Below are 60,640 nucleotides of genomic sequence, written 5' to 3' on the forward strand. Positions count from 1 at the left end.
TGTCCTTACATTTTCATGATTTTGCAGATTAATCCTGAATTTTGGAGATTTACGATTTAGCCCCTAATTAAGCCTTTAAGTGCAATTCTCGTTTTAAATCAAAATTTTCGCAAATTGGATCCATTTGATCAGTCTCCTGACACTTCTTAACAATGTTTAGACCTTTAAAATTCAAATTTGGCCATTAAATTAAGATTTTGATAGCAGAATTGAACTAATAGCTAAGATTGGCTGATTTGGGACTAGTATAAATAGGCTTTTTCCCTTCAAATTTTGGAGTAGGTTTCATTTTTGCATAAAATCTCTCTTTAAAACAGAAATTCTCTCACTTCTCTCTCTTTCTCGCCATTTTCTCTCTCTTTCTTCTCCCTCTCTACTCGCCTAGTTCCTCCTTTGGCGAGCCAATCACTATTGGCTTGAGCCCTCGCTAGTGGATCTCCATCATCACCAACGATCAACAATTCCCTCCTAAGCTCACCAACATCACTGACGACTTCGGCAACCACCGAACCCCTTTGTCCAAGCCGATTCACCGATCGAGCACTAGAATCGGCTCAGGCACCAGTTAACGTCCTCTTGGCTTCCTCGGACTAAACTAGAGGTTCGGTGACCTCCTTAGGTGGTTTAGTCATCGTCGACCTCTTTGTCGAAGATCTTGAGCCCTCGCTAGTGGATCTCCATCAATTAAGCTCCGACCTCCTAGTGGTCGGAGCTTAATTGATTAGCTACTGAAGAGACACCTAAGGAGGTTGAGAGCTCTTGGCAATCACTTCCCTTAGTTAGTGTTGAAGACCGGTCCAAAATCAGGACCGGATCTATCTTGAGTCGAATCGATAGCCATTGGATGTTCTTCGAGGCATCGATTGCCTCCAATCAAGCCTTAAGAGAACCCTTGACCTAATCGTCGTCAGGGTCTGCCGAATCGGTCACCAGTTCATCATCGATAACCCAATCCTCCCTCTTCCAGTCTTGAAGGTCGGTTCAATCGCATCGGTTTTGTTTTGGAGGCCGAATCAATGGTCCAATCGCCTCCGTGGTGCCTTGTGGCGATCCGATCCATTTCTTGGAGTTCAAGGTTTAATCTAGTGAGAGAGTTTTCGTCCGATCACGTCAAAATCGATGAAATCACGCAAAGGTTAGTTTCTTAAACTCGAATCCAATGAAGCATGGTTGGCTTATCCGATAGGGTTAGGATTCACGATTAGATCTATTACCAATACTTAGATTTGATGATGATGAGCTCGATTAATGATTTGTTGAGGTTGAAGATCGATTGAAGATGATTTATGATTGATTGAGCATAACAGATGCTAATCTACAATTTTTGTGCATCTGTGACATGGTTGCTGGTTGGCCTAAAATGAGATATTAGATGACATTATTTGAACTTGAAACCTTCTAGGCTTAGAAAGTATGTTTCAAGAACTTTGATTTGATATGACAATATGTCCAAAATTGGTGACATTTGACCCTCGAAAAACGCCTCACAATTTGTTCGATTATTTAGTTTTTGTGGTCCATTTTTGGTTCGGTTCTTATTATGCCTTTGGACTTTACTAATTTTGTGCCAATTTTTGTGATTGTTGTTTGAGAAAATTTTCTTCTCAAGATTTGTTCCAAATTGTCTCATGTACAACATACTTTTTTTTTTTTGGGGATTTTTCAGACAAGTTTTGGTAGGTCAAAATCGTCTAAATATGAGCATAGGTCAATACCCTACACTAATCTGAGATGTATTTGAGTGAAATTGAACATATAGATGAGTTCATTTGGCCTTAGAATTTTCATGAAGATTGAAATACACACTGTGTGCATTCCAATGATGCAAGATTTGCATGATTTCATCATCATTTGGTATGTCAATTGCTTGCTTAAACACATGTAGGTTCTGTTGCAATTAGAATGTTTAATGACACATAGCCGTTTTGCCATTTCATCATGATTCGCGTGATCTCAATTAGACTTTAATGTCTTAACAAAATATTCTTGTTGTTGTTCATTCTAAATGATAGATTTTTTTGTTATATTTTTGCACGTTCTTAGGTGACCAAAATCAAGCATGTTCTGTGATTTAAGGTTAGATTAATGCCTCATCATGCATGCATTTTCTCATACTTGTTTGGGTCTCTTAGAGGTCAAATCTCGAGTCGATGCCTTCTTGACTTTTAAAGCGTACATTACAAGTTTTGTGCATATATGTGATTCATCACGATTGAGTGTCATTTGGTATAAGAAAATTATGCCTCAATTAGGCTAGTTGCACTTTAAAATCATCAAGTATGTCATTATGGTCCTAAATCATGTTGCATTGTCATTGACTTGTATGACTCTTTTGCATGTCGACTGAAGGTTAGATGTTTACCCTAATCACTTGTTGCATCCAATTCTTTGTCATATGCAAATTTCATACCATTTGTGCATAGCATAAGTGTTTTTTGGACTTAATAATATTTGCATTCTGGTTTGTTAATAACTGATGCGCATGCTTTCACAAATCTCAACTTTAGAGCACCGAATTGACTTCGTTTGAACTTGGACCGTCCTAAGAAGTCATAAGGCACGCTTAGATCTTTCAAATGTCATAATTTTCATACAATTTGCTTGTCATTAGGCCCATTTTCCATTTTTCATTGGTTAGATTAAAATTTTGACCTAGGATTAAATTCGGACCTTTTTTTAACCTTATTTAGACAGACTTTTTCTAATTTTGTAGCAATTTTTCAGTAAAGATTATTGAGTCAGATCCTGAATAAAGTTTGTTTGTTACCTTTTTGTCTTCATTATGGTGAAATTTCATGATTTTTATACTTCGTTTGATAGGGTAAATCTCAGTTGCAATGACTTGATGTTATGCTGATTTGACAATTTCCTGATACAATTATGTGCATTGTTAGATTTTTATAAAATCATGATTAGCTCTTTTAAGGAAACTTTCTTCACAAAAGTTGTTCCATATCATGTTATTCATGCTATGTAATTTTTTAGAGAAAGATCATCAATGGGTGTCGTTCAATTTTGCTGATTTGATATACTTTGTTAGAAATGTTCTGTTGTGGGATTTTGTTGTGATAGTCTATCTAGATTTTTTAGGCTGGTTTGTATATGGAATTAGGCCATGTCATTTTCATGAAATTTGTTTCAAGTCCCTTGATCTTCATTATGAAAAGTTTTTAATAAACGAATTGACCCTTCAATCGTATTTTTTCCCAATCTTGATTGGAAATACTTGTCCTTGCACATTGAAATGTCTTTGGTACATGCAATGTTTCCAATGTCCAATGCTAGAATCTTTCAAATACTTGATTTGACTTTGGAAAGGTTATGATTTGGACCGTATTAAAAATGTTTGTGATGTCTATGAGTGCATTTATGTGAGCTCTAGACTAATCTTGGCAATTAAGTATGTTTCATAGCCAAGACATTCCTTTATCTAAATATTTTCAAATCTTTTTATACTTTTGAGTTGGCATTGTGGTTGTCTTGGTTTGGACCGTATTTAAAATTTTTGCGACTTTTGTGAGTGCATTTATGCGAGCTCCATACTAGCCTTGACAATTAAATGCGTTCTATAGCCAGGACGTCCCTTTGTCTCAAAACTTTGTTTACTTATCCTCAACCTTCCAAACTTATCTTTGAAGTATCACATATACCATTCATACATGAAATCATGTCATTCATTAAAAATGCTTATGTTTGTGATTGGTGCATGACTATTAAATAAGTGACCCGTTGACGATTCACTTAATTGATTGATTGGTTGAGAAATAAGGCTTAAAAAGCTTACCTGTGTGTTTAATTTATGCCAATAGATTTTAGATGTATGTTAGGTGTGATGCCTAATACCAAGGGAAAATCTTGGGGATTAGCTTAGAACATCTTTCTAGGGATTTATAGGTGTTATTGGTCATACCAAAACACAATTGATCAATAATGGCTATGAGTCATAAAATGAATTGGGTAGGCATCTAGAGGGACCTACGGATTGTAAAGGCTAACCCTAAGGCCTAAATTTGGTTGGTTTTTAACTTTGCTTCATTGGATTGATTACTCTTAATCCCATGTTGTGCTATGACTGATTTGATGTGTATGAGTGTTTCTTTCCATTGTACGTACCTAGCTTTAACTCTTGGATTAGGATTAGATTAGGATCAGATTAGGATCCTGAGGACGGAGTTGACACAAAGGTGGTGGAAGGTCAACGTCCCTTCCAACCATAATTTTATATCATTCATCCTTGACATATGTCTTGGGTTTCTTCATTTGTATAAACAGCCGACAAGTTGCGGGTTCTTTCCTTTTATTTCCTTTTTTTTTTTTCAAATGATTGGATGATAGATTTATCGCTTTACTTGATTGTTTATTTATTGCCTTGTACTTTAAATTCAATTGCATTCTTTCTTTTATCTTTATTAGAAATAGAATGGCATGAAAATGACTATTCACGCATGATCACTTAGTTTAGGTTAAGCGATTCCAAAAAAGTAAAAAGAAATGCATTGACACTTTAGGTAACACGACATGTTGTTAGGTACCAAAAGGACACTAATAGAAATATTAGTATAATCAAAGTTCCCAAACTTAGATATCTAGTTGCGTAGAAATCAAGAGACCGCTCCCGACCCTTGATTGGCTTCTCTAGCCGATCCCAAAAAACGAGACTAGTGGCAACTCCCGTCTTATTTTTTATGTTGTTTTAAACAACAAGATTACTTAATAAACCCGTTGTAAAGGATATGAATCTTAGGAAAAGGTTTATGATTATGATTTAGTATACTAAAGATGGTGAAGTTAAAAGATGAGGTGATGCCATCTTTTGTAGATGTACATTTTGAGAAGGCTATCATGGTCATGAAAACACTCTTAAACTCACATTTACATTCGGTTTCCTTTCGATCTTAAAACCGTCGATCAAGACGTGCCTTGATGTCGAGGTAGAGTCACAACACCTTCTATTGTCACGCGAGGTATGAGCTTGGGAGAGCTCGTGACCATGTGTGAGGAAACTCACAAGTGATTCATCTCGAAAGGCGAGATGATGATGCCTTTATGGATGTGCGAACCATGAGGAAACTCCCATGAACAAGTACCCCTAAATCCAACCTTTCCCTCTGCTTTCCTTGAGGTGGTGGCGGAGAGATCGGGTCGCGATAGGGGCATAACACTATTGATTGCCAATTGTATGAGCATTGCTAATTGTTTGTCATGAATGCTTGTATGAATGAATGAATGAATTTGTTAATGAATGGTGAAAAACAAGGGGGAGCATAGAGAATCGCCTAAACTAGGAACCGCTTAGATAAGACCTAATTGGTCGATTTTGGGCAGTTCTTGGGGATGTTAGTCCTGTTTTGCTTCCACAAATTTGGAACCGATGAATTTCGGTCCAATTCCTAGTTCCAAGTTGGGAACTCGACCGATTAGACTAGACCGATTATATATATTAAAGAATAGCACATGACTTAAGCCTTAATGACCCAATGTCCTAGCTTAATAAACCCTAATCTCTTCTCCAGTGATCAGTCTTCTCCCACCCATGCGACTCGCCTCTAGGCTTTCACGCCTCTCAATCTTTCCTCTCTTGCTTGTGACCTAAGTCAGTGAGTTGTGTCCTACATCCCTCTTACTTGACTCTTAGACAACCTTTTTGCTCGAGCTTCGATTGACACCTACCTCTTGGGGTTTGTGTGGTGTTCGTCCAATGCTTGCACTGTTGTTTTGCTTCTCAGGTATCCTTCCTCTCTCTCGAAATCTCTCTCTTCAGTCATGGAAAGGCCTCGGATGTCTTTGTTTTTCATCTACTTTATGTTGTTTTGCTTTTGATTCCTCCTCCATATCACAATCAATTTGAGGCTGTATTCCATCCATTGCACTTGGGAAGCATCCCGATATCTTAAAACATCATCGTTTGTTACTTTCTTTCTAATTTTCTTATACTTAACAATCAATTGCATGTGTTATTTAATCTTATTAGATGGTAGGATCAATTAAGGGCCATTACAATATAGAAAAAAATTTGTTGCTCACTTTATATGAATGCCTAGTGGAGTTGGAATAATATCCTAGTTAAGGAAAATTTGAGGTGTTGAAGTATTGTTGATGTTTGACTATGACTTGAAAGCAAGTTATGCTTTTTTTATTTTGGAGATAAGTGCAATAGAAATCCTAAAATTTGTCACAAAGGTTTAATTTAGTTCTAAAACTTTCAAAAAGTACAATTAAGTTATAAAACTTATCATGAAAGTGCAATCGAGTCCTAAAATTTTCAAAAAGTGTAATCAAGTCTTAAAACATGTCAAATTGATTCAACCAAATTCTTCCATTGATTACACTTTTTGAAATTTTTAAGACTTGATCGTATTTTTGTGATAATTTCTAAGAGTTGATTGCACTTTTTTTTTTATAAAAGTTTTAGGATTTTATTATACTTTCTTGACAAGTTTTAGGACTTGATTGCACTTTTTGGAAGTTTTAAAATTCAATTGCATTTTCCTGACAAGTTTTAAGATTTCTAGTGCATTTTCCTTACGAGTGTTAAGGCTTGTTTGAGATGATGCATTCTTTGCCTTAGTTCTCTTGTACTTTGAATGTATGTCTTGCCCTATAAGTGCTTTTGGACAAATAATTTTATCAAACTCGTAAAAATATGCTTGTTTTAGTGGATTTCTAGTAGTTGTCCTAGTTTGCACAAGGAATCCATCTCATAACTCGAAGAAAAACTAAATTTAGCTGGTGTTCCAGTTTGATGGCTCCAATCTTAGTTTGCTTGATTTAGGTAATCTATTTAAATGTCAATGGAAGTGGACAAGTCTAATGATGCTATGGATATGATAATGTCTCACTAGAATATGAAGGTGAAGAAGACCTCAAAGAGGCATTTGACACAAATAAGGTGTCTAATGCTTGTCCTAATGGTAAACAAAAAAAAAAAATTGTAATCTCCTTCATTTTTGTAAAGTAAAAATTGAGAATAAGAGAATTGATGTGTTTTGCATATATTGTGGGGCCAAGTATATGTAGTATGTAGATAACGGTACTTTTACTATGTCGAAGCACTTGAAAATGTACAACAAGTATCATTGCAATATAGATAAGAAGCAAAAATTGTTTGCAGCATATAGAGTAGATGAGACTCAAATGACAATGGGGCGTATCGGTACTGGTATTTCTAATGTCTCATTGATATGGATATTTGATTAGATCACTATAGGCAAATGCTTTTTTGGATGATCAAAATGAATGAATAACCTTTAAAAAAAAATAGTTGAGCATGTCGGATTCCACATTTTATTAATCAGTTATAACATCTCTTGAATCACATCTCAGGATTGAAAGTGGCTAGAGGTTGCATGAAGTTGTATCTTTGTAATAAAAAAAAAAAGTTTGAATACTTACTTTTGCAAGCTTAAATCTAGGGTCGTACTCACGATCGATATATAGAGTTCCATTCAACATATGAACTATTTATATCTCATTGCACATTTTATTAATGATGATAGGAAATTGTACAAAAGAATTCTCGATCTTGTAATGATGCCAAGTTACAAGGGCAAGGAGATTGAAAAAATGGTTGAGAAATGCATTTACGAGGGGGGAATAGAGAAAAAAAGTGCCCACAATCATTGTGAATAATGCTAGTTCAATTGGTTTTTTGAAAGAAAAATTATCAAAATAGGGGCTATTGATCTTAGATGGTGATGTTTTACGCATGAGATGCATGACTTTTATATTAAACTTGATTGTGAGGGATGGATTGACCGAGATATGTGATTCTAATGTACATATTCAAAATGTGATTGTAGTGAGAGTGCTTCTCTCATGAGAGCTAAAATATTCCAAGGTTGTAGTGAGAGTGCAAAGATCACATGAGGTTTCAATTTGTCTTGATGTCGCAATTAAGTGGAACTTCATTTACCTCATGTTAGATATCGTTTTAAAGATAAGAAAAGGTTTTGAAAGGGTAAAAGAAGATGATCCTTCTTTTCTATTTGAACTTGACTATGAAACTCCTAAACATGAAGATTGGGAAAATGCCAAAATTCTTTCCTTTACTTGAAGAAGTTATTTGATACTGCGAATAAGATGTTTGGGACTTTATATATCACTTTGAATGATTATTTTGGGGAGATAGTTGCTTTATAGAAAACTCTAAAAAAAAGTGGAGAATGCTTCGGATCCTAGGGTGAAAGTTAGGGGTGTGAAAATGAATGATAAGTTTGACAAATATTATGGGAATTTCGAAAAAGTAAATATGATGTTGTTGCTTATGGTAATACTAGATCCGAGAATAAAGATGAATTATGTGCGGTATCCTATGATGATAGTGGAAAAGTTGATGAGATGCATGACAATGTGAGGATTGCCTTAGAACATTTGTTTCATTTTTATGAGAAATCTACTCTTGGTTCTTGTGATAGAAATTTGGTTGGTCAACTTTTGATTGATACTGATAATAGTTGGGACCCTGACAGCCATGAGAAGGGTAACGATGACAAGTTTGATTTCACTATAGATCTCGATTCGGCGGGCGCGTAAGAAAGCTTTTTTCACGAAGAGAAAAAAATTGTCCAAGGGAAAATTATCTAAGCTCAATAAGATTTTAAAGTCGAACATAAAGAAGCTCACAATCTTGATCTTTTGATGTGGTGAAAAACTATTAGCAAAAAGTTTAAAATCCTCTTTTTAATGGCTTGGGATATTTTGTCTATCCTTATAACAACCGTTGTTTCGGAGTTGACTTTTAGCACATCCGATCATATGCTTGATGGCTTTTGTTTGATTCCTAGATTGAGAGTGGTTACCATACTGTTCAATGCTAAAGAGTGCATCAATAATGCAAAAAAGTTTGAGTGGGTTAAGTAATGGATATATCTTTCTATCTTGTAATTCTTTCTTATATCTAATAAGTGAACATTTTATTTAAATATCTTGTTTTTGTTAAATATGAACATTGACCTTCACTTGTTATGAGGCCACGTTATGGATAGATGTGAAGAATCCAAAATGGATCCCCATGCGCTTCGTCTCATGCTTACTCAATGATGAAGGTGAGCTTTTTGGACCATTTCGCTTTGGGGACGATAGAGCAGATGGCACATAGGTAGATGGAGCGCAGTGGGTCGATTTTTGTGTGTGGATAGAATGGGGATGATTGGGTAGCGAAGAATAGACACTTTTTGGCCCCTCCCAAGCTTATGTTAGTACCCTTTGATATAAGAAAGAAAGATGGATATATGAATAGTGATTTGAAGAATCACCTATGTGAGCATGAATATGAATATGAAATGAAAGGAATGAGTTTATGTTTCTCGCACTTATATTTTTCTTCTGTTTGTGCCTTTTAAGGGAAATAAATAAAAGAATATGTGTAGCAAGCGACATTATAGGGCGTCACAATTATGTTAGGAGATATATGGTAATCTATATTATACTTATGTTTTAAAGGTTGCTAAAATCGGCTAGCTTATAATTTGTGAATTTTACCATTTTTGGGGAAAATAATTACCTTCAGAATTTGCATTGCAACTTAAATTTCGAATTCTATATCATGTCTAAGGTGCTGAAATTTCAATGTGAAATTTCCAAGTGACCAGTTTCATTAGAGTGGTCGGTCCAATCCAGTTCTTGGTCCTAGGACCATCTAGTTCGATTCCCGGTTCTAGAAACTTGGAACCAATACTCCCGATCTAGTTCCTAGCTTTTGGGTGGGATTGAGCCGAATTGGGAACTGATCACCCCTATGAAAATTGATATTGAGATGTTGGTTGATGACTTGAAGTGGTAGTTGAGAGCTTGAACATATTATGTGGAGAGTCCTCACCGTGGTCCACCAAGGTGGTTGTCCTTGTGATTAGTTTTAGATTCAATTAGCCTAGTCTAGTGTTAACTAGGCTAGTTTAGTTAATGAATTTAGGTTTTAATAAGCAAGTTAGCCTAGACTTTATTCCATAAAAACAAAATTAGACTTTGAATCTCATCCCATTAATTGTTAGAATAAGCTTAGTTTAGCTTCACTTTATCTCAAGTTTATGGGGGGGGTTTATGTCCCTAACAAGGCATTATCTATTCTTTATCCGACTTATATTGGGTTTTCTTTTCTGCATTTTCTTGCAAACTCTCAATACTTGGTTGTTTATTTGTCGCTTCACACTTCAAAAAATTGTTTGTTAATTTTTTTCCTAGAGCAATTAGGATAGTTTATGACCATAATAACTCCCCCCCAAACAAAAAACATTTGCATGATCACATAATGGCTTTGATACTTTTAGGATCATAATTGGTAACTAAGAATGAATGACCATCTAGATGACAAAATCCCAAGTTAGTGTTACTAAAAAGACGCTGATGAAAACATTACCATAATCAAATCCCTCAGCTGAAATCTCCAATTGCATAGGAAACAAGGCGAACCCCTGGCGCCTCGTTTGGTTTTTAGCCAACCCCAAAATAGCTAAACATGACTCCTAGAAATCTTTTAAGGATAAGTGAACTTAAAATGAAATCTAAAATCGCACGAGATATAAGTTTAGGAGACTCTCGCCTAAGTTGTTGGGCCATTCAGCCCACCTATTTGGCCAATACCCCTAAATCCTCTCCCTTGACGAACCAGAACAGTTAGGAGGGTCACAACAACGACTGGGGTCATGCTACCCCAAGCGTTGCACTGCCAAAGTCACTCAATCCCAGGCCAAATCTGGCTAGAGTCATGCGACCAGACCAAATGAGGCCCTGTTCAAGGATTGTTTGATACCGAACGGTTGGCAAGGGCTCGGCAGCCCTTGCTGACTTCCTCTATAACCTAGTCCCCCTCTCTTGATCTCTCTTGGGGCTTGATATTTCTTTCTTTTTTTTCAAAAAGAATTCCAGTATTTTATCTAAACAACACAAGAAAATTACACGTAAACATTAATCTGTTTGGTCAATGCGGATGTGGAACTCATGTATTAGTTGACATGGGCATTTTCCGTTTATATTGTATCGGAATAACCAACTCGAATAAAGAATATACTCTAATGACCCGATTGCATTAAAAAAATCTCAGGAACATTGCTGAAAATTTTGGAACAGTTCAGGGACTTGCGTGCTATTAATTTACAATAATGACTATACTATAAACTTAACACTACCATCTTGTCATTCTAGTCAGTACTTCTTATATGTGATGTGTTGCGGTATAGAGTTAATTAGATATTATGCATAAGTGTATATTGATGAAAATATTAATTGATCAATACTGTACTCTTATTAGACAATTTAATCAGATTTATTAGAGAGAATCGATTCTTTTCCCATGGTTTAAGAAGGCAGAAATTTTAAAATGAACTAAAAAAATCACAGTAATCAATTTTCATATGCCTTTTGACAATAATATAAAAAAAAATCCTCTGATGAGAGGTATTTTACTTAGACATTTAATAGATGCACATTTCATCACTTAACCGAACAACATAATGGTTATTATATCATATCTTATTTTATTACTGTGATTGGGCTATTAGTTCAAGCCTCTAAGTTTCTTGTATTTTCAATCAACATTTAACTTGAAATAACCATGAATTAGCATTTCAAAAGATGATCAAGTTAACCACTGTACAGTGGCCACCCTTTCCACTTGAGAAGGGGAGGTGGAAAGTTTGATTTCCCACCTTCTCAGGAGGCTAGGATGGGAATGCGTGAGTGAGGGAGCAAGGTTTCATGACTTGCGGATAGTACACATGGTGACTTGTAAAATTGATATTTAATAGGACCAGACCAAAAAAAAAAGCCAAAAAGTAAAGGACAGTCGAGTTTCTGCCGTGATCACATGGACTACTATTCGAATAGGAAAGGTCGTTAGGTCTACTTCCTTGCTGAATGAAGTAGGCGTCCTGCCAAACTAAGACCAGAATGCCGATAAAACGGCTGGTGCATAGCAGTCAGGGCGTACACGATTTAGATCCTGAAGGCATTGACCATTCTTAGCTGACAAACTAGCAGATCTTGTCAACTCATTCCGTGAAATTCGGTTTACTATTACCATTACCAATTCATTCATCCTCGAGGTTGGTCGAATCCTCATCGGTTATGGAACCTTTGATCAAAGGATTTGAGTCCTCCGATGAATCTGCAATTTCCTCCTTGTACATCTCCTCGATCATAGGCTTCCACAACCGAACTCGAGCATTAATGAACCAGTTTGAAATCTGCACAAACAGGAAGGAGAAACCCGCGCATAAAAAATGTTATATGGCCACGCTCGGCGGGGAGAAAAGCAAGTAGCGCCAAAAGAAATCAGTTCTAGAGAAATCACCTGATTCTTGGTGAGGCCTGTTTGTGATGCCAACATAAGCTTTTCGGAGTCATTTGGATAACTGTCAGAGGACCGCAAGAAGGACCATTTATCACCAATAGATTTTCCAATAACGGTGAAAAAAAATAGCTACTTCAAGCACTTTGGGATTGGGTGCTTACGGATGGAGGAAGTGTTCAAAGAGCCATGAGCGAAGGATCGCCAGAGAAGTCTCCGGTAGCCCTCTGATGGGCCTCCAAGCTTGCCTCTGACCATGCATCAATCCGAGCTGTTGGAGAGAATTCCTCTGCTTTTGCCTACATTCTCGATTGAACAGGCTCAGCCGCGACAGGCCACAGTTAATTCTCGAAGAATCATCAAATAGTTTTATCCTTGTGATCTTAATCTGAGATACTATTGCATCCCTCAAATTGCAGAAATGCCTAGTCATCGCTTGGAGGGCCAGTGCAGTATAGGATTTTGCCGCTCCCAGCCCTGCCACCGATTCGAACGACAATGCCACCTCCTCCATGTGGAAGTAGTATTTCATGAATCTTGCTTCGACCTGTAAATTCGCTCCAGCCAATGCAGCCATAGCATATTAGTGAAACAACGACATTACTTTATGGCAATAAATTTGGATATGAAGTAAATTGAGAGGCTACTTTGTTGTTTGTAGTTTGTGTAGGAGGCCCACCTCTTCCAGTAAAGAAACAAGCTTAGCAAGTTTAGCTTGAAGTTCATGTTTCTCTGGAGGGAGACCAATATTGCCAAATTCTTCCTTCAATTCAGAAACCAGCCCTAGAGTTGCTTTTCTTTCTGCTCCTCCATATAGCTTCCTCAAGTACTTCTCATTGGCAATCTCAGCACCATTCCCGCAGATACTAACAATTTCTTCCAAAAGGGACTGAGCTGGCTTCAAGTATGTTGAATTCCCAATGATGGAAGGAACCAGATCAGGCCGGTAAGAAGTGAAGCACTGCCTGTTCCGAGGAGCTGAGGACGAAGCAAATTCAGAGTCATTACTTGCATCGCAGGCTTCTCTTGATTCCCCTGGGACAACGTAGCTTGGACTGTTGAAATCTGTACCACCCAAGGGCCTGTGCCCAAATTGGACGGTATTGGGTTCAGGCAACGGAGAATTGAGAGAGAGCGTGAGGCTGTGGGCTTGGTTAGGCACGTTGGCCACTTCAAGAAGATCCATCAAATGCCTGGTGTGGGTGATATGTGATTCAGCTACTGTTACAGGACTGTGAACAAGGTTTATTGATCTGGGCATTCTTTCCCGATGATACTGGATGCTTGGGACTGCGCCAATGGGCTCAAAGAATGCGGTGTTGTTTCTTAAAGCAGAGCCATAAGAACTCAAATCTGGTCCTTCAAATTGGCTCTCACAGGGAATGAATCGGTGCCAAGCGGTTGGCATCGGATCTGGCGGTGATTCATGCGTAACCATAATTTCCCCCAGAACTTCGTTGGTATTACTTTGGACGATCTTTATGGATCTTGTTCGCTCGACAAGATTCTGATTTCAAGAAAATGTATCATGTACAGACCATTTTCTTGAATGCGATCGGTCCTACTGTATGAAGTGGAGAACCTATCAAAAGACTAACAAAAAAATATAGATGAAGAAGGAAATCAGTCAAAACGAAATTATGAGCGTGGAAGATAATGTAGGTAGTACCGCTAGGGCAAATTGTTATTCAAAATGAAGCCCCGACGCAAGCCTACTATGATGATTATTATGGCAATAGGGAAGGGAAGCATACAAGAAGCAAAGTACTGAACAAAAGTAAAGCAATACTAATATACTCGACAAACAACCTAAACTCCGCCAAAATGAGTGAGTTTTTTTATTTTTATTTTTTTATATATATATTTATGATAAGAGAGTTTGAAGAACTACTAAGACCTCAAGATCCCTCATTAAGTGCAGGCCATAAGAGGTTGAAAATGAAAGATATTATGCAGGACTGGGAATTCAATATGAGAGGATGATCTTCTTGGTGCAAGACATGCCTCAGAACATTAATAATTCAAAGAGAAGGAAAAGCAGCATTGATTCTTTTCCTCTCTCAAAACGTGAAAAACCAAGCGGCAGGATGCTATAAAACCTAAAGACATAGACTTGTGCAGGTGCTAAGAAAGAAGCCAACCTGATTGGCTCTATCGCTGCAGGAAAAGAAAAATGACAGGGACGAAGGCCAAGGGAAAAAAATGGTCCCCTCAATTGTCCCTGACCATTAAAGGCATCAAATTTCTTCAGCTTTAGTTTGCCTGCTATTTGCATATCTTTGGGAGACTCAAAAAGTACTTTCCAATCTCAAAAAACTTACCCCAGTACACAGAGAGAGAGAGAGAGAGAGAGAGAGAGAGGTTAAATTGCTCTGTCATCTGCATTGCTGTGATCTGTGAAAAGAGAGGGAAGTACCTAGGGATACAGGGCTGAAAAGTGGGCTCACTTTGCACACTCCCAGTTTAAAGATTGTCATCTTGTGACCTGTGAGCATGTTGTCACATTAGAGTATCTTTGCCTTTCTTTTGGCCTTTTTTTTAGATGGGTGCTGTAATCATGCATGAGTATGCAGATGTTGAGAGTACACTGAAAATCACAAATCTTTTAATGAACAAGGCAGGAAAGTAAAATGAATCATTGAGCACTAGAAAGAGATGGTTGGCTGTGCTCGTGAGAGCTGTTGATGCTGATGATGAGAGAAGTCTCTCCTCTAGATTACCCTATTTTGAAAGATAGCGTTTTGGAAGGCTCCGGATATTATATTATCCTATGTTTATCTTGTGAAAGACGAAAGGATAGTCCGGTCTATGCTTAGGGGGCTGCTGTAAACAATAGCTGTGCTCTCCTGAACTGAACTTTTTACTTCTTTCCATTGTCCTTCAATGCCTTAGCTCGATGATACTCACGAGTGTCAGATTCAAATCTGAAGCAGGCTGTAAGTTTTTAGAGTTATTGACAGAAGTCTAATGGCTAGTGCCATGAACCATGTTTCTGGTGACAAATTCACTGTTTTACTCCCTAATTTGACCAGTGAAACAGACAATATTTATTATTTATTTCTCTAATGCAAATTTTCTCGTTCTGGCGTGACATAATTATATCAAGAAACTAACACTTTTTGCAAAAGCTAATCTCCATATGGATGGCTTGCGTTTGACGAGATGATTCACCTTGTTGGTGCTGGTGCCCAAATGACGACAGACAACCTCTTTATTACAATTCTACGAAGGAAAAGATGCAACTACATCAATCATGTCAACTACCCTGGAGTCATGCTCGTTTGATAGAATTGAAAAATCAATTCGTTAATAGTAGTTGATTCACCTTGTTTTGTTCGCAGAACAAAATATACAGTTTTTTTTTTGGGAGACATGAGTGGCTATCGGTCAGTATTTGTTCATCCAGGTTGATGTGGTTTTTAACGTTGATATAGGTACCGACATGTCTGCTGGCGTGTGTAAAAAAGGCGAAACAACATTTCTTTCGTCTGGAAACGATGTTGTTCTTGAGTCTTCTGCATCAACGACTCATCTCTTACAACGAGAAAAGAGAGAATGAGAGAACCCCGGATTGAAAGGGATGGGTTCTTGAAGCGAGTTCTTTCTGCTTCAAACCGAAAATCATTGTCCAAATCAATAATGTGAAGAGAATTCATCAACTTTCATGAATGGAAAATCTAACGGTGGATATCTTTGTCCTTTGAGAAAAGTTAGTGTGAATGGTTGGATCATTTGAAAAATTCTATTTTTATCTTGCAAATATAAGTTCATTTATTTCTTTTGGGATTTGGCCGTTCTTTCTCTTAATATTTGCAACAAAATAGTGTCCCGTCCATGATGATTTTCCAACTCTTTTTTTGTCTTACTTTTGGTTAAACAAAATGCTTGAATATTATAAATTGTTACGATTCCATTTCATATCGATGGACAATCATGAACAAAATTCCAAAACCGACAAGAGCATCTGTATAAGAATATCGCTCCATAATATGAGCAATTGCTTTTGTGCTCGCTAAGTGCGGCTAATGAAATTTGGACAAGAACTATCCATATGATTTTCAAAAATAGTAAGACGATGAAATTACGCAGTCAATTTGAAGGAAAAATGGCCTTGAAAATGCACAATAGCACATTTTTGGTTGTAATAATTGCTATTATGCTACACGTCCACTGTAGAATGACTTTCTATTACTCTGTTTACTTACAGTAGTAGCTATTACAGCGTAGTACTCATCACAACATAAGCTGTAATAGTTATTACGTTATCTCGTACAATAGCTGTACAATAGCTATTACAACCCAACGAAAATGGCTTTTCGCAAAGTATTTCCAACTCATTTCTCCCAATCACTTTACTAATGTTAGATAATTATACATTTATAGCATTTAACAAGATTTACTTAAATGATTAGAATAAGAATATTAAAAGTATTATAACTTTTGTATGACACTCATTTGAGGATTAATTTTTTTTTTCACTTACTTGAGTGTCACATTTATTATAAATCTTTCATTTGAGTGTCATTGGTGATTTGTCTCACTAAAAAATCCAGTGTGAATTAAATTAATTATATAAAAACCAATGTAGCTCACCGGAAAAATGAAGTCAGCAAGTGAGAAGCAAACGATGTTGTTTAGAGATCTAATTGAATAGCCCTAATCTAATTTAAACAAATTGGAGCAAAATTGAATTTTCTTCGTGAAGAACCCTAACCCTATTCTTCAAATTGAGGCAAATCGCCTTATCAAATTTGGAAAAGAAAGTAGATTGGATGGTGAAAATTCCTTGGCCCCAAATCATTCATTTCCTTTGTCCAAGTGAAAGGAAAGTCCAAGGTCAAAAGACAGTCTTCCTAAGAACGGACCTCACAAACGGAGACACAGAGGTAGCCTCCGTTTCCAATTTAACGAGCACAAGCCAAAATGTCACATCCCAAACCTCGAGTGTGCGCATCCCTCAGTGGTCGATCGAAATGTAACATTCCCAGGACACGTCGCCGACCCCTTTCATTTTATTGCATGTGTAGAAGCGAAATAAACAATCCCCAAACAATAAACAAACATGGGATAGAAAAATAGGACAATCAATTCAACCAAAACGCTTTTATAAACACCAGATCAGCCCTACAAAGTTATACATAGGAGGTCAAGATAAAAAAAGGACTACCAAGCTAACCCTACCTCGGACCCTCCTACTTAGGATCCGGGTCCACTATGACACCATCAGGGATGTCGAGGTCTAGAGGGTCAGCTACCTTCTCTACTACGGGCTCCTGCTCATCCTTGGGCAATTGGTTCTCCGTGATATTAGCTATAATATCGGCGTCCACAACAGGGTCGAGTACCACCTTGCCCTCACCCTCGACGGCAGGTACGTCGAAACCATCCAGGGGGCCATCTCGAACCCCGTCAGGCCCGTAATGAAACCAAACTTTGAATCGATGAGGTACTAACGGAGAGTTTGGCCCTCATTGACCCAAATCGTGGTCACGACGAGCTCGCGGGTCCAAGGACTCCTAGGGACAAGAAAGACGGTACACTGCTCTTCGGCCTCTTATCTAGGGACCTGAAAATTGAAAACTACAACGGGGTGAGACAATATTTCAGCGAGTCTACACCCTAAACTACGATTAGAAAGATAATACACCTAGAGGCAGCCTATACACACATCATATCAGACTTACCTCACCTCAGTACCTCCCTACACGTCAGTATAGTTCATATAGCATAAGCATACAGTCAATGTATTTGATAAATGAAACGTCTCACTTTTTCACATATCAATCAATCACAGAGGTTCCGATTATAAGGCCAAATTGTTATGACATGTCTCATTTCGTGCCATACAATTTTGTTTCATAATCAGGCGCGGTCAAATCACTCATTTAGGTGTTCCAATTAATTACGGCCCCACGGGCACAACCAACACAATAGTCAGCGGTCTTCCGGTATAACCGGTCATCTTCTCGCCTTATCGAGCACGACAACGTTTACCTTTAGACAAAATTCTCGAATTAGCATCGGTCCGACCTCTACCACGACTCGACATCCGTTAACGTGGGCCATTCCCGAAGGAGCATCGTTCGGCATAAAAGCTCACAACGGGTTCTGATAGCGATTCCATGCATATCCAATCTTGGCTAAGGACATCGTGTTTTGCACTCAAATGCCTTGATTTAAATAATGTGCTTGGCTTATTTTCTTCATATTAAAAACACTTAGTATTTTTCTAATTAAATACCAAAATTCCATATTTTTGAAATAATAATTCAAAATCAACACTCAGCAGCAAATTGCACAAATTAACACTCAATTGCATGAACCAATTGCACCATGACGATCAGCATGAAATTCTAGCAACCAGCTATCCTGGTATAATTTTCGGAAATAAAAAAATAATTAAATAAATAAAAAAATAATTAAATAAATGCAAAATAATTAAATAAATGCTAATTAAGCTCTATACATTAATCTAACCACCTAATTGGACTTAATTAAATAATCTACTAAGCTAACTAAATCACATAATCTAATTAACCTATAAATAAACTAATCTAACCACATAATTGATCTAATTAACAAATTACACTAACTATTCATTATAATCCAAACTTAGTCTAAACTAATCCTCTTCTAAGCATAATTAACCTCCTAATTAAGGTTTAGAAAGTAAACTCACCGGTTTAATGAGCCGATGAGTTCACGGTGACGGTGACGCAGAGGCAAGCAAGACTTGGGCTTATGGCAATGCCAAATGAGGACCAAAAGGGCCCGAAAAAGCCTCTTAGCCTAAAGTTGAGATTTGAACCTTGCTTTTACAAAGGGTTGCTAGCTACGGGACTTGGGGACAGTAGGACGGTGTTGCTGAAGTGACGAGGGGCTAACGGTTAGCCAGGGGTGGCTAGAGGCAATGATGGGCGGTGGCCAAGCAAAGCTGCGATGGTCAAGCGGCGTGAACGAGCGTGGGGACGGTAGCGGCGCATGAGGCAGATGTTGGGCTCGCAGGCGGCTCGGCAGGGCGCGAAGGAGCTCGGATGTGGCTTGGATGGTGGCGAAAGGCTATCAACGAGCTGGAGGCTTCAGTTTAGAGGCTTGGCGGGTTTGCTGCTCTGGAAATGGTGTACTCAGCTTATTCAAATGAAGAAGAAGAAGATGGGGCTGCAGCTGGAAAGGAGGGGGACAAGGCCTTCAATGCTCGCCAAAATATCTAAAACACCTAAGTAGTTGCCTCCACCAGCTTTAGTCTCATCCACAGCCAATTTTCCTTCCCAATCTTCTCTAACAAGCCACAGTTGAGGTCCAAAATGTTGCAGCCCCCATGGCTTACGAATTTCACCAATTCCAACTTCAATTTCACACCAAATTTCTCTAATTCAATCCAATTTAGTCTCCAAAAATACCAGCTAAGGTGCCTACACCAAGTCCACAATTTTCCTCATCAATTGATCCAACTTAAAGGAAAAAAAATGCACACAAAAATGGCCCTACGAATTTCCTGGTTTAAAATCACCCAATTTTGATTTTTTGCCAAAAATCCGGGCTCGTCGGAAATTCCTCAAAGGATGAGTCGACGTCCTAAAAATAAATTGTGACACGCCAAAATTCTTGATTCCTGAAACCGGGTTCAATTTCGTGGTTAATTTCAACCGGACGCAATTTTAGCGTAACCTAACCTACTAGGTAGCTTTTATGAATTTTTAGCGCATTTGACCTGTGATCGATTATTTTTTATTCACATTATGCATCTTCGACTCATAGGCGACTCTTGGTTATCGTAAAAATCTCAAGGTTTCAATTATGGGCATAGGGTATAGAATCGACAAAAAAACTGGTTTAGTGTCGTTCGACAAGAATTTTGCAATTAGGTGGAATCACACACACTTTAATTACACGCCTCTATCGAATTGACCTATCTCCGATCTCTAGTTGATTTTAACAATGCCGCATTGACCATTGCAGATTAGCACAGTCGAGCAGTTGATTTTTGGTCGAATTCTCAAGTTAGTTGCATTTATATTCCTTAATGGCTTCGCTGGTAGATTAGTTATCTTGTGAGTGATCAGCTCAGAGAAAAAGATTATAGGCGCGTCGATGAAAAGCCCAATTCACATTATCAAGACATGGTCAAAAATCAGGATGTCACACAAAATGTCTCCTTTGAAGCTTGTACACTCACTCATTCTCGGTGAAGCCATCAGTCTGTCCCAATGCGAAAGCTGCTGCGAAAGCTCCCTCTCTAGAGGTGCTGATCACAAAGTAGAAAGCGAGAATGAGGTTAGAGAAAGACCCAGCTGAAGATCAAGAGTGACAAGGAGAGCGAAGCAAGAACATCTCCAAATTAAGAACCCCACTCCTCTTCTTCCTCCCCATCGGAGAGTTAACCAACGATACATTCTTGCATTTCTATGGAGGCTACAAGTTTAAATAGGAAGCATTTAGAGAGAAAAAAGGGAGAACCGTGATATATATTTAAAAAAAAATCTTACTATGTTTGACAAAGAATTTCAGCATTGAACTTCAATTTCCTTCTAAAAAAGCCACGTTGTAGTAAAAATTGAAGTTAAAATGCCACATAGGACAAATTGCCAGAATAGACACTCAAGTAGGTGATTGCACACCAACATAACATTCAAATTAGGGGAAAAAGAGTTTCAACTCTCAAATGAGCGTAATACGAAAATTATTGCATTTGTAGTGTCCTTATCCCTACATTATTTATATAAGAATAAGACTAATAACAATCCTCTTGACATAATCACATATTATATGATTAATAAATGAAACGCTAAATAATAAGAAACTGTTGAAATGTAGCAATAATTATATTATGTTGGTATTACATATTTACTTAATACATTTAACATCACTCATATATAATAATCGGCATAAAGTTATTTGCTTATGTTAGCTATAATATTCAAAATAGAATGATAATCTTAATTACTAATTATATTAATCAATGCTCAAATTATTCTATGATTATTATTTCAATAATCATATCAACTAAGTACTATATAATATTTGTTTTAACACAAACAAGTATTATATGATTAAGTTTAAATCAACGTCAATTTCAGTTATTAAATAACGGATAAAAATTTATATATTAAATTTTATCCATCGACTCGGATCTAGACAATTTTTTTCCCCGAATCACATTTAATGAAGCCTGCATGTGTAGTACGTCGTGAAAGCAACATCCGGCTTAGAAAAATACAGCAGCATGAAATGGAGACAAAGCAAAGCGTGCTTGCTCGCTTTTGCTGGTACGGTTTCTCAAATCAAGAGGCAAAAGGGACTCCCTTGGAGTGGGGGAAGTCTTGAAGAAATTGATTGCAGATCACCTGGAAAGAGAGCAACATGTCTCGGGTTCAAGACCCGGCCCAAGCACGCGGCTTCTGCCCTGTTCAATGTACTCCCTGGTCTGTTCGTCCTTGCGTTTATTGATTTTTTCTTCCCATATATATCCCTCTAATTCTTTCACCAGCTTGAAGGGATTTTCTAAATATCTGATGAATATGAAGAAGGCCTCAACTTACTCGAAGCAAATTAGCTTATCAGCGTCAACAAATATTTAACTGGTGGGGAATCTTTTGGATTGTTGTGGAAAACGGCGACGCAAAATATTGTGGCCTTATGAGTGAAAAATGCAGAGCATAAAGCTAATGCTTGAAGTAAAAGAGAAAGTAAAAGAGAAAAGATATTAGGGTACCGAGTTTTGCTTACTTTAGTAACTTGTTCTCATATGGGAAATCTTTTGGATCTTTGCCCAAAACAAAGAAATGATGCGGCTTTGTGGGTTGTCCTAACTTATGTGTCGAAATTGTAGACAAAAACTGGAAGCAAGACAATACCCAAAGACTGCAAGTGTTTCTGAGTTTTCTGATAGAACTTATCATTTGACTTGTGAAAAGCACATCAGCATGAGAATTAAGGGGACTCTTTTTTTGTTGTACACATTGACATCCTGTTCCTGCTGACCCAAGTTGGCAACTTTGGTTCCATGGAGACTATTTAATCGGGTCTGGTGCTTGATTCAGTCTTTGTGGTTAAGAGTCTCAGAAATTCTGAACTTGTTTTTGTTTGGAATGATGTTCCCTCTTGATTTCCCTGACCATCAGGGCATCGAATTTCTTCTTCTTTAGTTGCCAGCAATTATCCCTACATTATTTGAGGCTAAATTGTTCTGTCGTCTGCATTCCTGAAGAATTCAGTGTAACAGGCAAAAAGGTAGTGGGCTCACTTTGCAAACGCCCAGTTTCAAGAGTGTCTCCTTCTGACTCGTGGGCACGGAGAGAGAGTCGCTGGATCGTCTTTGCTTTTCTTCACTTTTCCTGTTGGGTGGTGTAATCATGTGTCACGGGCCTACACTTAAAAATTGAGACCGTGCATCAACTTAACCTTCCTTTGGTTCATTGGATCACCTAAGCTAAGCCTTTTTACCAATCGTTCCATCACTAACTCAATCTAATTGTCAAGAGAGAAAGTGTTTAAGGAAAGAAACTCTTGGAGAGAAATATATATATATATTGCTCAAATGTTAAGTAATACAAATGAGGGGAAGAGTACCCCTATTTATACAAGAGGTCTTCCAATAACTATTGCCTTAACTACCATCTTCCTATTAAATACAAAACTACCGTTTACCCATTAAATACAAAAAATATCTTAATTACTAATATAAACTTTCAAGAAACCCTAAGCCTTTATTAATTCACGACTTATCCCGTTCCCTTGGATAATTTCTTGGTACATCGAGCTTTGAAAACCTCAAAACCGTGATACATGCATGAAGATGCAGATGTTGAGATAACAGTAAAAATCACAACCTTTTTGATGAAGTAGCAGGAAAGTTAAATGAATCATTGGGCACTAGAAAGAGATAGAGATGGACGCTGGTCAAGAGAAAAAGATGTTTCTTATTTCTGGTTTGCCGAGATGGTGAATTGATCGTACTTTTGAAGGCCCAAGTAAATAATACTCCGTTGTCTGCGAAAAGGCAAAAGATTAATTCGGTCTTCGTGGAATGCGCGATGGTGAAAACATAGCCGTGCTCTGGTGAACTGATTTTCTGAATTTAGATTGTCCTTCAATGGCCCAATTTGATGATAACCAGGGGAACCAGATATGGAATCTGAAGCAGGCAACCGATCTTGTGATTCTCGACTTTAGATAGAGGCATGTGGCAATACAGTTAGCGATGTTTCTATCAAACTGTTCCCGTCTGCATTTTGACCACTCCATGGAGGATGCCGCTGATCATTTGCCGTATGCAAATTTCCAGTGATCGTATGAAATTCTCCTGGGTGTTTTCAATTTTATTAACTGTGTATGTATTGTCTCATACCGTCTCTCTTGAAGATGTAAGGCCAAATATGTCTGATTTTTTTTTTTTTTTTTTGGGTCAAACAAATGTGTCTAGTTTTGTACTGATGATTAATGTTAGCATATCGTAGTCACTTTTGTAATTCATGTCACTTTATTTTAGATTAACATATTATAACTTTCGTTCTAAAAGTCGAAAAATTGGTGACCAATGAAAACATATTAATTTATGTCAACACATGAGTAAAGTGTATTAAAATGCATTGCAGTCGTGCTTTTTCCTTATTTCTTGTTGTTTTGTATCGTGTAAACGGATAGTCTCCATATTGCCATCTCTGGCCTAATTCTGTGTGAGAGCTTATAAGCTAAGGGGCCATGTTTTTTTTTTTTTTTCCCAATTAACATCGGACGAAATTTTCTCCCCTTAGATTCTCGATTGGTCATCATTCATCATCTAATATCACCCGTATGTAAGCAGGGACGGATCTAGTTCTTTTTCTCCGAGGGCAATTAATCAATGAATGGTTTGCAAGTAATCTGAGCATATCTACTGTGAAACTAAATTACTATTATTATTATTTTTTTTTTTGGTGCCGAGGAACCGGCCCAGGTGACACTTAAGTAGGAGGATCCACCACCCATGAGTCACACTTAATACACCTAGCGCCTCCCTTGGGTTTTGAACCCTTCACCTCTGGGCTAAGGATCAACAAAGCCTTATCCAGTGGAGCCACCGCGGCCGGTGGTCTAAATTACTATTATTATTCTTAAAAAGGCCAACAAAAATAAAGGCCTTATTTTGTTCAGCATTTGGAATGCTCATTTAGGCTCTAAAGGGGTTTGGCCAAATGCTGTGGTATTTGGTTCATTTTTTTGAGAACTTCGGGGAGATACAATTGCATCTCCAAGGGGGTTGAAAGGCATTTTGGGGAATGGAGAGGGAGAGGTCCATTGGGAAGTTGCATTTTCGGAATGCAACTTTCACTATTCATCATTGTTCATCTCTATCGGAGAGAAGCCGATCGGAGGCCGACGGTCGCCAGTCAAGGGGTAGCGTGCATTGGCGATCGCCGGCCAAGAGTTGCCCGACCCTGGCGACCGTTGCCGGACCTTAGGCGACACCTAGGTCACGTGACCCAGGCGGCCGCCTGAGGTAGCGTGACCTCAGGCGATGGTTGCTGAGGTCACCCAACCCCAAGCGATGCCACCTAGGTCGTGCGATCTCAAGCGGCCGTCGCCTGGGGTCGCGTGACCCAGGCGGCTAGATCTAGCCATTCGACTGCCGAATCCGGCGGTCGGACTTCAAAAAGAAAATAGAATTTTTATTATTTTTTTAATTCAATAAAAGTTATTTACAAATGCAAATTTTACCAAATGGTATTTTGGACAAAGTAGTATTTTAATGTAAATTTTACCAAACGATATTTGTATTTGAAAACCTCATTCACCTAAAGGTATTTGCATTTTGAAATATGCACTCCCTAAAAGCCGAACCAAACGGGCCCAAAATGGTATAGGTCTATTTAAAGCTGTAACCAATTCGTAAGTTTAGCATTTTTGTTCATTTGTGGGGGGCCATTCGAAATGAAATTGTTCAATTTTGGCTTAGAAGATGTACATTTATAAGAATTCTAATAGGAAAACTCAATCTTGAATTAAGCCTTGCTTTTTATTTTGTTTATATATGACTGGCTTTTAGGGACTGTTCATTGTCCGACGAAAAGGGCCTTGATCTTCAAGCCAGTTCAGTCGCCCGTATAAGTGGATGGTGAAAGAGTAAGTTTTATTTCAACTACGATGTGTTCTGGATTTCTTTTGGTTTCAAAGGACTGAATGATCTGTTCCAGTAGTTCTTGTAATGGTTAGACAAGCAAATTTTGGTCTACCACATATTTATACTCTGCCATGCACCTATTGAGCAACCTGCTTATCTATTGGCCTTAAAAAAATGATGAATGAATCGTTTTGTGGGAAAATTACCAAAAAAGTCATAAATCTATTATAATTGTGCCAATTCAGTCATAATTTTTTTTTTGCCAATTTAGTCATAAACCTTTAATAATTGTGCTAATTCCGTCATTCTAGCCAAAATTGACCGGCCAAAGCATTGACGTAGACGCCGGTTGTCCGGCGAACGCAGACGTGATATTTTTAAAATATTTTTTTGGAACTTTTAATTATTTTTTTGAATTTTTGAATTTTTTTTTCCATCTTCTCCTTCCCCTGGCCGGCCATTGGAGAGAGAGAGAGAGGTTGCTTACTGAGAGAAACCGGAGACAAACGAGAGGATGATGATATCTGGCCGAGGAGACCTTTGTGGGTGAGAAGCTGGTGAGAGTAGAACATTCTTCTTGCTTGCATCGCCTGGAACTTTCACAGAAGAGGGAAAGCTTGAAGGAAATACAGGGAGCGCTCACTGAAGGAAAGCGAAAGGGGGCTCATTGGTTTTTTGGGGAATCGGAGAAGGCTGGATCAAAACGTTCTAGGGTTCTTTGGAAGCTCTCCTCACACAGAGACGGGTAGGGCATCTTTTCTTTCTTGGCTAAAACCATATCGCAAGGGGGAGAGAGGGGAACGCTTTGAGGAAGAGAGATTTCAGAGGGAGAAGGGGAGAGGCGAAAGGAAAGAAAGAGAGCGGGGGCTTTCCTTTTTCTGGGAGCGCCGCTCCTTCTCCTCAGACAGACTCGACCAAGCCAACTCGACTATCTCCATCCTCCTTCCCATCTCTCACCACTCTCAGCGCAGCCGCCACGAAGAACGTTCTCTCGGGTTCAGTCCTCGGCCGTAAATCCTCCTCTCTGCTGGAAATCTTCCCCTCGCCAGCGTGCCATGTGGTTCAAGGCCACCCCAGTCAATTCGTCTCTGTGATTTGTAGTTCACTGGTGATTATATGCTTGCTAGAAAGCCAAGCATGGAAGAAATTAATCTCGTCTGGAGATTTTCCGTTGATTGTTACGATCACCAGAGTAAGCGTTTAGAGTTGGTGACTGTCGGTTGGAGCAGGTGACCGCCGGTTGGTGTTGGTTCGGTGGCGATGTGTATGCTGGATACGACGCATATAGAGGTTGATTCGTCGCTAATAATTCTGATTCGGTTAAGTTGCAGAAGGAATAGAGAGATTCGGGGAAGAAGGCGCAGGGTTGAAGAAGAAGGTGCAGGGGAAAAAGACAAAATAAGGAAGAAGACAAAGGGGAAATAATAAAAGAAATTAAGAAAATCATATAAAAAGAATTAAAAAATTCAAAAAAAAAAATTTAAAAATTTCGAAAAAAAAAAAATGCCATATTAGCGTTCGCTGGATAGTTGGCATCCACATTAGCGCCGGCTGGCCAATTTTAGCCGGATGGACTAAATTGGCATAATTATAAAAGGTTTATGACTAAATTGGCCAAAAAAAAAAATTTTACGATTGAATTAGCACAATTGCAATAGATTTAGGACTTTTTTGTTAGTTCTCCCTTGTTTTGTCAATATTAATTTGAGTTTAGACTAATACAAATATGTTTGAGTCCATGTAAAGTAATATTGAATTGGTGCAGCCTGTTGTTCAACTGAATTGGGGCTTTGAACGGGCATAATTGACTCATAGTATATATAAATATTTATTTTTTATAGCAGAAACCACAAAAAAAAAAATGATACAAATGATGCCTCAACTTTAACCCGTTTCCAATTAAAGAATTGTCATTGTTTCAATTCCTTTTGGTCATTGGTATCACCAATAAAAATTTGGCGAGTCATAAGTAGGGAATGGTAAAATTCTTCAAATACCAAATTATGGTCTGTAGGGTGAAACAATTCCACTATCCTTTTAGACTTCCAATAAACCTATTAATGTGATTCCTAAACTTTAGTCCAATATATAATGTAGTCCTTGAACTTTTCATTTATTTAATATAAACCTTGAACTTTTGGTACATATTCAATATAGTCCCTAAACAATATGAAAATATTCAGTGTTGTCCCTAAATTTGAACAAATAAAAGGACAACATTAGATATTTTCATATAGTTCAATGACTAAATTGAACATGTATCAAAAATTTATGGATAGCGTTATACATTAAGATAAAATTTAAGGATCAAATTGAATAAATTAAAAATTCATAGACCATATTATATATTAAGCTAAAATTTGTGGACCAATTGTGTCATTATCCCCAAAAGTAAAAACAAAGTATTTATAACAAGACCATAAAAAAATAAAGCCAATAGAGATTCGGCTCGGAACTAGCTAGTATGATCCTGTTCCAAGGTTGACAAGGTCAGTTCTTGATTCCGTGATGAGAATTGACCCATCATAGAACAAATTATCCCAATGATTATGAGCCTTGCATCCTAGATAGGATGTGGTATGACATATACTTAGATGATATTTTTTTTTGTGATATATGTATTAAGTGGGTACTATTTTTGTTGTTATATATGTGCCCAAATCTTTTAATATGGTTCAACTCGACTTGGCTCAACTCAATTGCACCCCTACTTGAAAAGTATAGTTTACCCACTTGTAGTTCATACTTGTCCAACGGTTCCTTGTAATGAGAGACCGGAATTGAGAATGAATACAGCATATAGTGTCGAATGCAGGGCATCAAATTTCCATTAAATAAATATAACTCATAAGCCTAACTCAAACCTCATCTATCAACCAAGTCCATTTGATATTTGCGCATATAGATTGATGCCGGAGCATTGAGCTCTACCAATCAATTCTCAAGCTCAATTTTGAACTCGTTGATTGACCCTTATTCCTATAAGCAAAGATGATTTCAGCTACACTTCGACTTGATGGGTTCAAGTTGAAGATGTTGATTGTGCGATGAAGTTGTTGATTTGATGGTTCAATTGTCTATTGGCTACTAGTTATTGATTTACAAATTTGTTATTGATGTCAAAGCTACTAATCCACTATCCAACAACTAGAGACTATTTTGATCAATTTTCATCATTGTTGGTTGATTTTCCGAGATGTTTATTAGACTGGCCAAGCTGGTGAACAAATTTAGAGTTTAAATTTAATTACTTTGCATTTGGCCAAATGTATTTGGTAATAGTTTTAAGAGTTTTAAGTGTGTTGTAAGTTTCAAGAGTTAAAAGTTAAAGTTCCTATGTGTCTTAAAAGCATTTTCTAGTTCCCAAGTGTTTAAGGAGTTTTCTAGTTCCTATGTCTTTAATATTTGGGTAGTTTCCATGTCTATAATGTTTGGCTAGTTTCTATGTCATCGTTCTTCTATAAATAGAGAAAAGTTCTCGAAAGTAAGACAAAACTTGAATATTGAGAATATATAAAATTTTCTTCTATGTGAGCAAATGTCTATCTTGATTCATTATCCCTAGAAAGTGGATTATTTGTTGGAGGTGAACCAAGAAACCCTTTACCCTTTAGTAGTGGATTTCCTTTAGGCTTTGGTAGTAAGCTTCTCCTATTCTGAAATCCTTTATCCTTAACAAGGGTTAGCCATTTAAATCTAGGTGGTGAACTTCATCAATCTGATCTTTATCCTTGGCTGGTGATGCGTCCTTTAGACTTTAGTGGTGATCATAATCTATTCTTCATCTACCATACACCATCCATTTATCACTCAAAATAGAGATTTTGATCATAAAATGATCCATTGGGTCCAACGAGAAGAATGCATCTAAGATGGAGTTTCTCAAAGTTGAAGAATAAATGCATATTCAGGCTGGCTTAAGGTTGGATAATTTTCTTAATTTGTGTAGATTTCCTACCTTAAAATAGGCTTCTTAATTTGAATATATTTCTACTTTAAGAATTTTTTCCAATTTGGGTTGGTTTTCAAATTTGACTAGGTTTCCTAATTTGAGTAGGATTCCAAGTTTGAGTAAGTTCCTTTGAGTATTTTTCCAAATTAACATCTTTCCAAGTTCCTATGTCTTAGTTCGTCAATAATAGGAGATGCATTCTCAATTATAAGGATTCATATTGGAGTTGACAATATATGAGGATTTTTTAGCACTCACTCAGGTGAATGCCTTATGAAAGTATCTGTCTAATTGGAGGCGTTGCATAACTTCTTGTAGACTCACCATGCATAAGTGTTTCATTTAAAATTTGTGGATTTAGTCCAGAGAATGTTTTACCAGCTTGAGCTTCAAATTTTTGAATTATCGCCGGGTACTAGTTTCAATTTTAATCTTAATATTTCTTAGGGCAAAAGCCACCAAAAATCATAAGTCATCCCCGCTGTAATAAATTAATTTTTTAAACTTTCTTCTATAACATAAAAAATCATAAATTTATACTTATGTGACACATTTACTCTCCATTAAAATTCCATCAATGAGAACTTTTAAAAATTTACCTACATGGATGCCAAAAAGCAAACGGTGTTGACATGGCACCCCAGTAGCTAAAGTGAGATAAAAAGGACGTTATTTTGGCAGAAAAATTATTTATCGGAACATTAATATAAATTAATGTGTCATATAAGTACAAATTTGGAGTTTTGTTAGTCAAAAGTAAAATTTAGGATTAATGTATCACAATAGGCGTAATTTTAGCTTTTTTATGCCTTAAAAAAGGTTATCGATAAATGTGTTATTGTGAACATAATTTGAAGTTTTTTGTGCCTTCTTCCTATTTTTTGTTCCTTGTGATAATTAAATGGAAAAATTGCAAATAAAGGCCTGAGTACCATTGTTTTCTCAAATAAGAGTTTGAGTGGATCTTATTTCAAATAAAAGTCTAAAGTAATCAAATTGTCTCAAATAAAGGCATGGAGTAGAGCTTATTTCAAACAAAGGCTTGAAATGATCATATTAATTTCAAAAAAGAATTTCTCTCAAATCAAAGATCATTTTCGTCTTTTAACTTAATTTTTTTTGTTTATTTTTTCCTTTCCCTCCTTTCCTCTAGTGGCCATAGGGGAGGTCGTCGGACTCAGACGAGGGTAGCCCTTACCTCTCATGGCCTCACTAGCTCAAGCAAGGGTAAGGGTTGCTTTCGTCGGCGTCGAGTGAGAGTTGCCTCTCTTAGATTGCCCTGACCCCAGCAAGGTGGGTGACCTCCACTGGCCATCAATGGCAATGGCTGGGGGAGGAAAGAGAAAAAAGAAAAAAAAAGAAAAGAATTTAAAAATAAATAGTCACAATATTTTGACCAAAATGCTCTTTTTCCGATGGCTGAAATAGTCATTGGCATGCCAAAGACCCTTATTTGAGAGATGATTTGGCTATTTCTAAGTCTTTATTTGAAATAATTTGATCATTTCATATCTTTCTTTGAAACAAAATTTACTGTGAACCATTATTTGAGAAAATGAAAACACTTCATGTCATTATTTAGAATTTTCCCTAATTTCATAGTACTTAGGTCGTGTCCCCGTTTTATTCTCTTTGCAGTCCGTTTCATTTGTCGCTCCAGTCTACTAGACCACGCTCACTTCTAAAATGAAGGGGCTGTCGGAAGCGCGAACTGTTGTGAGAATTATCCATTTCTTGGAAACGTCCAATATCATTCATTATCAGCCCACTTAATTAAATTTCAGACCAATTTCGATCATTCGATCACACCACAAACCCAAAGGCAGAAAGAAATAAAGAGAAGAAGAAAAAGAAAACAAAGCAGGCGGACACCCGGTGACCGAAGCAAGAATTTGTTTCCTTCTCTACTGCTTTTGGATAGACGATACAAGCAGAAATTCTCATGATGGCATCATGCTCGTCTCTCACCAGCAGACCGTCTCCATTGGTTCACGGCCCGTGGAGCTCGAATCCCACCAGTAATGGTAATCGACCCATCTTGTTATCTCTCAAGATACGACCTTTCGATCCTTTAAGATTGGCCAAAGCTGTCCGACATGGGCTCGGCGTTGTATCCCCCGACAACACAGCCGTAGAAGTAGAAGCCCCAGCAATCGAAACCCAAGAAGTGAACGACGAGGTGGGCGGGTCCCTCAATGGAGTTGCGGAGACCCAATTGGGAGATAACAGCAAGGATGGGACAACTTCGTCGACCAGAGTGAAGAAGAAGAGAGAGGACGATGACAACTTGGATAATAGGTTCCAAGTGCGGAATGGAAGAGAGGTACGCTTGTCTCTGTTCTTTTGTTTTTAATTTATATTCCATTTTGTTGGGAATTGAGTCGTTTGCGCTTCATTCCGGTTGCTTAAGAAGGGTCGAAAGAGCTAAGGTCACGAATGGAATAGTCAATACAGACCTGAGTCGTGCTGTCTATGAAGAAGGGAATCAATTTTTATTGCCTGTGGGGTTTTTAGTTGTAAGCTTTTCCACTTTTCGATATTACTGGAATACAAATTGTTGGTGCAGTGGTGAAAATGAACAATAAGAGGTGTCCATACTGCGTAAGATGACCAGCGAGTGAATTATAAGGATCGAGCAAGATATTTACTTTCTGATGATTTACTCAACGGGCCCCCCCTAAAACAATATTTTGGTGTGAACTTCTGTCCTGGATTTATTCCCATTTCTTTTGACACATTGGGGCATTGGGGCCGTGTTAAGAAATCGATAATATGAGGAAAGCAGTAATGCGCTAAAAGATGCTTAGCCAGATCTGCTGCTTTACAAGTATGTCCGCTATGAGTTGCAATGGTTAGCATGCTTCTTATAAACATCCAAGCGTGGATTTGTTCATGGTTAAGCTGTATAAGCTCTTGTTATGAGTTTGAATTGTTTAAGGATGAATGGCGACTCCATAGTTTATGTCTATCAGCCAAATGCAGTGGAATTATGATGTCAGGTTTCGTAGAGTTTATTGTTGAAAGACTAACTTCAATATGATAATTTTTGTGGTTGCATACTAGGAGGTTAAGGTGAATGCAGTGGAATTATGATGTCAGATTTCGTAGAGTTCATTGTTTAAGGACTAATTTTGATATAATAACTTTTGTGATCGCAAACTTGGAGGTTAATGTGAATGTAGCACCAGAATGTCAGGTGCCGGTTGCTTAGTAATTTAGGGAATGATAGCACTAAAGAGCAGATTATTACAGAAGCTGAAGCTTGGGGTTCAAGGGGGCTTGTGTAAATCTCTCTCTCTCTCTCTCTCTCTAATTTGGTGGAGATAAGTGCATCCAGGTTGTGCACCAGTGGGTTTTGATTTTTAGTTGTTGTGACCAGTCTGAATCATCTCTCTTGTTCTTCTTCTTTAAGTGTTTGTGTTTGAAGTTAATTTGATTCAGTGTATTTGGCTTAGGTCTTTGAAGAGAAGGCATACCTCGTGGGTGTTGAGCGTAAAGGTGATAGGGAGGAGTCTTTTGGAATAGATGAATCACTTAAGGAACTAGCTCAGCTAGCTGACACTGCAGGACTCATGGTTGTAGGTTCTACATATCAGAAGTGAGCATATGAATACTTTTAGCTTTTTTTTCCTTATGTAATTTTCTTGGCCGTCAATTTTCTATAGATGAGCTTCCACTGAATATAATCTGTCATGAACTACTTCTTTAGCTCATTATTAAAGGATCTGGATAACCATCCTGTTCAGTGGTTAGCCTTCCATGAATTAGGCCTTGCTCTAGGATATCCCGCTATTGACTTCCAAGTATATATATCTCAAATGTTAATTGGATCATTCATCTCTTAGTCTCTTCACTTTCTGGTGTCATCCTGTAATATGGGCAATCCAAAACTTTAAAATTTTAAAAAAGAAAAAAGCATTCTTGAACCACAAGTACATGGTTATACAGACTGTGCTAAGCTTCATCTTGTCCCTTTCTCAAACTTATCATGTATGTTTCTTGCATATTAGTTCTCTCCAGGCCATACTTCTACTTGTTATTATCCTTCAGCAATCTGATTTAGGTGAGTTTTTATTGCTGGTAATGTGTATGCAGACTATCATCTCCGAACCCGAGGACATATATTGGATCGGGGAAGGTTTCAGAAATCAAAAGTGCAATTCATGCGCTGGATGTGGAGACTGTGATATTTGATGATGAGCTTTCGCCAGGGTAAGGTTCAGCTCATTGTCGATTAATGTCCATTCATACCGGTCTAAGACAAAAGAAACGATGGCTCAACCTTTGCTTCCTCTTCAAGTTGCCTATGCAATTGGCACTAGCTATAAAAAAAACTATGGAAAATAATGCCAGCATTGCTTCTTTACCTTGGTCCTTTTAACATTTTAAGAATTTGCAAAACATGTTCTCAGTTTTCTTGCTACCCTTTCTGGGCGATTAGAGTCATTTTGACCCATTTCTGCAATGCAACTGTTATAAGAATGCTATCCCTTACTAAGTTCCTGGTGCTAGTGCCACTTCCTGGATCTCAATTGCCTAAATAGGACAAGGAGTTTCAACTATTTTCTGGCATATTATATTAGACTTCTGAGCATCTTTATGTCATTGAACTTCCAAAATTGTCGTACAAGATTCTTGTATGTGAGTGTTTTAATGGATTCAGCATGAGCCTGTTCTTTGAATTGCACGTAAATTATTTTAGCAGATTTCAGCACTGATTCAGATTAAATGCTCAAAGAGCGTGTTGATAGCATGCTCTTCTTGTCTTATGATTATTGCATGTCACATTATGCAAGTTCTATCTTTTTCACTGTGAACTGAAGTCATTCACTAGCAGCTGGAACTGAAGCAAACCATTACTTGTTCTATCTCCATGGCCTTTGTCTTATCAATGCTACTGACAATTAAGTTGGAAAACACTCAGGCAATTGCGCAATCTGGAGAAGGCTTTTGGTGGAGATGTTAGAGTTTGTGACCGCACTGCTCTTATCCTTGATATATTTAACCAGCGGGCAGCAACACATGAAGCAGCCTTGCAGGCAATTTCCCTTTTTCAGTCACTATATAGCAGTTTGCAGTGTCTTTCTGTTAGTGCTTCTGGTTGGTCATTTCTACTATAGTTGTCTTAATTGAAAATTTTTCAGTATAATTGGGATCTCGCCATGTATGTGATTTCCTGTCTCCCTAGTCTTCTGAAGCTTAAAGAGCATCTTCATCTCATATGACAGGATGCTCATAACTGTGCACTGCAACTCATTAATTGTTCTCAGGTTGCATTGGCACTAATGGAGTACCAATTACCACGGTTGACGAGAATGTGGACCCACCTTGAGCGTCAAGCTGGTGGCCAAGTGAAGGGTATGGGAGAGAAACAGATTGAAGTGGATAAGCGTATATTGCGGACTCAAGTAAGTAGCTCATTGGACAATTTATAAAGACTATATTTTGGCTATATTGAGCCATCATCAAAAGCATCCGAATTCAATTTCGTAATGGATATGCTGAAAGTGATAATTCCTTCTGGTGGATAGATTGGCGTCCTCAAGAAAGAGCTGGACTCTGTTAGAAAACATAGGAAGCAGTACCGTAATCGGCGAACTTCTGTTCCTGTGCCTGTAGTGTCACTTGTAAGTTGATTTCATATATAGTATATACAGACATTTGTTCCCTTCATGAGTGTTATGCATGAATACAATCGGAAACATTTTAGGTTGGGTACACAAATGCTGGAAAGAGTACATTGCTGAATAGGTTGACGGGGGCTAATGTCCTTGCTGAAGATCGCTTGTTTGCAACCCTAGATCCAACAACTAGAAGGGTCCAGGTCAGTTTTAGAGGAAAGTCAATTGTTATCAGGGTGTAAAATATTTATCTCTGGATGAGTTTTGTGCAATTTTAAATCAATTGTCTGACAATCACATTGACAGTATATTAACAATTTGGCTTCATGTGTACCATCCAGATAAAAAACGGGAAGGAGTTTCTACTGACAGATACTGTTGGTTTCATCCAAAAATTGCCTACTATGCTGGTGAGATGGTTTATTGTCCATTTTCATAACTTAGTGAAATTTGTCATCATAAGAACTGACCTTTTGCTTATTTATGGCGTGATCATAATGAAGATGCTTGTCTGGGTCTTCTCTATTGTTTTAGGTGATGAATTGCAATTTATCTACAGCTTGACTACATTTACAGGTTGCTGCTTTCAGAGCAACATTAGAGGAGATATCTGAATCCTCGCTTTTGGTGCATGTGGTGGACATCAGGTATACTCGGCTAACTCTTAAAGATAATTGCTATCTGGTAGCCAACTTCATTTACTTGCATTTGGTCTTGTACTCAGCCATCCTCTAGCTGAGCAACAGATAGAAGCTGTGGACAATGTTTTATCAGAATTGGACGTGTCTTCTATTCCAAAGTTGATGGTCTGGAACAAGGTACGTACAATATCTTGCTAATTAGGAGACTGACACAACGTTAACTTTCTGATGAACACATTACATGACCAAAGAGTAGATGATACAAAATGGGTGTCAAGAGAGGAAGAAAAACATGTGAATTGACTCCATCTGCATGCTGTTTGGTTCATCAGTCACAGAAATAATCTGATATAAGTAAAGAAAATGGGAACAAGTTTTTTTTATGTTGAGCAATACCTACCCGATTAAATTGAATTCTACCTGGCAAGACATAACCAGTTGTGAATCACTCATGAAAACCTTAGCCTCATATCATTTATTACAGGTTGATAAAGCTAAAGATCCTCAAAAGATCAAGCTTGAAGTGGAGAGGAGGGAAGATGTTGTCTGCATATCCGCGTTGACTGGCGAGGGCCTAGAAGAATTCTGTGATGCAGTTCAGGACAAAGTGAAGGTCTTGGGTCAAAACCTTTATCTGCGATTTAATTATTCGACTGTTGTATGCATTCATGATAAATAAGGAAGTATTTCTTTCCTTCACTCCATTTTCTCAGGATTCAATGGTTTGGGTGGAAGCCTTGGTCCCATTTAACAAAGGCGAACTCCTCAGCACCATCCATCAAGTAGGAATGGTGGAGAAGACCGTGAGTGTTGCCCGCTTCGACTTCTTCTAGTTTGTTACCTAATCATCTTGTCAGGGTCTCCTTAGGTTTTGTTGTTTATTCATCATGCTCCTTCCTTGCCTTAAAAATACAGGAATATATGGAGAACGGGACATTGGTGAAGGCACACGTTCCCCTGCGCTTTGCGAGGATGCTCACACCGATGAGGCAGCTACACATATCCGAGCCTCACCCCTAGTACATCGTAAATCTCCCATTCCTTTTCCCTCTGCCTGCACTCTCTGCTGATGAAATGCATCATGGGAGAGAGAGAGAGAGAGAGAGAGAGAGAGACCATTTTTCTTCTAGAGAATGTTGTGCAGTATTAGGTGGTAGATAAAAGTAGTACCCCGTTGGACTTTATATACAGTTGACCTGATGTAAATGTTTTCAGTTATTTTTTTGTGCGTCTATTTTGTATTCTTCTTCTTCCGTCATATCAATCGAAATTCCATCTGTTGCTACATTAACTTTTTCCTGAGGAAACTTTGATTGACAACGCTAGAGAAAATAACCCGCATTTGTTTGTTGCACTGACTGCAAAGTCAATGGAGAACTAGATATATGCTAATTGAAGTCGGTAAATTGTACGTGTACATGATGTTTGATGCAAAGGAATCGAATGGTGATGGAAAGACATCGGATGGAATGGATTTGATTTCGTTATGAAAAGTGCATTGCTCTTCAAGGGAGGGATTTGATTTTGTGAACAACAAAATAATTTTCTTAGATCGGATTGATCTAGCCCAGTTCTTCAATGCTCATTTGAGGAAGCTCGATCCTAAAGAAACGGGAAAAGCCCAACATATGAAACAACAAAAGCAAGGCCACATGTAGAACAGAGTCTACTCAGCACACTCTCGACATTGGCTAGACTTTCATTCCGGTTCAATTAGTGCCTCGTACCAAGCGCAGGATTAAGAATTAAGGTGGAGTGGCTGATTCGTGCGTACCAAACATGAGGTAAGAGCGAAAAAGCAAAAGACTAAAGAAACAGAGAAATGGCAATTAGAAAGGGGAGCCACATGGAGGTGATCTTTGGAGCAGGTAGTACCAGAAACACGGCCTCTCTAGCCTCATCTCTCTCCGAGTATATGCCATAGTGTGAGAAAGACAACTAGTTGACATGGTCATTGCAATCCACATTAGGAAACTGTGAGAGGATTTGGTACCAAGAGTGGTTGATTGTGATGAGCTTCACTTCCCTCCCTATAAGTAAGATCATCCTACAGGACACCCTCTTATCCGACCACTCCTTCAGACTCCTTGCTTTCATTCATAATCATGGTGGCTCTCTCCGAAGTAGTCTTTGCTCTTGTGGCCTCGGCTTTCCTGTTGTCCACACCTTCCACAGCTCACCCGGGCCTTGGCTTTGGTTGGGGTGGGGGCTCCAGCGGAAGTGGCGGGGGTCATGGCCTGTTTCCCGAATACTATCTTTACTCGTGCCCTCAAGTGAACGACATTGTTGTTTCGGTGCTGGAGCAAGCCATCGAAAGGGAACCGAGGATGGCAGCTTCCTTGCTCCGGCTTCATTTCCACGACTGCTTTGTGCAGGTTTGATTTTCACAAGTTTGTCAACCGGTTTTATGATTGCTTCAGAACTCGCGAAAAATATATTCACAACGGCAAGAAAGGTATCAAAGGGGATTGATGCAAAATGACGAGCTAAGAAAACTAACAGTAGTCGGGTGTTTTCCCTCTTCCAATGCAAGTCAGAGAGACTAAAGCATATGCCTACGTTACCTAAAGAAATGTCGGGTTGGATCCATTAGAGCTGCTTAGTGCCTGCAATGTAGGAGTAGCCGTTGCTTAACAAGCTATTTGTTGTAGGGATGTGATGCATCAGTTCTGCTGGACGATAGTGCGACCATAGCCAGCGAGAAGAGGTCGCTGCCTAATGCAAACTCCCTCAGGGGGTTTGAAGTGATAGATGAAATCAAGGCCAAGTTGGAAGAAGTGTGCCCTGGTGTCGTGTCTTGTGCAGATATTGTCGCCCTTGCAGCGCGTGGATCTACCGTTCTGGTACGTTAGATACTCCTTTTGTATTCCTCACTCTTGTTGAATGCTTAAATGTCAAGATCAAAACCGTGAGTCACTTCCACATAAAATCCCCAGTTTAGACTTACCAAAGGTGTCCATATTCGAACATGTAAGACCGCCAAGACCATCAGAAAGTGACATTTCTTCTGTAGTTTTACTTCCTTAGATTGACTAACAATTTAGCTTCATTTTTTTTTTTTTTTTCGGTTGAGATTTAACAGAGCGGTGGACCAGATTGGGAGCTTCCTCTTGGAAGGGGGGACTCTAGAACAGCAAGTCTTACGGGCTCTAATAACAATATCCCCCCTCCAAACTCCACAATCCAAAATCTCATCACACTCTTCCAGCGCCAAGGCCTAAATGAAGCCGATCTCGTCGCTCTCTCAGGTACCACCCATTATTCAGCACTGAAAAATCATTAGGTGGGCTCTCTGTGTCACCAATTTTCTAAATTAATGTTGATTACAGCAAGGCAAAAACATGAAAACTGATTTCTGTTACTGATTTCTTTCCTTTTCATAATAAGATTCTGTCAGTGTAACATATTGCGAATTTTATCGTCGGTATCTGCAGGAGGGCACACGATTGGGGTGGCGAGGTGTACAAGCTTCAAGCAGAGGCTGTACAACCAGAATGGGAACAACCAACCCAATGCGACTCTTGAGAGGACCTACTACCAGGATCTGAAAACAGTTTGCCCTCAGTCGGGTGGTGACAACAATATCTCTCCCCTGGACATTGCTTCCCCGGTCAAGTTTGACAACTCCTACTTCAAGCTTATATTATGGGGCAAAGGCCTTCTCAATTCAGATGAAGTGCTCTTAACCGGAAAAGTGGGGAAGACTATGAATCTGGTCAAAGCCTATGCAGAAGACGAGAGCCTCTTCCTCCAGCAGTTTGCCAAGTCCATGATCAAGATGGGTAACATCAGTCCTCTCATTGGGTTTAATGGCGAAGTGAGAAAGAATTGTCGCCATGTTAATTAGTCAAATAGAAAGTTCAGTTTATCTAATGTGGGGGATTCTGCTTGGGATGGTGATTTATGTTTTCCAGAAAAGTTGAGCCTAAATTGTGGATGTGGTACTACTAATGCCAGCTTTATGAATGAAAAGCTTGAGTAATGCAGATATCAACATTTCTACCGTCATAAGATTTTTTTATAATAGTGAAAATGCATGTGGATCCTCTTTAATGTAAAATTCAGGCATTGAAGACAATGAAGGAATTCAGTTCATCCACCAACACACAGTTTATCCAATCTAACCGCCAAAGAATTGTCCTAAGCCAATTGATTATACATGTGCCAGAAATTTTTTTGACCACCCTTGAATTCATGAAAGAATCCACAAACTTTTGGTCCTTTAAAATCTTTTACACTATCCTACCTCTCACGTTGCAGTTTGTCCTTGCACTATACAGGGTTCAAGCAGTCTTTTTAGAAGCGGTTCTCTTCGTGAGCTTGTACTTCACCATTCTGGCAATTTTGTAAAACCAGAAAGCACTGACCAGCTGCAACCCCAGTGCCATAGCCTGAGAAGCCAAAGACCAGATGAACCCATGAATATAACAAGAGAAGTGTGTTGGGTGCCAGTTCGACCGTAACTGTGGACATCTTAATTTTGGCAATCACCTTGATTATGAAAGGGTTGTCGGCAGATAGGGTCTTGAAGGTGAGGTAAGGCCCGCCCACCATCCTCGCTATCGAGAAAATGACCGCAAAGGCAATCTGTTTGTCCATGAGGCACAAATAATCATCTTCATCAGTTCCTCAATTTCAAGCCAAAGCCGTAAATTTTTGCTTCTATTGCAATGCGAAACAGCTTGTCGTTGTGATTCAGGACAATGAAAAAGACTTACATCGGCCACCAAATTGAGGTCGGTGTCCCTATAACCAAGCTCCTTTAGAAGCTCTCTCATGTGGAGAAATGGACTGGACAGCTCTGTTATCCACAGGGCAGCCACCAGCTCTGATCCACACTGGCATATCATAGCACAAGAATGACATACATGCATATTAGCACTATGGTAGCAATTTAACAAAGAAAGCATGTTTGTGTAATCTAGATTGAAGTTAATGTCCCTGTTATCAAGCAATAGCAGCGGACAGATTTTGTTCTCAAGGGCATAGTACCAAGTAAGCCCCAGCAAGACTACATCATGGCCTATGATGGTGAGTAAATGGGATAAATCTGTACTTCCTGAAGTATATCCAAATGAAAGATTGCATTTTTCGAATGATTCTTTACCAATACAGTCACTGTCCCAGATTTCCGGTATTGTTACATTAAGCGTACTTTGTCCTTGTTACTTCAAATAAGAAATCCTCTGCATTCATCTAGGATCATTTTGAGAAGGATTTGTCCAGATCATTGAAAAACCTTTTTCTTCCGGTTCCTAAATCATATTAATATGGGGCGACTTCAGGCCAAACATAACAACCACGACAAGAAAGATACTTCCGGTGTTGATTTCTTTCCTACTTTCCCATGAATCAAACAGATGACCCTGATTGTCACCCTCATAATTTGCACAATAAGAAACTCCTCTACAAGAACGGAATAGCAAACATAAATAAGGGTGTGTTTGTATCGCGAAAAATGAATGATTTAGAAAATATCTTTTTAAAAGTGACTTGCTTGTATCATCTATAAAAATGAATGAAATAGAAATATTTTTACTATCCACAATAACGTTTAGACATAAATAATTATTGATGATGAAAAAAATTTTAATGACTAATTATTTTAAGCGATATAAGCAATCATGTTAACAAAAATAGTTTTCAAAAATTCAAAGATTAGTACCTTCTGATAAACCAAGCCTGCACTGATTCCGGTAATACTGACCAAATGGTGAATCACATTGTCAACATTCACTCTCTTGTCGTCGAACAGGCCACACCCCAAGTCGTAGATCAGATACGATAGAGTCACGGCCAATGCTTGCGCCTGTCCCGCAGACATCCAAAAAAATAAAAAATAAAATAAACCCACCATTGCAGAACTTATAACGGTAAGGCAATTCAGCAACTTCACGAGCAACCAATTCATAGAAAAGCACATCAAAATGTACATAACGTAATCAAGTCTTCAACCTCTTTCAATTGATGCGAATCTAGTTCTGGACCTTTTCGTATAGAGCGTAACCAAGCCTTCCGTCAACACAGCTCCAGTTTTTACATGTAGCGCCAAGGCTGTCACTCGGGCTAATGGCACTTTCAAGAATATTATTAACTAAGTGATTCGCTGAAGAAGGAGCCAGCGACTGTGTACCTGGCGGGGAGACGGTTTGGAGGCCAAAGGAGAGATGGGGGACATCCAGTCTTGGACCGAGAGAGATGCCAAAATTACAGCCAGAGTCGCGTGAAGGGTCGACACCGTCCGGTTGCAGAACTCGAACGAGCGTTTCGGGAAGCTCTTCCTCAACATGAGAAACGCCATCGTCCACGAAACGACTCCACCTACAATCAAATTCACAACCTGCTCTTCCATTTGTTCTTGTTTATCTTTTCTGGCCTCCTCTCTCTTCTTCTTTCGGTCAATTTGAAGAAGTGTCAGAAGAAGATGGTGGGAATTTCAGGAAGGAGATAAATGGTTTTGATGGGAAAGGAGTGAACTTTTCTTTCTCACCCTGCAATGATGGAGAGAGAACAAGGGAGAGAGAATGGCGAGGAAGAACAAGAAGATGTTTGGTTTCTCAGAACTCCCTCAGAACAAGTTGGAGATATCAGCAAAGTGAAATTGCACTGTTCAACTGTCCAGGACTAAATAATTTTGATAGGTGAGGTAGGTTGGCTTCTCTTCAATGCGATTGGCCAAACACCAAACGGCTAACTTCACACCTGTATAATTCATTGCACATCGGGTCGTCGTTGCCTGTATAACACCACAAACTTGTATCTAGAGAGAATTGCCTAAAATTGATGTTACAGCATCGAGGATCTTGTTAAGGAATAATTCTTGTGTGGACCCAGTTTTACAGATCGATTGAATGGGACTCATGTGATGGTCGTGAATCATTCGATTCACTAGATCCAAGTCAAGACAAAGAATTTCGCCTGATCGAGCGAAGTTAATATTCTTTATTATGAAGACCAAAAACAAGACAAGAAGGGCAAAACTTTCATACAGACAGTTCAAAATTTCTTTTAGAGAAGCGAGCTTGAGATCAAGACGCGCGTTCGTGTGAGTTGTTCATAAATATCAATATGGACAAGCGTATTGATCTCGAACCTGCTTGTGTAAGCGGTGTTTGTTAGATAGCCTCTCACTTTCACCGTCAGAATTCAATGAGTTAATTCAGAGTTTTACAAGAATGGGGAAACATGGCAGGTTGAGTGCAAGTTTAGTATTTTTGGTTTCCTTTAGTGTTAGACAACTGAATAAAATAATTTGGAGGTGACATGAGACGTGTTTTGTGGGTTTTCCTGTCTTTTCTTATGATATTTCGTGATCTTATGCATTTAGTTTTTAGCAATGAACAAGTATGGTTGCCTTGCTGTTGGTTGTTCCCTCACAAAAGAAAAAAGACGGATTAAATAGGATTAAGAACAATGCAAACGCCAGAACTTTTATGACACGCTCATTTAAGGGTCATAATTTTTTTTTCTCACTTAATTGTTACAAAATTGAAAAATCAATTACTTGAATGCCATTAATGATTTGCGTCGCCAAAAAATCATACGTGCATGCTGATCGTCCTATTTGATTTCATTTGTGCTAATGTGAATAATTTTTAAATATTTTAAATATTTTTTATTTGTTTTTTGAATTTCTCTTTTATTTTATTTTTCCTTTTTTTTGCCCTTTTTAAGGGCTGGCGAGGGGTCATTGTTGACCCTTGCCAGCCCTATAAAAAGAAGGAAAAGGAAAAAAAAAAACCTTAAAAAAGTCAAAAGTAGAAAAAATCAAATTTTCAAATTATTTTTCTGATTTTTATTTTTATTTTTTCTATTCCTTCCACCCCTCTTTTTAAAGGTCGGCGAGGGGTCGCCAGTGACCCCTACCGGCCCTTAAAAAAGAAGGAAAAGAAAAAAAAATTCAAAATTAAAAAAAAAATTGAATAATCCCACTTTGGATAAGAAATTAATAAAAAAAAATCTGCGTAGGATAATTTGCCGGAAATAACACTCAAATGATCGATTTTGCTTCAATATGATATTTAACTAAGCGAAAAAAAATTGTGACGCTCAAATGAGCGCCGTATAAAAGTTATGGTACTTACGCGATTTCTGATAGGAGATTATTACCCCCATCACATCACATGCTAGAAACTTTCAAAACATGGAATATGGTATGTGCCACGACATATTATCTTAGGACCGTTAAGAAAACTTTTGACTTTGGATCCGCAGGTTGACAAATATTGGAGTTTCCATATGTTTAAAATGTTATGGGGTGCAATGAAGTTTGGAACTCAAATATGTGCTCTTTAATGGTACATAGCCAGTTTTACGTGTTTTAACGTCTTATATAGTTAATCCATTGTGTTAATCTGATTGATTAAGCTCTTGGGGAAAATCGTATAAGATGGTATCATACCATTGACCGAGAGTTTAAATTCTACTCTCCCTTTTGGTGTCATTCTATCCAGTTGATGTGATCAATTCTACAATTGGTTTTTTTTTTTTTTGATATTTAGAATCTGGCCTGGCACATCTTACGAGTGCTCACGGCCGCTGCCGGCCTGACCGGCTCAACGGAGACCACCAACTATACCTGGAGGGAGGTTAGCACGGGACTCTACCACCATGGCCCCCCACTTAAGACACGTTAGCAACGTGGAGGTTCGAATCTGTGACCTCAGCGATGAGGAGCAAGGCCCTTACCAGCGCAGCTTCTCACCAGTAGGTATTCTATAGTCGGGTTTCATGTCTGAGATCTATCTTAATGTCATATGGAGTGCTAATAAGTATGTCATGATACATTGTAGCTCCTTATTGGTTTGTTGAAGGTGAAAATAATAAAAGGGTACTAATTTAACCATCATAGATATGCTATCAAGTGATACTTATGTAGTCATGAATCTCGGCCAGTAGGTTAGCTGCTGTCTCTGTTTTGGCTCATGACACAATAGTTCACGCCTAGAATATCCTTATCCTGTGTGAATTACATACAGCAATAGATCATTTTTTTAATTATCTCTTTTAATCATGGTTTAAATCTTAATCGCATGCGGTAGTGGCAGATACATTTGTTTGACTGCCTGTTAGGTTTTGGTACTTACGTATGCTTCTTTGTATAAGCTTGTTCTGCTTTTGAGTTTAGGTTTTTTTATGGCATGAGGTTATGGCAACGAGTAAATTCTCTCAAACTATTGTAATCAAGAGCTACTTGAATTTAATTTGTTAAAATTATGTCACGAGTTTTTCACTGGAAAAGAAGAAATATAAAAATAAAATTGAGCAAAGTTTCTTCTTCATTTTGCAAAACCTACAGAAGCCGAAAGTTTATTACGTGGGCCCAAGTCTGCACGCGCAAGAAGCTAGGGACGCAAAGAAGCCAATAAGTGGGCCCGGGTCTCTGTTTCTTTATTTCCATATTTCCACTGCCAAAATCTTTCTTTTCTTTGGCGTGAAGTCCTCTGAACGTGAAGAATTGCAAAAGGTGGGGCCCAAGGTCAAACCTTTGACCTTGGGCACACGCACACGTATAAAAGAAGAAACGGAACTTTTGTAGGTTTGAGCCGCCGAAGCCCTATGTACAATCAGCGAGAAGCCGCACGCTGCTGAGAGAGAGGAGCTGCATGAGAAAAGCTTGAGAATCTTTTCTTTTGGCGTACGACTTGAACGCGGTAATTTGTGTCGTGAGTTTATATTCAAGCGAGTTGTTATTTATACACTTAGGATTTTGGGTTAAATCTAGGTGTGGGAAATATTTGAGCGATTGTAAACTCTAATTCTCCGATTTTAGTGGATTATTTGTTGCTGGTTCTCCCCGTGGATATAGGTACGGATACTCAAACCGAATCACGTAAATTTCTGATATTCTTATTTTTCTCATTTATTTCTTTGGTGATTTCGCATTGACATAAATTGCAAGATCCTGTCGTTTTCGCGTATTATTATATCCTAACAATTGGTATCGGAGCTTGGGGTTGGATTTCTTGATTGTGATTTGGGGCTTTTGCTTGTCTGATTATTATCTGGAAATTATGTTATTGCAATTATGTTTGAGAGGAAATCTGAGATTGAGAAGTTTGATGGGAGAAATAATTTTGTGTTATGGAGCATCAAGATGCAGGCTTTATTGACAACACAAGGTTTGGCCAATGTACTAGATTGTGAAGATGAGTTGCCGATTATAATGAAAACCTCATAGAGGGTAGAGTTTATGCAAAAAGCAAAGAGCATAATCCTGTTAAATTTGTCGGATTAAGCCTGTTAAATTTGTCGGATGAGGCCTTACTAGAGGTTATTGAGGAGAAGGATGCCACAGTATTATGGGCAAAACTTCAAGCACTCTATGTGAAGAAATGTTTGAACAATCGCTTGTATATGTTGAAGAAGATGTTTCAATTTAGATATACTGAAGGTACGTCTATCAGAACCCACCTAGATGAATTTAATAAACTCATGTTGGATCTGAAGAACATCGGTAAGATACTTGATGATGAAGAACATGGCATGATATTGTTAGCCTCTTTATCAAAGTCATGGGAGCACTTTACTGATTCACTATTGCGAGGTATACTACTATTACCTCAGATGAGGTAAAGTCTGCCTTATTCTCTAAGGAGTGGCAGCAAAAGTTGCGAGATAACGGTCTGGCGAAAGGAGCAGCGTAAGCACTGATGATTCGGGGTAGAGAACAACATCGAGAGCCTAGTAGCAGCAGAGGTAAAAGTAGATCGAAATCACGCAATAGAAAGTCCAAGGGACGCGTGAAGTGCTTTGAGTGTCACGAAGAGGGGCACATCAGGAGAGATTGTCCAAAATGGAGAAATAAAGTTAATAAGCAAAAACAAGCAGTGTGGCAAACATTGCTGATGGGAGCAATAGGGATACGGAAGTTGTCTTATGTGTGATTGCTACTTCGTCAGGAGACGAATGGGTGCTAGATTCGGGGTGTTTTTTTTATCACATGACGCCTCATAAGAACCGGTTTACTAGTTACCAAGTTGCATATGGTTATGGTTCTTTTGGGGAATAATGCAGTCTATAAGGCTGTGGGGATAGGGACAATTCGGATCTGGATGCACGATGGGGTGGTGCGCACATTGACAGATGTGAGGCATGTACCAGAGCTCAAGAAGAACCTTATTTCTCTTGGGACACTTGATGACATCGGGTGTAGGTACACTGCTGAAGGTGGAGTACTAAAAATCTCTCAAGGTGTTATGACAGTGATGAAGGGGAAGAAAGTAAATATTCTCTATCATCTATTGGGAGAGACCGTGACCGGAACTGCTGCAGTTCCATCGGGTGAGTCAGATTCTAACTTGACTCAATTATGGCATATGCGTTTAGGGCACATGAGTGAGGCAAGTATGCCGATGCTGAGTGAAAAGGGGTTGTTGAAGGGTCAGAAGACAGGGAAGCTGAACTTATGTGAGCATTGCATCTATAGGAAGCAACATCGAGTTAAGTTTACTACAACTATTCACTCGACCAAACGACCAGTTGAATACATTCACTCAGACGTTTGGGGCCCGTCTTCGGTTCCTTCGAAAGGAGGTGCCCATATATGCTGACTTTTATCAACGATTATTCGAGGAAGGTATGGGTTTACTTTCTGAAGCACAAATATGATGTGTTTGATCGGTTCAAGAAATTTAAGACATTGATTGAGAAACAGTCAGATAAGCAGATCAAGTGCCTAAGAACCGATAATGGCATGGAGTTTTGTGGTAAAGATTTTACTGAGTTCTGCGAGAAAGAAGGTATTGTAAGACACCGCACAGTACTTGGGTCACCACAGCAGAATGGCATGGCAGAACGGAAGAATAGAACTTTGTTTGAGCGAGCTCGATGCATGCTTTCGCATGCAGGACTTGGCAATGAATTTTGGGCTGAAGCGGATGTCCTGTATGCTCATGCAAGTGAATATGTCATGTTTACATGGGGTGAAATCGATTTCCATCATCTACTATCGAGTGGAAAACTCCCGAGGAAGTATGGTCATAAGTGAGGTGGGGAAACCGGAGACCTCAAATGATTATTCCGGATTACGTATATTCGGATGTCATGAGAACAACTAACAAGAGAGAGAAGACAAATTAAATCCCGTATGCTCATGCAAGTGATGGTAAGCTTGAGCTGAGGGCTAGTCAAGGTACCTAAGAGTCGAAAGATTGTCGAAAGTAAATGGGTCTTCAAATGGAAAGAGGGCATTCTTGGTGTCGAGGTAGCGAGGTATAAGGCGAGACTTGTGGCGAAGGGGTATACACAGCGTGAGGGCATTGACTACAATGAGGTGTTCTCTCCTATGGTAAGACATACTTCTATTTGTATTTTACTTGCCTTAGTTGTTTCACAGGATCTCGAGTTATAGCAGCTAGATGTGAAAACTACGTTTCTTCACGGTGAATTGGAGGAGCAGATTTACATGAGGCAACCGGAGGGATTTGCTATTCCGGGTAAGGAAGATCATATTTGCTTGTTAAAGAAATATTTGTATGGGCTGAAACAGTCTCCTAGACAGTGGTATAAACGTTTTGATGCTTTCATGGCTAGTCAAGACTACTTCAAAAGTCAGATGGATAGCTGCGTTTGCTATAGGAGATTAGATTATGGTTGTTTGATTTATTTATTCTTATATGTTGATGATATGCTAATATCAGTTAAGAATATGTTTGATATTGATGTGCTGAAGAGACAGTTAAATGCTGAATTTGAGATGAAAGATTTAAGTGCAGCAAAGAAAATTTTGGGTATGGAGATTTTGCATGACAGGGTTGTAGAAGTTTTACGTCTGTCTCAAAAGAAATATATTGAGAAGATTGTGACACGCTTTAATATGCAGTCGGCAAAATCTATAAGTACACCTTTAGCGAAACACTTTAAACTTTCAGATAAATTATCACCGTAGACTGAGGAGGAGGAGGAGCATATGTCCTGTATTCCTTATTCTAGTGCCGTGGGTAGTATTATGTATGCTACGGTGTGTACTAGGCCTGATATTTCACAAGTTGTGAGCTTGGTTAGTCGCTATATGAAGCGTTCTGGTAAAACTCATTGGGAAGCTGTGAAGTGGATCCTCAGATATTTGAAGGGGACAACAGACATGGGTATAGTATACCGAAGGGACAGCAATGGCAGTGAGATCACTGGTTTTGTGGATTCGAATCACGCCGATGACTTGGATAATTGCAGATCTTTAGCAGGATACGTATTTACACTAGCAGGTGGTGTAGTTAGTTGGAAAGCGTCCTTATAGGATCACATTACTTTGTCTTTGACTGAGGCAGAGTACATGGCACTAACCTTTGTAGCGAAAGAGGCGATATGGTTACAAAAGTTTGCTTTCGGACTTTGGGTTAGAACAGAAAAGTGTGGATATACACTGTGATAACCAAGGTGTGATATATTTGGCGTATAATCCAGTTTATCAAGAGCGAACGAAGCATATCTCCGACAAACATGATGACTAAATCTGTTCTTTTGGCGAAGCTCAAGTTCTGCTTGGGCTCTATTGGCGTCTGTGGAGAGTGAGTGCCCGTTGGGGCGTTGGGAGAGCAATATGGATGATGAGCACTATAACTTGGCTTTAAATATCGAGCCTAATGTGGAGAATAATTTTTCACTTGGAAAAGAAGAAATATAAAAATAAAATTGAGCAAAGTTTCTTCTTCATTTTGCGGAACCTGCATAAGCCGAAAGTTTATTACGTGGGCCCAAGTCTGCACGCGTAAGAAGCCAGGGACGCAAAGAAGCCAATAAGTGGGCCCAGGTCTCTGTTTCTTTATTTCCATATTTCCACTGCCAAAATCTTTCTTTGGCGTGAAGTCCTCTGAACGTGAAGAATTGCAGAAGGTGGGGCCCAAGGTCAAACCTTTGACCTTGGGCACACGCACACGTATAAAAGAAGAAACGGAACTTTTGTAGGTTTGAGCCGCCGAAGCCCTACGTACAATCAGCGAGAAGCCGCACGCCGCTGAGAGAGAGGAGCTGCATGAGAAAGCTTGAGAATCTTTTCTTTTGGCGCACGACTTGAACGCGGTAATTTGTGCCGTCAGTTTATACCAAGCGAGTTGTTATTTATACACTTAGGTTTGGGGTTAAATTTAGGTGTGGGAAATACTTGAGCGATTGAGCAATTATAAACTCTGATTTTCCGATTTTAGTAGATTATTTGTTGCTGGCTCTCTGTGTGAATGTAGGTACCGTTACTCGGACCGAACCACTGGTGTTCTTATTTTTCTCTTTTATTTCTTTGGTGATTTCGCGTTGACGTAAATTGCACGCGTATTATTATATCCCTAACAAGTTTGGTATCAGGACCTCACGCTCTCTGTTACTTAGGATTTTGGGCCTCTAAAGTGGGTAAGTTTTCTTTTAACCTTATTCTTTTTGGTAATAGAACAATCATGAAGCAAATCCTTGACAAGAGGAGTCTAGTTGGTCATCCCAATACCTTCAGAATAATAAGAGCTAAGTTCTCTCTTTGTCGGGTTTTGATATTTGTTTCAATTGGCAGCGCATTTGTATTACCAGCGCTTGCTTTCGTTAGCACAAACTCCAGCCATGCCATCGCACATCGAACATGGAGTGTTTGCCCCCGTTCTCAGCTAAAGTAGTTGATGAATTCGACCTGTGATTAAAATCGTTTCCTTTGCTAATTCCTCGTGGCATCCAGGTGGTGTTTCTTTCTCTCTTTAAACTGACTCGAACTCAATTTCGCTCTCTTGCTCGTGTTTCATGAATTGATCAATTCGAATGGTAGATTTTCTGTCCCGTTTTGAATGTTTTATGTGTCAGTGACCTTGGCCGATTTTTTCACGCGAATGTAACTAGAAAATTATACAAGAGAGATTTTGATTTCCTTTTGTTACTGTATTATCCTGTTCGTGTATTTTCTAAAATGATTGGGAGAAGCAATGTGAAGACGTATTTTGCCGTGTGTGTGAATTAGTTCGGGCTTATATTCCCCCAGCAGAGCCGAAGGAAGTACAGGCCCGTGGTGGCTCACGACCGGGCAGTCCTCGAGATGTTGTCCATGGATCCCGGATCTTCCTCTATGTTGAGAAGTGAGCTTCAAAGTGCAGAAATTGGAAATAGGATGAGTAGCTTAGCTTCGTGTCGATGCATGGATTTGCGAAGTATATTGGTGTTTATTAGAATCTTCATTTGCGAAATTGGAGTTCGACACGAGCACAATTTATCCTGTTCTTGTTGTCTGAGTTTCACTCCTGCACCACATTTATCCTAAATAAGGTGAATTTAGTCTTTTGCGGGGTATCTATACCCAAACAACATGCATAAGAATGGAAATTAACTATCTTAAAGAATAATGAAACACCAAATAATATCCCTAATATCTAATAGTATCTCTAATAATATTTCTAATAGGGAAATTTATAAGCTCCATATGTCGTGGTATATTTATTTTATATGTATTGAGCTGATGAGAAACAATAAAGATCATGAAATTTTTATTGCTCATGCATACTCTTTTTCACACTAGTATCTTTGAATGATTGACGTTTTAAGAACTCGTGACAAAACTGATTGTACTGATTAACATATCTGCTGTATGTGGGTAATGCATGTCAATTAAGTTACTGCATATTGTACATGAACTCATCTGGTCACTTGTTAATGTCTATCGAGTTATATATTTTTTATGGTAAGGGAGTATGGCAATATTAATGCAGAGCAATAGTATCTACTGTTGAATTTTTAGATATTTGGTTATCTGGTTTGACTCAATTAATAGGCCACTGGTTGATTACAATGATAATTTGTTATTTCAAAATTGGCTAATAAATCAGTTGTTGGCCTTGGAGTCATGTTTTGCCATATGAAACTCATGAGCAACGAGCTTGTCAATCTGGAGTACCCTGTATTGCTATTGATATTAACTTGTGAAGGATCCTTTGGATCGGCATTCTTTTGATGTAGTTATAATAATCAATAATCGGGGTGCACAAAAGATGATTGCTTCTATGTTATGAGAAGTTTCTCGTCTTGCTATGATCGTTGATCTCATTAGAATCTGTCAAAACAGGTTCGATATATATATATATATATATATATATATATATATATATATATATATATATATATGTATGATTAATTTTTATTAATGAATAAAGCAATATAATTAGCATGATATGTGATTTTGGTGATATGTTGCCCCTATCACTAAAGTTAAAATCACATGTATATGGTGTATGTGAGGAGTAAAGTTTATATCCATGGTATGAGAGAATTTCAATGATTCAATTGAGTAGTGACCGCCAAAGTGGCACGCTTGATTGGGTTTGAGAAATTTCGGTCTCGTATGATGATTGTGATGTCTCCTGATCTAATGCGTGGTCATACTCCCAAAGGAGGTGATTGTGTATTGGTTCATGGAGGGATACATGATAGTGTGGTGGAGGAGTGACCGATCCTAATGGTTCATATGCCCAAAGGTGATGAATTCACGAAGATTGGAATATATTCTCATAACCCTTATCATGTGGGGAGTATACAACTGCATGTCATGTATTCTGCCCAAAGGTGATTATATGATTATGCATGTAACTCTCGGATGTGTACTTGTACGTCAAGTTACACAAGTACTCACATGATGCTAATTATATATATTGCTTGGTTTTCAGTCACATTTTTTGTGATTAATAATTCCACTATTATTGAGGTTTTTACTGCTTCAAATTTTAAGTTATGGACATATGAATTGTTACTTGAGAAATAAGCAATTGAATTTGCTTACTGTCCATGAAGCGTTCCAATCTAGAACACTTGAAAAGAGGTTTGCCTGCGGACTGCACTGCTATAAGATGATGGAAGCCTTAATTGCTTGAAATTATGTATTGTCTGATATTGAAATTAGGACACATCTGCAAAAATTGTGTTTAAGTCCTAATGACATATACATCTCGTAAATGTCTTAAAAGGTTGTCAGGTTTAACAGTGGCTATGAGTATTTTGGCAAGTATGACAATGCGAAATAACTTAAAGGGTCATTTGTCAAATACTTGGTAGATTCTGGGGTGGTAATTTAATTAATATACCTGAAAATTCTGACAAAAAGATTTGGTCAAAAGGCATAAATGCACCATATTGAACGTGGTGATGAGTATGATTAGTAAGACTAATTTATCTGGTCTTTTGTGGGCTGATATTATGAAAGCAATTTTTTCATATACAAAATGGGTATTGATTTTATGACTTTAAAGAAGATACAAGAATTATAGAATCACATACTCTAAAGTTTCTAAATATTGATGTAATGACATATTTATAAATGTCGTTTCTTATTCTCAATCAAGTATGTGATTAAATGCCATAAAAGGCGATATACAATCTATGAAACATCATAGTGTTTGGAAACTAACTTACTTGCCTAAAGATTACAAGTTCATTAGTTGCAAATTGGCGTACAAAATTAAAAGAATTTCAAAGAAAGATTGTGGAATTTAAAGCCAAATTAGTAACTAAAGTTTTCACTTTGAAAGATGGGTGAATTGTTTATATTGAAGAAATAACTATTTCTTTAAAAGATTCTTTCAGAGTGAATGTGGCATTAATAATTTATTTTGATATAAAGTTACGCCAAATAGATACAAAATCTATATTGTGCAACTGGATGATTTTGCAGCAAATTCAAGTAAACTTGTGTGTAGACTGAAAAGTTCTAATTCATGGTCTTAAGCAAGTTTCCAGACAATATTATTAAATTTTCATAGTGTTGTTACTTTGTTCAATATTGTTTATATTGAAGAAATAACTATTTCTTTAAAAGATTCTTTCAGAGTGAATGTGGCATTAATAATTTATTTTGATATAAAGTTACGCCAAATAGATACAAAATCTATATTGTGCAACTGGATGATTTTGCAGCAGATTCAAGTAAACTTGTGTGTAGACTGAAAAGTTCTAATTCATGGTCTTAAGCAAGTTTCCAGACAATATTATTAAAGTTTCATAGTGTTGTTATTTTGTTCAATTTGGAACAAAGTAATTCAATATACTGCAAGGTCAGTGGAAGGAAATTTATTTTTTCTCATACTTTATGTACATGATATTTTGCTTACAAGTTGTGACCTTGAGACAATATTGAGGTCTGTAAGGATTGTTTTTGCCATATTATATTAGATTTTCTCGGAGGACATTTGGTGATTGTATATTGGAAATATTCAATATACATCATTGCAAGCTAGGAATTGCTCCTGTTGTTAAGGGTGATGGACTAAATCTATCACATTGTCCTTATTTAGATATTGAGAAAATCTAATTAAATAGTGTATCTTGTGTCAGTGCACTTAAAAGTATAATGTATGCTCGAATTTGCACTAGACTAAATGTTGTCTTTGTGACGGGACTTCTAGGCAGATATTGGTCAAATCTAGGACATGATCACTAGGTTGCTGTCAAGAAGGTTTTAAGGTACTTAAAGAAGACAAGAGATTATATGCTAATTTATAGACATGTTCAATTCTTGCAGTTAGTAGAGTATTTAGATGTAAATTTTGCTGGCTGTTCTGATGACATGCAATCAATAACGGAATACAGATTTATGTTAGTAGGAAGTGCAGTAAATAAAGTTCTTTATTATCTTCTACTATGTATGCAGTGTTAGTAACATTCTTTTAGGTTGTTACTTGGGCTATTAAGCTCCAAAACCTCATGACGGAATTGATCGTTTTAACTTGATGGATAGACCCATACGGTTGTATTGAGATAACAAATTTGTAGTATTATTTATTTACTATAGAGGTTTCAAGGGGTCTAAATATATGGTGGTCAGATATTTTTGACCATAAAGAAACTGTACAGAAAGGTGACTTATAATATAACATATTTTCACAGATAATGTGGTTGCAGATCCACTAACTAAAGGCCTACGTCCATGTATATTTTAGTAACATATCGTTAACATGGGCCTAGGAGTATCTTCGGATTTGTTGTTTAGTGGGAGCTATTTTGGCTTTACTCGATAAAGTTCACATCGTGGTTCGTTACACTTAGTAACGGTTTGATATGTATCAACTTTTGCATTCAATAAAATATTTTGAATGTGTTGTTATTATGTTGAATACATATTGATAAAGTCTCAAGGGATTGTATAGACCTTGAGTGAAGGCTAGGGACATCCGGGCATCCGGTTATTAGCCTTGTGCATATGTCTTGTGATACATAAAGAAATGTTAACCATAAGGACAAGACATATGTGGGTTCATTGGAACCATAAAGCATTCTCTAGTGGCACAAGTTTTTTGTGACACCTAAGGTAAGAGAATGGTGACTGACAAATGGGATCTCTCTATGAGAGATGTTATCCATTTGCCACACTACCATATTGAATCCATACCAATAAAGTTGAGAGCACTCGTGACCATGGAAGGCTCTATGTGTATACATGCAGTTATCGCCATGATTCAGTGTTTAAAACTTATATACTTCATCTGTACATTGTCTTTCTTGTTAAGCACTTCGTTGTTGTCCCTGGTATTGTCATGATTAACCCTCTCTTAGTGTTTCCATAATTTTTTCTAGCCTCGATGTTTTACACGAGCAGACTGTAAACGCATATGTATCCTTGAAGCGACCAGAGGAGCTTGTGTTAGCTGAGGAAAGAATTCTTTTGCCTTGCCCACCTCTTGATTCCAGACTACCAGCGATAACCATCAAGAATGGAAACTTTTCCTGTGATGCGAAGTTCTCGTTTTTAACTTGAAGTTCCTATGTATGCATGCATATGAGTACAAGCATCGCTTTTATAACAACTGGTCTTTGCAGATGACAGAACTGTGCGCGTGCAAATGTTGGGGTACTATTGAGCAAAGCACTCTGTGCTCTGAGCCTTGGATATGCAGTTTTTACTCCATATTGATTAGCTGTGTGCTGGATAGAGCAAACATATAGATAAATTGAAAGAAATGATTATAGAAGAGGAGAAGATTTAATGAAAAAGAGCTGAGATCTGTCTTAATTATGAGTTGCATAACTATTTACAATTGTAAACTCTTTCATTTTATGGATATTCTTTTACATGCTCCCTCATAAGCATTCGTATCATGCTCCTTAAATAAGCAAGAGACTACCATCTGCTTGTCAATATGTACGTTAGGATGTTTTTATAGCCAGAGGCAATCTATAGCAAGTGGCAACTTCCCTTACCATGTACTCTGTAGCCTTTGTCTAGTGGAAAAGGCAAAATACTCTTGCAAATGCAATTTTGTCCATTTCTTTGCAATTGCTTATATACACCTCTGAAGTGCTTGATCTTGTAAAGACAAAGAGCCCATACTGTCGGATATAAACTTGGATGTTCCAGTAGGCAATTTCATTGCGAGTCTTGGTAGTAGTGGAGAAGGAAAGACTCAGCAATGCTTGGGGAGCTTCCTGCAATTGGAGATGCAAATGTAGTTATTAGAGGAATTGTTGCTGATGCTACTCAGGTTTCATGGATTTTCAATGCAACTGTGAGTACAAAAACTTTCCTAGTTCATTCTCATGAAATTTCTTTTTGCTTTTGTTAGTTTTATTATCTAAACATAATGAACCTTACTACTTGAGTGTGCTTCTTTGCACTCTAATATTAATATCTATGAAATTTTGGTGAGGCAACTATCAACTGTTTAAAAGCTTAAGTTATTAGATGAATGCGTAATTTAATATTTAATTACTCCCTTTCTCGTATATGCTAAATTTTGGCCTAGCCTAAAGCGTAGGTATGCAAATATATAATTGTGGAGGCAAATAAACGCATGGAAAAATTTGAACTTAGAACCTCCTACTTTAATATAATGTGAGATTTTAGTGAGATTACTACTAACTGTTCTAAAAACTTAAGCTATTAGATTAAGGTATGGTTTATTATTTAATTACTCTAATAATATCAATCCGGACCTCTTGAATTATTCACACCCAACTAAACCTTGTAAGCTTTCATTCCTTGAAATCATTATATTGAGCATGTAAATAAATGAACTCTTGCAAGTATGTGATGACATGTAAATAAATGAACTCTTGAAGGCAATGGATGTGACTGCATTGCGGCATGACCTAGACTTGCTACCTATAAGTTTAGTTCTGATAATTGTATCTTTAATGTAGTTCTTGTGGACTTGCTAGCAATTCCATGCTGTTCAATGTTCTTTGCCAAAATCTTCAGCATTCTGCCATGAATAAATTACCAGGGTGGTGATCTAACTGAGATAGGTGAAAAGGTTGAATGTAATTGGTGGACAAACGCAGCGAGTTTCTATGGCGTGGGCCATCTACTACTCATATGTCTACATATTTGATGACCGACTACGTGCTCTAGATGCAGATTTTGCTCGAAAGGTAATTCTCCTAAATTAGTTTACTCTACGTTCATTGTTCTAATTTTAATTTTGCTGAAAAAAAAAATCCTTCTGATCTTATATCATGTCTAAGATGGCATGAACATATGAATTTAGAATTTTTTACCTACTGTTATTAGATCCTTTTTCTTGTAGTCATGCAACTTCATGAACTTTATAAGATTGTTTTTGCCTGTCTTTCACCTGTTTTTGCCTGTCTTTCACCCTCTGAATTAGTAAAGCAATCTGATTTTGAGATGCAAGCATAAGTTGCACGCATATTATATGTTGTCTAACAAAACGCATCTTGGTTGTTTATCTTCTCTTTGCAATTTATTAATATACTCCATGATAGTTATCCGTAGATGCACAGAAGTTCTGAAAACTAAAGAGTTCATGATTTAGAAGTAAAAGCGTACTCTTCAGGTGCGGATGTTATTATATGAGAGCGTGTACAGACAGATAAGGATGCCTTGCAACTTGGATGCAGATTTTGCTTCCAGTTTCCCTGACTCCATATCTTAGCTTTGTCTTTGGGTGATTTTAGCTTGTCAAGTATATGCACTAGATGCTTCTAGCTCATTCTTGCTAATTCTCCATGGCTCATCCCCAGGTATTTGATAAGTGCATCAAAGGAGAGCTCAACAAGAAAACAATAGTTCTTGTCACAAATCAGCTTAATTTTCTTTCACAAGTAGATAGGATAATCCTGGTACATGACGGTAAGGTGGAAGTGGAAGGAACATTTGATGACCTCTCTTGCAATGGCAATTGGATTCAGAAGTTGATGGAAAATGCGCGTATAATGGAGGAATATGTGGAGGAGAAGGAAAATAGTGAATCAATTGATGAGCAGAGTTTGACTACGTTTGGGAAAGGTCTTGGGAAGGGGCTTTGGACACCCAAAGCCTCACTGGCCAAATATTTGAGTGTTTGGGAAAATTTTTGCAAACCCCAATAAGCAAAAGTTGGCCTTCGGAAGACTATAAGCCCAAGACAAGTAGGAGGCTGCCTTGGGCTTTTCAGCATTCTTGGCATGAGGAGACAATTAGTGAAAAAATTTATTTTTCCTTTGTTACCCTTACAATTTTATTAAAATTCCAAATTTAACCCTTTACAAATAGAAACCCTATCTTTACTTTAAGGAGCCGCTTGCCTCTCTAGTCTAGCTCTGCTCTTCGAAGCAAGGTCTTGCTTTTCTCTTCAACTTCAAAGATTGCCTCTCTCTTCACTTAAAACCTAGTTGCTCGTCTCACCTCGAATCCAAGGTCTTTCACTTATATTCCTTTTCGTTGTGCTTTTTCTAATTGTGATTCTTAAGCATTTGATGATTTCTTGAATGGTACTTCTGATGTTGTGTTTGATTGAGGTATATTACTACTGGAGTAATACAAAGCTCTAATTTACTCCGCGATGTAATTTTTAAATGCAACTTGGAAAAACATCTAAGTTTTGAAGGCCTCATCATTTGGCAGGAATTAATCGAGTTTGACTGCAATTGACCATATTATTTGGCTCGATGTTCGTGCCTAAGCCATACCCAAATGGAGCTGGACACATCTAACTCGATTGACCAAACTGAGCTTGAGCTCCCTTTTACCAAGAAAAAGGAATAGTAACTAGGTTTGCTGGTGAGGTCCTACCATTGGTCTTCTAACCTACTTGTGGACTAGTTCCTTATAATTAATCTTGTGGCCAATCCTTGAGTCAACTGATTAGTCCTATAGCCGGTCTAGTGGCCAATTCAAGGTCCTGTGTCACTAGTTATAGCGAATTCGAAATTGATCCACATTGAGTTTACTTGGTTTATGGTTGATTATTGATTATCATGTAATTTGTGTGGGATTGATCAATCTGTCTCAATTCATGGTCTTATTGGATTGATTCATGGTCATCTATGACCGGCACAACAATCGAGTGAAATCACCCGCGTCCAGTGCTTTGACTAGGCTGAATTAGGCCATGATGGTCCACCGATCCTTGATGGTATGTGATCATCCCACGGTTGATTCTCATCTCACTCTATAGTCAGACCTTTGGTTGTAGATCCTTGAACAGCCAATTGACTCATGACTAGCCCTCGGGTTGGCTTATGGCTAAATCTCGCCATAGGTGTATTGGTCCTTGGTCTACTAGTTGGGCCAAAATAAGGGTCGAAATTGAGGATATTACAACTTTCTCCCTCTAAAAAAATTTCATCCTGAAATTTTAAACATGTACCCGATCATCCAAAAAGATATGGGTACTAGGGTTCATAACTTCTTTACATTTCCAAGTTGCTTCTTCAATGCCATGGTGTTGTCATAGGACCTTTATTAGGGGACTGACTTTATTAAGTCTCTTTCCAATTCACAATCTACTTAGGCTCCTCAACGTACGACACTTAGTCGTCTACTTTGATTCTTCAAAGTTCAGCATATGTACTGGATTGGGTTCATATTTTCTCAACATTGACACATAGAACTTATCATGTACTTGTGGCACCCCTCGACGGCCCCCGATCCGATTGGGGTCGCCATAGTTCGCTTAACTTTCACTTGCCCTAATAACATGACACTCTGATACCATTTCAATTGCAGCGGGTCCATACAACCTGGGGGTTTACATCTTTTGGATCGATCCCTTACGTAATTCATGTAACGGAAGCATATCCAACAACTCAATTCCCTATATTCAGAAAATGATGCACACCAACTAAACATTTATAGGTAAAAGTCTAACACTTTTATTTACTTAAACCAGATGGACATTATTCATCGGTACATCAAAATGCCAATGTTTTCTATACTCGGCTATACTTCAAAAGATGACCGACATCTCTTCCAACAATTGTATACTTAAAGTCCATTGATCAGTGTCGGCATCCAAAAGTTCTTTCCTTTGCTATCTTCCTCCTCGCGGTCATATCCAATTATTTGATCCATCTACCGATGGCAGTGGCAGCAGGGGTATCTTATCTATTCTGAAATGTTAATTCCCAAAAGGGGTGAGTACAACTCCTCAGCAGTAAAGATCCACCAAATTACTCAATGCATTAAACAAAACAATCAAGTCATCATACAAAGCACATATCGTTCATGCATTCAAGCATAACTTACCTTGTAGCCATACATATGCCATCATACCATATGTACATATACCATAATGCACTCATCATCAAGCATTCATGCATATATCACCATGCCATATGTTCATATACCACCATACACTCATCATCAAACATTCATGCATATATCACCATGTCAAATGTGCATATACCATCATGCACTAATCATCAAGCATTCATGCATATCCATGCCATATGTGCATATACCACCATGCAATCATGCATATCTCACCATGCCATCGTGCATATAGCACCATGATTCATATCATCCATGCTATCAAGCATACATCATCATGCGATCCATTCATGCATTCATAATTGCATTTTCAATATCAAATATCATTAATTTATTTTCATAAGCAGATCATGCATCATGCCATATGCATACACCCATGCACATGATTCACTTTCAATTCTTATCTTTCACGAGGATCTCATCAGTTTTTCTTTCCAGGGATCAATGTTTGCATCCCACAATTTATCGCTCGCATCCAACCAGGCATCGCGAGGAACCTCCGGACATGTATTCAAAATACAACCAGGCATCCGACCCCCCACATTCCGTGCATCTCGCATCCCAACTAGTATCACGAGGCATCCCCCCGGGCATAAACCTCTGGG

General features: G+C 38.2%; 4 protein-coding genes and 1 long non-coding RNA gene across 8 annotated transcripts; 3 read left to right on the top strand and 2 right to left on the bottom strand.

Moving 5' to 3' along the window:
• Window positions 1-11,796: 11,796 nt before the first annotated feature.
• On the bottom strand, window positions 11,797-13,734 carry LOC104451724 (BEL1-like homeodomain protein 11). The gene is made up of 4 exons (XM_010066321.3): window positions 12,963-13,734; window positions 12,448-12,830; window positions 12,287-12,347; window positions 11,797-12,179 (listed from the first exon to the last, which is right to left on the bottom strand). Exons 1-4 carry the CDS (start codon window positions 13,719-13,721, stop codon window positions 12,024-12,026), a joined length of 1,359 nt encoding a protein of 452 aa, XP_010064623.3. The 5' UTR covers window positions 13,722-13,734; the 3' UTR covers window positions 11,797-12,023.
• Window positions 13,735-14,609: 875 nt separating this feature from the next.
• Window positions 14,610-36,881, top strand: LOC120295014. 2 transcript variants are annotated; one of them, XR_005552382.1, is made up of 2 exons: window positions 14,610-14,644; window positions 36,685-36,881. It is a non-coding gene; the product is annotated as an uncharacterized LOC120295014 (long non-coding RNA). The 2 variants fall into 2 exon arrangements; XR_005552381.1 differs by lacking the exon at window positions 14,610-14,644 and adding an exon at window positions 25,841-25,860.
• LOC104448986 (GTPase HflX) lies at window positions 31,165-36,883 on the top strand. Of its 3 annotated transcripts, XM_039316234.1 has the most exons (14): window positions 31,165-31,657; window positions 32,790-32,932; window positions 33,430-33,546; window positions 34,259-34,373; window positions 34,605-34,742; window positions 34,866-34,961; window positions 35,045-35,158; window positions 35,297-35,365; window positions 35,532-35,602; window positions 35,680-35,773; window positions 36,081-36,209; window positions 36,310-36,399; window positions 36,512-36,619; window positions 36,767-36,883. In XM_039316234.1, exons 1-13 carry the CDS (start codon window positions 31,277-31,279, stop codon window positions 36,614-36,616), a joined length of 1,662 nt encoding a protein of 553 aa, XP_039172168.1. In that variant the 5' UTR covers window positions 31,165-31,276; the 3' UTR covers window positions 36,617-36,619; window positions 36,767-36,883. The 3 variants fall into 3 exon arrangements, with proteins under 3 accessions (XP_039172168.1, XP_010061264.2, XP_010061265.1); XM_010062962.3 differs by having other exon boundaries at window positions 36,512-36,854; XM_010062963.2 differs by lacking the exon at window positions 32,790-32,932 and having other exon boundaries at window positions 31,515-31,657; window positions 36,512-36,854.
• A 765-nt stretch (window positions 36,884-37,648) lies between these two features.
• LOC104448988 (peroxidase 9) lies at window positions 37,649-39,600 on the top strand. Its single transcript, XM_010062966.3, has 4 exons — window positions 37,649-37,971; window positions 38,248-38,439; window positions 38,679-38,844; window positions 39,031-39,600. The coding sequence occupies exons 1-4, from the start codon at window positions 37,702-37,704 to the stop codon at window positions 39,441-39,443; spliced, it is 1,041 nt and encodes a 346-aa protein (XP_010061268.2). The 5' UTR covers window positions 37,649-37,701; the 3' UTR covers window positions 39,444-39,600.
• A 39-nt stretch (window positions 39,601-39,639) lies between these two features.
• On the bottom strand, window positions 39,640-42,277 carry LOC104448987 (TLC domain-containing protein 5). The gene is made up of 5 exons (XM_010062964.3): window positions 41,730-42,277; window positions 41,262-41,405; window positions 40,315-40,434; window positions 40,088-40,183; window positions 39,640-39,987 (listed from the first exon to the last, which is right to left on the bottom strand). The coding sequence occupies exons 1-5, from the start codon at window positions 41,946-41,948 to the stop codon at window positions 39,880-39,882; spliced, it is 687 nt and encodes a 228-aa protein (XP_010061266.1). The 5' UTR covers window positions 41,949-42,277; the 3' UTR covers window positions 39,640-39,879.
• Between the last annotated feature and the right edge of the window lie 18,363 nt (window positions 42,278-60,640).

This window comes from Eucalyptus grandis, chromosome 6 (assembly GCF_016545825.1).
Source record: "Eucalyptus grandis isolate ANBG69807.140 chromosome 6, ASM1654582v1, whole genome shotgun sequence".
Lineage (NCBI taxonomy): Eukaryota > Viridiplantae > Streptophyta > Magnoliopsida > Myrtales > Myrtaceae > Eucalyptus > Eucalyptus grandis.

What these genes read in the sequence shown, in the direction of transcription:
- LOC104448987 (XM_010062964.3), bottom strand. Translation starts at nt 41,948, where the DNA reads ATGGAAGAGCAGGTTGTGAATTTGATTGTAGGTGGAGTCGTTTCGTGG. An exon ending in CAGGCTTGGTTTATCAGAAG is followed by an intron (nt 40,435 to 41,261) that starts GTACTAATCTTT and finishes ATGATATGCCAG; the next exon opens with TGTGGATCAGAGCTGGTGGC. An exon ending in ACCTCAATTTGGTGGCCGAT is followed by an intron (nt 40,184 to 40,314) that starts GTAAGTCTTTTT and finishes ATGGACAAACAG; the next exon opens with ATTGCCTTTGCGGTCATTTT.
- LOC104448988 (XM_010062966.3), top strand. Translation starts at nt 37,702, where the DNA reads ATGGTGGCTCTCTCCGAAGTAGTCTTTGCTCTTGTGGCCTCGGCTTTC. An exon ending in TCCACGACTGCTTTGTGCAG is followed by an intron (nt 37,972 to 38,247) that starts GTTTGATTTTCA and finishes TATTTGTTGTAG; the next exon opens with GGATGTGATGCATCAGTTCT. An exon ending in CGATCTCGTCGCTCTCTCAG is followed by an intron (nt 38,845 to 39,030) that starts GTACCACCCATT and finishes CGGTATCTGCAG; the next exon opens with GAGGGCACACGATTGGGGTG.
- LOC104451724 (XM_010066321.3), bottom strand. Translation starts at nt 13,721, where the DNA reads ATGGTTACGCATGAATCACCGCCAGATCCGATGCCAACCGCTTGGCAC. An exon ending in TTGTTTCTTTACTGGAAGAG is followed by an intron (nt 12,831 to 12,962) that starts GTGGGCCTCCTA and finishes GCGAATTTACAG; the next exon opens with GTCGAAGCAAGATTCATGAA. An exon ending in CAGGCCTCACCAAGAATCAG is followed by an intron (nt 12,180 to 12,286) that starts GTGATTTCTCTA and finishes CTGTTTGTGCAG; the next exon opens with ATTTCAAACTGGTTCATTAA.
- LOC104448986 (XM_039316234.1), top strand. Translation starts at nt 31,277, where the DNA reads ATGATGGCATCATGCTCGTCTCTCACCAGCAGACCGTCTCCATTGGTT. An exon ending in GATGATGAGCTTTCGCCAGG is followed by an intron (nt 33,547 to 34,258) that starts GTAAGGTTCAGC and finishes GAAAACACTCAG; the next exon opens with GCAATTGCGCAATCTGGAGA. An exon ending in CTGTGCCTGTAGTGTCACTT is followed by an intron (nt 34,962 to 35,044) that starts GTAAGTTGATTT and finishes GAAACATTTTAG; the next exon opens with GTTGGGTACACAAATGCTGG.